We start from the raw sequence: 60,948 nt of genomic DNA, 5'->3' as shown, positions 1-60,948 counted from the left end.
TCTATGAACTAAACCCCGCGTAAACGTTATCTTTAAATATATTTTAAAAAATAATTTAAAAAAAAGATAAATAGCTCTCACTTTTTTATTATATCTGTAGTATTTATTGAAATCTTAATGTTATACTGACATATCAAATTTTACCTTCCCCATCATCCCACATATTAAATATGAAGGATTCACTTTCTTTTCAAGTTCGAAATGTACCGATTCACCTTGGCCTACTACAAGGCAATGTTTTGCTCATAACAAAGTAATTGTTTTCAAATATTATAGCATTGGTTTATGTGATAACGAATCATGAGATGTTGTTTTACATATCAATACAGAAACTTCTGGAGATGTTCAAGCAGGTGGGTCATAAAATATTTAGTCAAAAACCACTCTATTCTACAGTACTCTGACGTTGATATTAAAAGGATGCTGGAGTTCCTCATAAACAACATTTATGTAGTTTTTGGAGACCAGGTATTCCAAAAAACAGTTGGAATTTTGATTAGCACTATCTGTGCTCCTTTTTAGCAATAAAAATTAGCAAGTATGTTACACAGGTTAATTACATCAAAAAGAAAGATAACTCTTGCAATGCAAATTAACTCTACCTGTCGCATTTTATTCGAAATTTATCGTTGGAAAAACTAAATTACCTTATTTAGAAAATACGTGTATCTCTCAAAAACAGATTTAATTGAATGCTTGTCGATTCAGTAAAAAATTGGGTTGGGCTTTTTAAGTTTTCAATTCAGCCCAATACATCTTAATTCATATTTATTCTGCATCTTTATTCGCCAACATTATTTTCAAACTGTGTAAAATAGTTATGCAAATACTAGTAGATAAAATTTATCAGAATAACAAATAATTTCTTAAGCTCTGAAATGATTTTGAAACTGCCCATTTCTAACAAAAAAAAATACTATAGTTAACTATAGTTTACTTTAGTTAACTATAGTTAACTATAGTAAATCAAAGTTTCAAAGTGATCACTATAGCAAATCAAAGTTTTCAAAGTGATCTTTATAGTGTCATAGTTATCACTACAGTAAATCAAAGTGAACACTATAGTGTCATAGTTATCACTATAGTAAATCAAAGTGAACACTATAGTGTCATAGTTATCACTATAGTAAATCAAAGTTTTCAAAGTCATCACTATATATAGTAAATCTAAGTTATCACCATAGTAAATCAAAAGTTTTCATAGTGATTTCTATAGTAATTCAACGGTTTCATAGTTATCACTATAGTATCATAGTGATCACTATAGTTAATCAAAGTGTCGAAGTTATCACTACAGTAAATCAAAGTGTAAAAATTATCACTACAGTAAATCATAGTGTCGAAATTATCACTATAGTTAACTATAGTAAACTATAGTAAACTATAGTTAACTATAGTATTTTTTGTTAGGGTTAAACCAAAATGGATTTTATTTGATATATCGTCTTTTCACAACAGAATCATATGAATTGCGCCTATCGTTATTCACTAATTTTCACCAGAAACAAATTCATTTGAAATGCGTTGTATTACGTATTGCTTCTAAATAAATAAAAATATGTTTTGTTAAAAAGATAGATCCCGAGAAATTCTGTCAAATCATATGAAATGAAATTCACACAAGCAATGTCCTCTAAAATACCCTCTCCCTCCCCCCCCCCCCCCTCCTCTTCCCGTCCCCGCAGAAAAAAATCTCAAACAAACAAATTTATTTCATAACATCATTGATTTTTGTTTCAAGATTGTTGAAGCTCTTTTGGTGTCTTGTTCTAATAGTTTGTATACTTATTGGAATTGTGTATCTGGACTGTATGATACGATCTAAAAACTACTGGTTCTATTGTTTGTTTTTTTTTTAGCTTCAAATTTTTGTCCGTTAAACACATTCTTTATAACAGGGACGTATTTAATAAACGTCCCTAAATCTTTCGCATTGCTTTCACCGAGTGTTATTTTATAGCCAGTGTCGACTTCGAGTTCTCTCGCATCTCGATCAGTGATGCATCCCCTACGGCAAAACAATATGTAGCGCTCTATATGTAACTAGACATGCATATATTAATTAATCCTATGTTATTCTTAAAAAAAAATGAAAGTTTATATGTCAATAATATTAAAAACAACATATTTAAAAACAACAGGGGTAATTTCGACCAGATTTTAACGAACGTTTCTTGTGCTTTTTGAGAGAAATCCAGGATAAACTTGTAATTTCTGTAACTTAAAGATACTCCAAGAAAAATAAAACAATTTCAATTTAAATCGTTAAAAATTGATAAATATTAAAATTAAAAAGAGGCTGTAGGAGTTGTTTCTCTTGAATTTTCCCTATCAAATCAAAGCGCACAAAAGACAAGGACTTTAGCACAGGAAATTTATAAATTGTGGACAATTATTAAAAAAAAAACAGCTATTACGTCCTTCAGATGGATATGATTCTGAATCTGGTTGACCTTCCGTTTACATCTGGTTCCCAACAGTCAGACCATTCCAAGCAATTACACTGGAGTTACTCGCTGAAACTGTGCCAATTCCAATGGGGGAAAAAATTCTGTTACGTTTACGTGTACAAATAATTCAAGCAATATTCCTGTATTTGAATAAGAATTAATTTTAAATGAATAATTAATATGACTATTTTCAAATGCATTGTAATCAGATACTTTCATGAAAACATACTAAGTCCAGCAGATTCCAAATAAAAGGACACGTAAGCATGTACAATTCCAGGTTTTGTGTCTTCATTTTTTACATTCCAAACGAGCTTTGTATATTGTTTAGTTACTGTAAGCTTACAAAGCCTTGATATTACCATATCTGTACATGTAGCTTTTCTTTTAACAGCCATTGTCTTTTACATTACATACTCTCTTCATTACACTATCACACTTTCTGACGTATATATTCCTTGTCGAAAGTGCAATACATTTTCCTATTTTCTTTCCATTAAAGGAAGCTGGGAATGAAAAATATATCATGATACTTTTATTTTTACTCCTTTATATTTACCATCTACTCCTTTATCAATCAAACAAAAAAATCTATCCATTTCAATCTTGGTCATTTCCAAATGTTTAATTTGGAATTGTTGCAAGTTGAGTGCAACCTTAGTGGAAATGAATGTAGTTTAACATATTCAACATTTACTTCTTAGGATTAAAGATCTACACTACCTGAGGATGCTTCTGTATTAATATTAGTCATGGCTTTGCTGTTCTTGAGGATAAGATTTTTTAAAGCTATTTCCTATATACCCCTTTGTATAACTTTAAGAAAAGCTTCAGATGTAGTAGAAAGACCGCTGATATAATCCAGAAAAGACCAGGACGATTCTAAGAAATCAGAGTGGAGAAATTACCTTCCTCTCCACTTCACTTGGCTTTTTTATGCTGTTCCATTTTCAAGGATACGATCAGTATACAGGTGGAGATATTTATTTGTCCCCAGATCTAGGGTTACAGGCCAAGGAATAGAAATCCACTCAACGAGGGTGGTTTGCGTCCATAAGACATGTGATTAAAAAGGCAAAATAATCAAATTATCAAATAGCATAAACATTTATGATTGGGACAATTTTACCAATTGTTGAAATTTTGTCCAATATAAATAATATTGCTAAGATTGATGGAGGGGACAGTTGCTATTTTTAAAGGTTTAAAGAAAATTCAAAGCAATATGAGCTGCAACTTTGATGTTGCAAAATTGTAAATAACTATTTCAATGACATAAAAAAAGACGTTTATAAACTTCTGTTGTTCATATTTGCGATGGAAAAACTATTTATAAGCTTTGATTGAAGCAAATATTACATTAATGTCGTCCTGTACAATATTGATTTCTAATATAATGCTATATATTTGATTGTACAGAATCCTTTCTTCTGAAACAAGTTGATACTTTATTTCTGTCTAATTGATCAAAAAGGTTAAAATTACATACAAATTTATCATAACAAATTTTAATTGCAAAATAAAATTCTCAAAAAATGCTGCTCATATTGCTTTTAAATGACATTCATTTGTTGAACCCATCACCTAAATCCTCAGATGATTTTTCAGTTCAGGTCATTTTAAGATTTTCTTTCATTTAAAAAATTATGTGAAAAAAAAGAATAGTCTTCTTACGCGCAATTAGGAAATTAGATCAATGAAATTCCTCCTATATTCTAATGCTATTAAGTATGGAACACTATAATAAAACCTCGTTTGTGTTATGATAAACGTTATTTGAACCTTAGATGAAAGATTAGCCAGTGCATTTTAAATGCTAAAACATGCCATCGTCTTATCTATGCTAACTAGGAAACGTAATGCTTAGCTGCAGAACCTCCGATTAAAAGAATTCTCACAGAAAACTAGAGAGCGTTAGATTCAAGCATTGCAAAAAAGCACAGTCTGTGCGGGGTAAAATATTCCAGAATTGGAAGAACAAAAGGTGTTAAATTACTATAGTAGCTTGTATCTTGAAATCTCTAAAATCAATTATTGAAAATGTACAATCCATAAAATAGAAATACTTTGTAATAAACAGTGACAATTAAAATGATATTCTATCCTATGTTTAATCGGTAAAAAGGGCGACAAAGGGGACCACTGAACTACATTTAGTAGAAAATTCCTTCTTGCTTTCAATTTCTGCTCCATAGTGAGCCCCGCTCTTTTGACAACTATACCACCTTCCTATCCTGAAAATTTCACATTTTGATCTTTATAACTTCTTGATATATATTCTTCGGAAAAGGATGGAAAATATCACTTATTCAGCGAAAAATTAGGTCTGGAGTTGATGTCATACGATATATTTATCGATTGTCAGAACATGTATCCTCAGGCGAAACACTTGTGCAGTCATTTTACAATGATTGCCAAAAAGAGGGTGAATCCATAGTTGTATATGCTTCAAGATTAGAAGACACTTTGTCAAAAGCCATACAATTTGGTCTTATATGTATACTGAAGCAAGAGATGGAATGCTTCGAAGTAAATTTTGGCCAGGGTTATGTAGTCAACAATTGAAAGAAAGTACAAGACATCAGTTTGACTCAAGTAAAAATTTTGAATCTTTACTTAGGGAAATTAGGACGGTTCAGGAAGAGATAACATCACAAAGGAGTACGGGAGCAACAAAGTTATCAAGGCAGGTATTCCAGCAGGCAGAAAGAGCAGCGATTACAACATCATCGACAGATCTTCATAAAGAACTACAGACTATGATTAGAACAATGGAAAGGTTTGAACAGAAAATTGATAGCAATTCAAAATGTTTTCAACAATTGAACAAACGCGTTTATGAATTAGAGAACAACACACACAGAGACAACAAAATTTTTATTCAAATAGAGGTTCATTTGCAAGGGGTAGATTCAACAACAATTCAAACAGAGGTCTTGGTCAAGGTCGAGGTCAAAGTCAATACAAACCATCCCAAGCTGTTCAAAATTCAAAAAATACTAACCTCTTCTATTGAAGAGCAAATGGAGGAGAAAAACAGAGTCAAGAGAAGCCCTATTCAAAATACGAAAACAGAATCTCAAGACTTGTTGTCTAGAATGGTTGGACACCAAAATGAAAGTATTATATTTGTAAATAGTCTAGAAATAAAAGCTTTGATTGATACTGGATCAATGGTTACATGTATGTCTGAGAAATTTTATCAGTCTTTACAACATACACCAGAATTTCATGATATTGAAGACTTTGAGCTCAAAGTTTATAGTGCTGAAGGTAATTCTTTGCCATTTTCAGGATATGTTGAGGTTGAATTGTATATTCCATTTTTTCCATGAAACCATTTTATGTACCAGTTCTAGTTACAAAAGGAACTGAATACAGCAGTAAAGTTCCAGTCATTGTGGGTACAAATGTTATAAGGTTGTGTAGAGATTACGCAAACTCAGATAATACAAATGTTCCAAAGGAATGGAAAATAGCATTGACAAATCTTAGTATTAATAATGCCATTCCTGTAAAGACCACTAACATACATTCCATTACAGTAGGTCCTTATGAAGTAAAAACTCTATCAGGAATAGTTAAGTCTTGCAACAACATGCAGGTAAGTGCTGCTATTACAGAACAAATTGAAAATCTACCAAATAACAACAGTCCTATAATATGTCCAAGAGTTGTATTGGTGAAGAATGGTAAAACCTCACGAATTCCAGTACGGGTATGTAACATGTCAGCACGACCATTAAGGTCTCACCAAAGTCTTTTATTTGTAAATTAAGTTCTGTAAAAGTAGTAGATGTTTGGGAACCTTCAACATCAAATGATCCTAAAAATACATCAGAATTTGACCTATGCCAGTTAGAGATGAAAATCAATGAAAACAATTTATCCCCTGAAAAAGTAGAGACTTGCCATAAATTTTTGAACAAATGGAAACATATTTTCTCTACATCTTCAAAAGATAAAGGTAGAACTGACCTAGTAGAACATAAAATAAACTTATCAGATAACACTCCATTCAAGGAACCTTACAGAAGAATACTTCCAGGAATGTACGAAGAGGTAAGACAACATCTAAAAGAAATGTTAGAAGCATATGCTATAAGGGAATCAAAAAGTCCATATTGTTCCAATGTCGTACTTGCTAAAAAGTTGGATGGTTCTTTAAGATTTTGCATCGATTTAAGAAAGTTAATTAACAAAACCATCAAGGATGCATACAATCTCCCCAAAGTTGAGGAAACCATTGATACTCTTATTGGTAGTAAGTATTTTACAAAGTTAGATCTTAGATCAGGATACTGGCAAGTTGAAATCAAAGAGGAAGATAAACACAAAACAGCATTTTCATTAGTCCTCTTGATTTTTGTATGAGTGTAACTGCATTGCTTTTGGTTTAGCAAATGCTCCAGCCACATTTCAGAGGTTAATGGAAAATTGTATGGGGTAAATGAATTTAAAACAGTGTTTGATATTTTTAGATGACATCCTTGTTTTTTCTTCTACATTTGAAGAGCATTTAGATAGATTAGTAGGTGTGTTTAAGAGACTTGAAAAGCACAATTTAAAGTTGAAACCTTCAAAATGTGAGTTTTTTTTATGTCGGAAGTGAAATACTTAGGACATGTGTCTGAAAAAGAAATACAAACAGATCCCGACAAAATTTCATCATTAAAAACATGGCCAGTAACTAAAGATATATAGTCTCTACTTTCTTTTCTAGGATTTACCGGCTACTACCGGAGATTTGTCAAAGATTTTGTCAAATTGGTAAGGCCTCTCAATGACTTATTAGGTGGACACCCTACTAATAAGAAGTCCAAGGCATGTAAGAAAAAGAAGACTCTATGGGTATTGGGTAAAAAAGAACAACAGTCATTTGAAACATTAATACAGAAACTTACATTACCTCCAATATTAGCCTTTGCAGACTTTTCAAAACCCTTTATTGTTAATATTGATGCTTCAAAGGAAGGTCTGGGGGCAGTACCATATCAAAATCAGGGAGGTTTGGATAGAGTTATTGCGTATGCCAGTAGAGGACTACGGTCAAGTGAGCAAAATTACCCTGCCCACAAATTGGAATTTTTATGTTTAAAATGGGCCTTATGTGACAAATTTCACGACTATTTATATGGCAATAGGTTTGATGAATTTACAGATAATAATCCATTAACATATGTAACAACTACAGCCAAGTTAGATGCAATGTCACACAGGTTATCGGCATCTCTTTCCAATTACAATTTTAAATTACATTACAAAACAGATAAATCACACAGAGATGCTGATGGATTATCTCGTAGACCTACAGAAATTTGTTCTAATATTATTAAGGCTTTGACTTCAGCAGTGTTAGTAGAAAAGGAAGAACTTACTTTGGCTGAAAGTCTAGTATTTACACAAAATGCTACACTACAAAAGAGTAGTGAGGATAATGAATTACAAGAGTTTAGTAATAATAACTGGGCTGTAGAACAAAGATTGATTGATTGATTGTATGTTGTTTAACGTCCCATTCGAGAATTTTTCACTCATATAGAGACGTCACCATATACCGGTGAAGGGCTTCAAATTTTGACCTTTACTCGGCACTCAGGGCCGTTGAGCAGTGAGGGATCTTTATCGTGCCAACGCCTGCCGTGACACGGGGCCTCGGTTTTTAAGGTCTCATCCGAAGGACCCGCAACTTTCACTTTAAAGTGCCGAGCGCATGGCGAAGGAACAGTTGCTACCCATTTTTTATCGACTTGGGTCAGTCGCGGCCGAGATTCGAACTCACGACCTCCCGATCACGGAGCGAGCGATCTACCGACTGAGCTACCGTGAACGGTCTGTAGAACAAAGAAAAGATACATCTATTAACAGACTTATTGAGTTGTTAGAAACAGGTTTGAAACCAGACAGTAAAGAGTTAAAATATGAAAACCTAGAGGTTAGAGAATACCTGAGAGAGTGGAGAAATTCTGAAACATCTAAAAATGTTCTCTATCGTCATACAATGGTAGATGGAAAAAACATCAAACAACTAGTTTTACCATCACATTACAGAAATGTTGCACTTAAAGGTATTCATGTTGAAAAGCATGGTGTTGGCCACCAGGAGAGAGACAAAACTTTATGATTGGCAAAACATAGATTTTATTGGAATGGTAAAGAAAAAGAAATCAAAGAAAGAGTTGAAACCTGTGGTAGATGTGTTCGAAGAAAAACAACAGAAAGCTCTAGAGCTAATCTTGTAAATGTACAAACTACTAAACATTTAGAAATACTGTGTATTGATTTTTAACATTAGAAAAGTCTAAAGGTGGATTTGAAAATATTTTAATAATAACTGACCATTTCACAAAATATGCAATGGCAGTGCCAACAAAGTATAAACTAGAAAAAAACAACAGCTTAAGCTCTGTTTGAGAATTGTCATTAAAGTTTCCCAGAAAGACTTCATTCTGATCAAGGTCGAAATTTTGAGAGTATAGTAATTAAAGAACTATGTGCAATTAGTGGGATAAGTAAAAGGAGAACAACACCCTACCATCCAATGGGAAATGGTCTCGTAGAAAGATTTAATCAGACTTTAATCAAAATGCTAGGCACTTTATGAAAAGGAAGATTGGAAATCTTATATACTTCCTTTAGTACATGCATATAATGGAACCAAACAAGATACTACAGGATTTAGCCCTCATTATTTAATGTTTGGTTGGCATCCAAGATTAGCTATTGATGCATTTTTAAATTTAGATGACTCAGAGTGAATGGATGACGTACAAGTCATCTTAACTATGCTTAAAAATTAAAGAAAAGATTACAATTTGTCTACAAAGTTGAAAGATCAAACATTGATAAAAATAGTTCTCGACACAAAGAAAATAAAATTATGACAATAAAGTTCGTTTCTCGAAATTAGAGATTGGTGATAGAGTCTTGGTTCGGTTATTAGCTAAAACAGGAAAATGTAAACTTTCAGATAAGTGGGAGAAGACCCTTATGTAGTAACAGACATACCAAATGATGGCATTCCTGTGGACAAGTTGCAAAGGACATCAGGAAAGAGACCTAGAAGGTTACTGCACAGAAATTTATTATAACCTTTTATGTTTCTTACAGATGAGGAAGAGATTGAAGAGACACCCCCAACAATAACAAAGAAAAATACCAGACAGAACAAGATGAAGAGGAAAGGTGAGGTTAGTGAAGAAGAGTCTGAATCGTGTGAGTCAGATTCAGACCAAGAAATATATGTAACAAGACCCTGCAACTCTAAAAGAAAGTACTTCAGGCGTAGATCACAATACTGACCTGAACATATGGGATTAAGTGGTTCTAGGGCAATGTCCACTTTCAATGTGAATAATAATATCGGTAGACCAAAGCAACATACTTTCAAGGTTAGTAATGATGTCAGTATACCAAATCAACATCCTTTCAATATCAGCAATAATGTCAGTAGACCTATCCAACAGATAGATTCATTTTCTTCTGTTGATCCTGAATCTTGTATTCAAAATAATAACTCAAACACAATTTCGGGCTTACATTATACAAATGTTAATCAAAGTCAGCCACGAGAACGTGAAACGAGTCCCTCTACTGCACAACTGAGACGCTGTACTCGAATACGAAATGTACCAGATAGATATGGTGAATGGGTAGGTGGGGAACAGTGTGCTTATTTTATGATACTTATCATGTACATGTATTGTTTTTCAGAATTTTCTATTATGATTTTACTTTAGTTATACTTATTCTTTTGATTGATCATAAGCATTACAACTCATGTTACTATTGCATTACAAATCTTCTTGTTTACAGGAGAAAACATCAACAATGATCAAGTGTGAAGTAGTATGAGTTATTATTTTAAATCAACTGAATATTTTTATTTCAGATGTGATTTTTCATATTTAAAATGCCAGGAGACATTTTTCTCTAAGAGGGGGAGAATGTCACAGGGTGAATAAATTATTATTCTAATAAATATTGTATCTGATTGAATATTTAATGACCTAATCACTAATCATCATTTCATTATCTTCATCATCATTTTCATCTATAAAGCATAGTAAATTACAGTCCTCTGGAATTTTTTATGTGTTGAACTTCATTCATAAAATATCTCATAGGGGTTGAATGCTCATTGGTGGATTTAGGAGTGTGAAAGGCAAAGGTGTTTGTGTCAGAATGAGTGAGGCTTGGAGTTCTATGATTGAGTGATATTTTAGAGTGAGGAGTGTGTGAGTGGTTTTACCAGTTTGGCATCAGCTGCGCATGCTTGGCGCCAAATATCCTAACTAATTCACTCCATCCTAGGACAGCCAGGAGTAAGGAAGAATTCCTCTCCTTCTCCATAAAGTCATTCATTTAATAATGAGGACAATTTAATTACTGTCTATTCGGTAAGAACTCTTACCACCGTTGATTTTGAGTAATTAAATATATTATAAAATATTTATCCACTTAACGATAATTAGAACAGGAAAGCTAAAATATATTAAAATAATTTAATGTGTGAGTGTATAGGTGTGAGAGTGTATTCATTTATTTTCATTACTGTTATTGTTACAGGTCACCTTTAATCTTACCATGTAATTGTTATTATTAAAAGGAGTGTCAATTAATTACCTTAAACCTTACAAACATTTACTACAGTTAGCTATATATAGTTAACTAAAGATGACTTTATTTAAAAAAAAATACTGTTATTCATGGGGGGGGGGGGGGGGGTATTCGTGAGATGTTTATTTTAGCGTAATTACACGATACCATCCGCTCGCAAAAATTTCATTCTCGCGTATATTTGTATTATAAAAGATTGTATAAACAATAATCAAACATTACTTTCGAACTTTTTTGAGATTTAGAATCTTAATAAATTTGAAAATTAAATACTATTTATGTAAAGATTATAAATAATATGCAAATATACTGGTAAGATTTCTTTTTTATATAATAAAATTTGCAGTTTTGAAATTGAGAACATTAAATATAACAATTTGAATTTCGTATCAAAAATACTTTGATTTACGATAGAAAAAAATTGATTTACTATAGTAAAACCTTTGAAACTCTAGTTAACTTAAGTAATCTATATTTGAGCCTTTCCAAGCAATCCCCCCTTATGTAATCTGACAGATTTTTACGTCACAATAGAAAAAAAAGCGACCAGGCCGCAAGACCATAAACTGAGAACAGACTTAAGTCAAAATTTCAAACCAATATAACTTTTGAAATATTTTTGATAATGATACAAAATTTTATTGTTTTTTTTTCTTCCCATTTATCTATCTCAATGACAGCCTCTACCAAATGAAGCAATGAGGCTATAGAAAATTAAACTTTAAAGCTTCAAATTATAGTCAGAATAATTTGATTCTCATATTAGTAGCTTTATACAAAGTTTAGTGCCAATTAAAGCATGTTAAAAGAAGAGCCATTGAAAAACAAATTGATAACTATCGGATATTTAATTAAATTTTCATCTGAAATTCTATTTGCAATTAAGTTCTCTAAGACAAGATGGGATGTCGTAACTATTCTCAGAGGGCTGACAAGCATCAAAAGACTAGACTTAATATACATGTCTCTTCGTAAAGGATTTTATATTTATTCTGGGATTGATATTGCTTTTTCAAAAAGCAAAATTATCAAGTTATGAGAATTAACATTTGACATTGCAATTTATGTATAAACAGCTTTGCCGTTGAATTACAGACATTTTGTATTCCTTTAAAGTGCAAATATACCTCGAAAAATGCTTTAATTAACAGTTTCTTTCATTTTTATTTTAAATCTCTTTAGATCTATATCTCATACCTCTGACTTTAAAATTCTCTACAGTCGACGCCATAGTGATCTATGAGTTACTTGAGAGAAAGAATATGTCTGTGGTTCAGTTTTCAACTTGAAAAAAAAAATTACTACAAGTTTGATAATTTAATCATGCTTACATAGGTATAAAATATCATTTCCGTGTTTAGTTTTATTATTATTACCTTACATCAAAATGTGAAGTTGACTTTTGATACATATTTAGCAAGAGATATGGATTTCAGATCCATTTCTAATGCTAACTATGGCTTTAAAGTCTCTATAAGAGATAAACATTTATCTGTAGTTCATACATTCAGCTCTCGGGGATCTGCATTGTCTTTATATATATATATATATATATATATATATATATATATATATATATATATATATATATATATATATATATATATATATATATATAGAAAGCACTAAAAATGACCAACGACACGAACATTAAAAAATTGTCAAATTTTCGGGACGCCCTGTCCCTTCCTCGGGACAAAGAAAAAAGTTAAGAGGTCATAAAAACAAAGGAAACAGAGAAACAAAAAACAACTAGCACTACTACTAAACTACCAAACACTATGTATTTACAATGTTACGTGTTTAATTTGAAGTTTTTAACCAGTTGTAAAAAAAAAAGAAATCAGGACCGCTATGAAATACGTCCGGTCTGTCGGGTGTACTCTGGTGAAGTGCGATTTACATAATCGAACGAATTAATTATCGCTAATTAATTACGACCAAGCAGTAAATCGTACACTGTCTTATTCTCTCGAAATAGCGTAACTATACATAATAAAAAGGAACCAAAGAAGGATAATATAAAAGGGATATTTTACAAATATGAATTTGGATGTGTTAAAAATTTGGAAATGTTTTCAAGACTGTTTATTGGATAAAAGAAATGATAAACAAAAATGTAAGCAATAAATCTGTGTGTGGGTGAATTGTTCCAGAAAAGATAATGCGAATTAACGGCAAAGTTTACACTATATAGAGAGAATGAACTTGTTTGTTACAATTAGGAATTGAGTCTAGTTCACGTTCATCCTCGTGAAGTCATTTAGTTTGTCTATACCATTAGGGCAGAATGACTTCAGTCTGTGCTTCCAGAACTTTTCCTTGCTTTTTCTCTGAGCGTCTGTCCATCTTGCATTATGGTCAATATCCACTACTGTCATGTCCTCCCATTTGTGACCTTCAAGGTTGAAATGTTCTCCATCGCGTTCATTGAGTTTTTTGGTCGTAATGGTCGAAATTATTGACTCTACGGAGATACTGTTTGGAACAAACTTTGCAACTGATGAGATATATACAGTTGTCTGTTTGTCAGGACAAATTCCCTAGTATTCTGTGACTGCGGCCAGTAACGGGGCTGTTAAAGCTGTCTGTGTCAGAGCTGTGCTTACAGAGAAGACACCTGTCACAGCAAGTTTTAAAGCCCCCGTTAGATAATGGATTGTCCAATCTGGTTCTTACTACCATGTCCTTTAGGTTCCTCGGGCGTCTGTATGCAACCAATGGAGATTCCTTAAAGACCTCTGCCATTCGTTTGTTTGAGTGGAGAATTGGCAGGTTCTTTTTAAGGATACCGCTGATGTTCTTAAGAACGGGATGGTATGTGGTCACCAGAGGGTGTTCCGTTTTCTACCCCAACTCCGTAATCATGTTACAGTCGTCTGTTTTCATACGAGCAGTTACAAGAGACGTTCAATTAATAGTGCAAAAGATCTTAAAAATAAAAGAAAGGCACATAAAACAGTTTCTTGATTTTTTTAATCCCTTAAAGTACTCTCCGTTAATCTTTTAACATGTCTCAGGTCATACCTTTGACCCGAATACCTATAATACTGGTATAAAAATATGTCCCCATGACCGAGATCTACTGAATACGGGCGATCTAGCTAACCTCTGTGAACGTCTCTTTCTTATTATTTCCTTCACATCTTTGAACTTATTTGCTGCAGCGTTGTCAGACACAAAAAAATTAACTCGGAACCTGTATTCGGACATGGAGCACACGGCGGATGTGACCATGTGGCAGGGGATACTTATTCCTCCATGGCACCTGATCCCACCTCTGATGTTTTTGGAAGTCCGTGTTTGCTCTGCTCCCGAATTGTATTGTCTAAATGGACTTTGAGCTTGAAAACTGATCTCTCCATATTCCATTACAGAAAATCTGCATAATTTTCCTCCGCAAAATTTAGCTTAAAAGCTAGCATTGATGGTAAATCCTTTGGGTATAGGTAAATGTATTACTGGACCTCTTGAGTATTTTTTTATTGTGGAAAATGAGTCCAAGCTCCAAACATTTCAGAAGACAAAGTGACAGTTTTCAATGAACTGTGTAAAAGAACGAAGAAAAACTGCAACATGTAAGTATTTTTAGCCGGAGTTTGGGTGATATTGAAAAAGTGTAAGCTGATCATGGACTTAGCACATGAAATTTAAAGCAGATTTATAATACGCAAAAACTTTGTCCTTCAGCAACTTTCACGTTTTTTTTGTTTTTTGTTTGTTTTTTTTTTTTTTTGTTTTTTTTTTTTTTTTTGTTTTTTTTTTTTTGTAGATAGTTAAGAAATATTAATTCCAGATCATTTTATAATAAGTATTCATGAAATATTTGTATACCATCATGCTTTTGTGATGCATATTAATACGATATGTTTCAAAATTAATGAGAGGCATGTCCAAAATAAAAAAAAATAAATAAAACGTGATATTGAAATTATATTCAAACTCTGATAAATAGCTTTATAAGTTTAACATTGATTTTCGGTTTCCACAAAAGTCTGTTAATATTCACATTTTTAAAGGATATATTCTAGAGAACTCACGACATATTCCAACATATTGAATATTCTATAAGGAAAAAAAAATAATTTTCGCTTTCACCTAAAGCCTTGAATTGAAAAACATTGTGAAAATTTTTAACGCTACAACGTAAACGTCTTTATACTCACAAGCCACATTTATTGTATGAAATATCTGTGAAGCATTTTGTCATGTATTAAATCATTGAAGGTTGTGGAATTTGAATATATATAGGGTGAAGATAAGAAGCAGTGATCGATCTAAAATAAAATCCAGAAACAATACATATCTGTGAAGAGGACATAAAACACTGACCTCCGGAAATTCCATAGGTGGGATCAGGTACCTATGAGGAGTAAGCATCCCCTGTCGACCGGCCACACCAGCCGTGAGCCCCACCCCAAGTATATTGATCAGGTAGACGACAGTTTGTACAAAAACAAAGGGTATGAAACACGTCAACCGAAATACGACAAAATTTGCTAACTTTGGCCATTATAACAAACAAGGAACTTATGGAAAATGCTGATTTTTAAGAAGGTTGTTGAGATCCCTGCAATATCAGTTTATCTGTCAGTAGCCTGAATTGTTTGAAAAAATGATCATACTCAAAGCAAACTCTACATTGGGAGACGTAAACACCACATGCAGGTGAAAGCAGAATATTACTCTATAATATATATTTTGTTAAAATGATACTTTTATTTATGATATTTCTTTTTTAAATGTCATAGAAATATGTCATAAATATGTCATAAAAATACGATAAATAGATGGTTAAAAAAATAACTTTAATTAATTTTGACACATATCAAAATATCTTGCATCATAGGAGCATGTTGGTATGAAAAGTTTTTAAAAAGATTGGGAATTACCTCACGTAATACTTTTTGCCTAATTAGGGAAAATTGGAATAAGTTTGCTTTGACACATTATTTACTGCTGAATGTCATTAAATATTCATCATAGGCTGTGTTTTATTTTTTTTATATAAATAACATCAATCGTTGTATTTGAATTTGATAGACGGACCTAATGTTGATTATAAAATGTAAATTTATAAATTACTATTGAAAATGATTATAATTCTTTTCAAAAAAGAAATAACATTGTAATATGTTATTTTAAAATTCTTAATATGACCTGGCAAACTGACAAATGGTTAAACTTTTTGATAAATATGATGACTTTAATTTTTCTATTGTTAACTTCCCTTACTTATGTAGCAATATATCTTTATCACCTTCATATGGAGTTGGGTTCCCCTTGTTGATTCGATACGTAAGAGCATGTTCTACGAGTGAACAATTTCTAAAAAGAGGCAGGTTGCTGACAAATAAGTTGATGATACAAGTATATCAAAAGTCTTGTCTAAAGTCAACATTTCGCAAATTCTATATGGTCGAAACAATGACCATGTACATGCAATTAGTCTGTCATTAGGTCGAATATTGACCGGCGATTTTCAGACAAATTTTTAGCCCATTAATCTTCACACTAGAAATGTCCAAGGATTTTTCCGTTTACATGGAAGTACCGGTAATCATTTACGGGGATGCTTACTCCTCCATGGCAACTGATCCCACCCCTGTTTTCAACACGGTCCGTGTTGACCATGCTGTCAGAATGATTACTGTTTATTATCCTCACATTTCATTTGTAATCTTCTTTGGGTAATAATTGTATGAGAAATCACCACGTCCGTCTATCTTAGCCAATTTTGGCCAAAAATTAATGATTTCATTGTTTTTTAAGACTTGGTAGATTTAATAAATCATTGGAACATAAGGTATTTTGAGACTGATTTGAAAAAAATACGACCTGCTTAAGATTTCACTGCACATTACTTCAACTAAAAGAATCAGGAGAGAAACTTCATTGAACATAACTTTGAGTCCAGAGTACATGTACTCCTTCCTACAAGTAAGAGCCTCGGTTAACGTCCCTACGCTCCTTATATACCTCGGCCGCGGCGCCAAGTCAAAAGTATCTCGCCGTTAACCTCTAGCATGCTGGAGTAATACTAAAGAAGCTTGTGACCGAGTAGTACTTCAAATTAAAGTATAAAATATTTAAGATTGGGGTTAAAAATATTTATTTTAGCCATTAGCTATTACTATACGTCGTCATTTTGAAAATTTCAAGGCATTTGCTTAATATTTGATAGTTTCCCAAGAATTTGAAATGGGAAAGAGGTAAACACAACACACACAAAAAGGTAACGTTTGATGAACTTAGTGCTGCATTCCAGAACTGTTCAGTTTTATGCAGCTTTAGTAATCTTGATGCTTTAACGGAATTTAAATGATAACAGAAGATTATATATACAGAGAGAGAGAGAGAGAGAGAGCATGAAAGGGAAAATTGATAATCAGAATTGATTTTTATTGCCCGAGTTCAAACCCAAAGAATACCACATTTTTAAATCGGAGAATTTTGGCAGAAAAGTTTTGTTTGACATAATTCCATATTCACTTTACTCTAAATACTAAATTCAAAACATGAATATGACTTTCATACCTTTGAAGCTACAGGCATTTTGCACACCTTGTTCACCCATCTCCTTACAGAAAATTAAAATAGTGTTAATTCAAAACAATAAATGAAAACTTTTGAAAACTGTTTTACATGTTGATTAAAAGGGTGGATAGATTTTCAGGATAATTTTCTTTATTAATCTTTAACAATTACAGCCTTAGAATATTCTGAAACACTGATTATTAATAGTTACTATTCATATTAGATTTGATGACAAAAACATATTTTATGTTTCAAAAGTCATACAATTAATGCAAAATATGATACAGATATGCAAGTTTTTATTGCTACTTATATGTTTTTCAAAAATGAGGTCATTGACACACATTTTAACCAAAAAATATTAACCAAGTTAAACAAGATTTGATTTTAAGTCTTTAAGTGTGTTCCACCAACAGAAGGATATGGAATTATACTCAAATTTATTTCATACGTCAACATTGTAGTTTTGAAAAATGCGACAATGAGGTTCAAAATAAAACTTTTGTGCATATCCAATGCTAGATACCTCAACATCAATTGCATGAATGATTAATATGTCATGGAGATTTAATCAGGTAACAAAAAAGTCCTCATAACAAAAATAATATTCAACAATTAAGATAAGTAAAAAACACACACACACACAAAACACAAAACACTGATCATATACATGTGGGTAAAAAAAAATACACTCCTCATTCATCATAGTCTAGATAACTGCACTGGTGATCTTCAAAGAATTTTGAATACAACATGGTTTCTTCCAGCAAGTTGTTTTCTCTCCCATTGTTATTGGTCAGGCGAAAAAAATACACAGGACGATAAAAATCATAATCAATCAAAAAAAAAAACAAAAGTAAAAAAAACAAAAAAGATTGCTTTGATCTTATGAATATAATTCAAATTTTTTTCTTAAAAGAATAGCTCTTAAGATTCTAGCTACAATAAATATATTTTACAAGTAGCAACATAACACAGCAAACAATTGAGTAACATTGACATAAAAAAAATTGTACATTGTATCATTGGCAAAATACAAAGTAACATGCACAGAAAAGAAATTTGAAGATACATGTATCTATACGATGATTGATGGTACATGTACCAGATCCTCACACTGTATCACTATATTTCCACAGACCATAAACTGGATAAATAGACAAAGTGTTGTCCTCTTTAATGAGCAACACATTAATGAGATGACCATGACCTTCACAGATTGTCCTTTACACTGACCGGCTCACATAAGGAACGATCATGCCCTTCAAGGAGGTCGAAGGCCAAACTGACCAGCACATGGTTGGGTTGACCACTACCTTCTACAAAGGAAAGAATGTCATCTAGTGAGACACAGAACAGCTAAAATTACCTGGGTCATTACTTAGTTCCTTAACACAAACCATCACACAGAAGGAATGGCCTAACAATGACCAAATGACCAGATTGACCATCACACACAAGGAATGACCAATCACTGACCATCACACAGAAGGAATGACCAATCACTGACCATCACACACAAGGAATGACCACTGACCATCACCCACAAGGAATGACCAATCACTAAGCATCACACAAGGAGTGACCACTGACCATTACAAAGAGGGAATGACCATTCCCTTTACAGAGGTCAGAACATATTCACTGAGTGGCTGCAAGTTATACACGGTCAGTGAGTCCAGCAGCCATTCTCTGGACACAGTCAAAGCTCCATGTCTTCTGTACAGCCCTACAAATTAAGGATAAAAAAATATTTTTAAAAAATATATTTTCTTCAAACAGCAAATTGTTTTCACTAGAGGATAAATCACATCTGATAGTCTGGTAATGTTAAACCTTTAAATCTCTGTTAGTAAGATGACATGAAATGATACAATATTACAGAGCCTTCATTCACAATTACATTCACTTACGATTAAACAGTATGATTTCCTGGGAGGGGGCAGTTTCCTGACTATCCTCCAGGGCGGCACATGTGATGATTAAACAGAGATGGTCACGGTCCAATTTCTCTGGCTCCTGGACCACCGATCCCCCACAAGTCTCTATCAAGTCCCTTATGTCATCTACAACACAAGTACACAATTATCTCTATATCATATACTTTGTAGTGTATCAGCTCTGATATGGGCATATCGGACTAGTTGAGACAGGATCTGGGAACTAGGGCTGTCTCACCTCAGGGCTTAAATATCGCTGTCTCATCCTGTAGTAAGGGGCTGTCTCACCCTTTAAAATTTAATCCATTATTTCTGTTTAATTTGTGTGAAATGAAAGTAAAATTCATATTTAAGAGTTAATAAAAATATTTTGTATACTAAAATTAGATCTGAGTCTTAAACAATTATTTATTTATATAATATAATATTGAGAAAAATGTTTTTAAAAAGTGCGACAAATGATGGTACTTGTGACTTAAGAGAGGTAACTCTTGTTTACTTATAACAGCAACACACCATGCTTTGAAAACAAATAGACATTTATTTGCTTTAACAGTAAGACAATACCAAGTTTTGTTTTAATGTGTCTTTTTTTGTTTAATATATATCGTAAGCAAAACAAGCAGATACAATAAATCCCAGACCTGAAAGTTGAAACGATTCGTTGAAAAAGTAACCAGGTTCGATCCAAAGTAAAAGTAGGGTTTTAAAAGTTAGTTATCTAATGTGCTTTGGAATGCAATGTTTCAAAACACCAGGACTATTCTTTTTAATGCCCAAATCAGGCAAATTCTTTCTCTACATGACTAATCACCTTCGTCAAGCAACATATGAACATTGAAAAAAGAAAGAAAACTCTAATTTCATTTCTTACGACAAACTTCATAAAACTTTTTGTTGGGAAAAAACCTTTAAAATATTTGTTCTTTTATTGCCTTTGGTTTTTGATATATGATATAAACAACATCACACCACTGTTTTGACCTCGTTCCTGATATCAGCCCTCGGATGGTCTCGGCCCACGCCCTCTGGACTTGGGCCAAATCTACTGCTCGGGTTCATACCAGGGTCGAGATCAAAACAGTTGTGTGATGTTGTTTATATCTTATCTATATTGTTTGTAGTATCTATCAGGTTCCTTATGTCATCTACAACACAAGTCACAATTATCTCTATCTACATCTATATTGCCTCTAGTCTCTATTAGGTCTCTTATATCATCTACAACACAAGTCACAATTATCTCTATCTACATCTATAATGCCTCTAGTCTCTATTAGGTTCCTTATATCATCTACAAGTACACAATTACATTTATAAGAGAATACATGACTTTTAGAAACAGATAAATAAAAGGTGAATAGCAATTTCCTGTTTTTAATTGTACCTGAACTCAGTCCTTGGCTGGATCCTATGATGTAGAACTGGATTCCATTAAGAATGCCCGGATCTGTGGGGCTCTTTGTTCTGGATTTCTGCGGCCCACAGTGATGGTCATTTGTCACCGTATCTCCACTAATCTCATAGGGATCCTTGGTTTATAAATATCACAAAAAATGATACAAATTACACCGTTATTTGGGTGATTGTTTACTTCATCTTTTATTATTACAAGGTACTGTTATGGAAGTGGTAAATTTTTTAAGTTTCTTGATAAACAGGCAGCCAGAATTCTTCAAAGGAAAAAATCATTCTGTGAAAAATTACATACTGTACAAACAACTTATCTACATCTATTCTGTATTATCCTGATATACATGTACCATCATAACTTGAATGTGAATTTTTTTTATCAAAACATACCTCCTCGAGTAGCCTCCCAGCAGCTATACTGTCTGTTACCCATTTGTAATCCAGGATCCAGCATTTATAGGCCAGGGCCTGGAAAAACTTGAGGGTTCTTTCACACATTCTACTCCCTGGCGGCACTGTTAGGACAGAAAATAAACATAGGTAATCAAAGATGATGGAGCTCACCTCCACAAAACTTAAGTAAAGCAATGTCTACCACCAAAGGAATGTTCTGGTTGTGTGAATACTAAGGTACAACATTTATTTAATCGAAACAAAATTTTATTCACAGAAGTGAATGGGATTGGGCAGCAGACTCAGCCTATTTTAGACCTATCCTAATTTACAACATATATTAAGTTTGGTATGCACAGATTTATCAGCCTATTTTGGGAAATGCCATTTTGGGGGAAATGGTAAAAAATTATCGGCTATTTGATGAAATTGGGAAAAATTAAAAATGTTGCTTAAATCATGTATTCAGGTGTAATTCATTTTAATTAACATTTCAGCATGAACTCTAATTTGGGCAACCAAACAGACAATCAAATATGATCCATCTTCATACAATATCATGCAATTATGAATAATCATGATAATAGACTAATAAAAGTAAAATTTACTTCAAATGAGTATAAAGTGTTTATGCAGCTTAGGGTAGTACATGTGTATATGAGACTCCAATTTAGGTCATTATAGAATCTGTTTCTGGAGATTATAAACCTCCTGCAAAAAATTATACTAAGTACACATTTTCTCAAAGTCCTCTTTCAATATGTATTAATGCATTGAAAATATATTTTTCTATTTGAAATAATGCCTACAGTCCTTACCATTCACTCGTAGATCAATTGAATAAGTGGAAATAATAAATCTATATAATTATACAATATCAAGATTTTCAGAAAAAACGGAGGAAATTCGGATTAAAAGTTAGCGATGTTTTACAGTGTTTTTAAACATGTGTTATGACTGTAGCTTTGCTAAATTATTTAAATAGATGAAAATTACTGACAATCTGACAATTTTACTTTGTGTTTTTCCAAGATAATTAAATATACAAGCATTGTTCACCAATTGGGAAAAAATACTGCCAAATTGGGAAAAACTGAACTCATTTTCAATTGGGAATGGGGCCGAATTTCGGCCCCTGAGAAGGTACTGATAAATCCCTGGGTATGGTAGGACTTTAATATAGCTACTTTAGTCACACCCAGTTTCTGAACAATGTCTGGTTGCATGCATCCCATGAAACATTATCCATGTAAGTTTGTTCACCATTGCGCTAAGAGTTACTTTGGAATGACCCACTCCAAAAACTTCAAGCTGATCACACCTCTGAAAATGTAGGTCAGATCCACTATCTGAAGCAAGTCTGGTAGTGTCCATTCCTAGGTACATCATTTATGCAAGTTTGGTCACTATATGGCCTATACATGTAGGTATTTTGGAAAGGACTTGAACACCCAAGGTCAAGGTAAACAAATCAAAATTGTTAGTACCCAAGGGAAGGACTTGTCACAAGGAATACACCTGTGAAATATGAAAGCCCTAGAACCAACTAAAAGTTATGGCCAAGGTTAAAGTTCTTCAAAAGTAGGTCGGACTCAAAGGTCAAGGTAAACAAATCAGAATTGTTGGTATCCAAGGAAAGGTCTTTTCACAAAGAATATACATGTACCTGCGAAATATGAAAGCCCTAATACCAACCGTTCAAAAGTTATTGCCAAGGTTAAAGTTTTTCAAAAGTAAGTCAAACTCCAAGGTCAAGGTCAAATGGTCCATATTGCTGCTACCAAAAGGAAGGTCCTTTCACAAGGAATACACACATGAAATAAGTAAGCCTTAGTACCAACCGTTCAAAAGTTACGACCAAGGTTAAAGTTTTTCAAAAGTAGGTCGGACTCAAAGGTCAAGATCAAAGGGTAAAAATTGTTGGTACCCAAGGGAAGGTCTTGTCAGAAGGTATAAGCATGTGGAATATGAAAGCCCTAGCACCAAACTTTCAAACGTTATGGCCGAGGTTAAAGTTTTTGTAAGGTTGGTCAAACTCCAAGGTCAATAGGTTAAAATATTTATACCCAAGGAAAGGTCTTATCACAAGGGCTAAACATGTAAAGTATGAAAGCCCTAGGACCAACCATTCAAAAGTTGTGGCCAAGGTTTAAGTGTGTTAAAATTTTGCAAAAGTGGGTCAAACTCTAAGGTCATGAGGTCAAATAAGTTGGTACCCATAGAAAGGTCTTGGCACAAGAAATACACATGTGAAATACAAAAGTCATAGCTCCAACCAATGAAAAGTTATGGCCTAGGTTAAAGTTTTTGCGGACAAACAGACAGACAGCCTTGCGCACAAACAGCTAGACAGGACAAAAATTATATGCCCACAAATCTTCGATTATGGGGACATAAAAAAGAAAATTTTGAATGTCACTTTATTAAGTCAGATTCATAAAATCAGTGGAAGTGTTTATGTTTCTATAATATTCTCTGTATATGAAATGACAGGCAGATATACCCATTGTTGCAGGTACTTCATATATACTTGTTCACTACACAGTGCACAGACTTGTTTTTGTCATAGTCACATATTAAATTTTCTCTATAAAATATGTGGAGAGATTAAAAACATGTTTTGAAACAATTTCTTTTCCTTTGAAGTGTGTGCGAGATGAAATGAACTACCTGTTTTTCCTATAAATGTTTTCTACTGATGTAAAACTTAAACATACCTGTTTTGAACTACCTGTTTTTCTAATAAAATGTGTTCTATTGATGAAATATGTAAACATACTTGTTCTCACAATGTGTGGTGTATTGACGAAATAAGTAAATATACCTGTTTTCACAATGTGTGTTCTATTGATAATATACGTAAACATACCTGTTTTCACTATGAGGTGTGTGGTGTAAGGAGAAAACTTTGGGTGAAATTTACAGTCATGGCTCTGGACCAGTCGACGAAGCTCATTCTGAAGAAAAATTCAGAGAACAAATCGTAAAAATTTAGACTAGAGGAGTGCCACACTAAGTTTCAAATTTAAGTTCACTCTACTTGTTAATACATTATCAAGATTATGCAATAAATATGTTAGAGTACAACATACAGTTGAACTTCGGTATCTCGAACACAGATATCTCGAATACCATGGATATGTCGAAGTGATTGAGAAGTCCTAACCACGTATTTCTTGAGTATTTTACACTCGATATCTCGTACCCTCGATATCTCAAAGTTTTATCTTGGTCCCATCGAGTTCGAGATAACGAGGTTTGACTGTACTTTACTATTTACAATGTTAAGTATACTCACTTAATATTAATGAGAAATAATAGTTCTATTTTATTTCTTACATTACAAAACCCTCCACCATAAATTGATATTCACATATACGTAATTATAAAATTAATGACAGATCAAACATTTGTTAAAGAAAGAAAAACTTCTTGAGTGAAAGATGCATTTTCTTCCATCATATTCCAGTACACGTATTAGTTTTCTGTTACAGATACACACCTACATGACATACACACAAATGTGTTTAAAAAATTTATTTTTTTTTTGTCATTCATAGTGTTTAAAAATTTAATAATGTTCCATGTACAGTCCAGCCTCCTTAATCCAGACACTCATGTTTCTCAGCAAATCATCCGGATTATTAAATCATCTGGATTACTGAATCATCTGGATTACTGAATCATCTGCATTACTAAATCATCTGGATTACTGAATCATCTGCATTACTAAATCATCTGGATTACTGAATCATCTGGATTACTGAATCATCTGCATTACTAAATCATCTGGATTACTGAATCATCCAGATTACTGAATCATCCAGATTACTGAATCATCCAGATTACTGAAGCATCTGGATTACTGAATTTCTTTTCATATTTAGATAATTGGTGTCCAGATTAATGAGGCTACACTGTACGTGTATAATGTGTCCCTAATTATAACTAACTTACCAACTGATTGAAAGGAAGACCTGAGGCTACAAAGACTTTACTTTGATTGTCCTTTTCAGGTGATCTGTGTACCAATGGGCTCTGAACTTTTTCATTGGTTTCAGGAAATTCCCTTGGAGTCAGAACCGGGGATAAGAATGACAGAGTATTTTTCTGTCCCCTTTGAGGTTTCTTGTTGCTGGACACTGGCGTAGAATGGTAGAGGTCTTTCAATCTAGCCACAGAACTTTTGCCAGGCTTCTGGCTTTGGGGAGATTCCTGTATCACTGATGGTTCTTTGCTGTCGGTGAAATTGCCCCTCTGAGAGCTTTTACCTAGTGCTCTATTCTTTGATTTCTGAAGGGATTCTTTGATTTCACATGGATCCACAGTTTTACATGAATGGTTTGACAAGTCCCTCTCTATCTTCCAATCCTCTCCCTCCTCAGCCTCTATATCACTGCTTCCCTCTGAGCGAAATCTTTCACCAGGATTTTGTTCAGTTATGAATTTCTCTTGAGATGTTTTTTCATTATTTCTGAACTCTTGCAAGAATTCTTCAGTCTCTTTGAAATTTTCAGAAAGTTTCATTCCTACTATTGGCAGAGTGCAGGGGTCATTTGGAGGTGGGGAAGGAGGAGCAGGACTGAGGAATAAGTCACTGCTATCATCCGAGTCGCAGGCCTCAATTTCATCAGCAATTTTGGATGCAATCTTCTGGGATTGTTGAGGTGAATCCCCTTCAGATGCTTCGGTTTGTAATTCTACAAATTAAAACTTTTTGATTTTTTACTCCTGCAATATATTGTACACTCAACATACAGTATGCTATTGACATACATGTATATGATTAATTTCTATTATCGCTGATGAGGAGAGAAAAAGAGTAAATTAAAATAGAAGTTGTCACCTCTTAAATATTCTGAATATGGCTCCTCTGCAGTTTCTTGTGAAGGTGCAGGACTTGGAGACCTCTTCCTAGTTATAAAAACATAGGTAATCAAAGATTACGAAGCTCACCTCGACGAAGGCTATCTATAAGTAAGGCAAATCTCACATCATATTTTTTCTAGTTAGTGTTCATCCCAAGATCAATATCCATACAAGTTTGGTTTAAGAAGGACTTATAGATACTTGGAAATAGACCTGCTCAAAAAACTTCTAACCTGTTTACTAATCAAGAAAATTTTGGACAGTTCCAACATCCAAAGCAAGTCTGGAAGTTTTCATCCTTAGATGTACCATCCAAGCTGTTTAATCATAACATGCCATAATATTATATAGCTACTCCAAAAACATTACTCTGGTCACCCATCTGGAAAATGTAGGTCAGATTCAGAATCCAAAACAAGTCTGAAAGTGTCCATCCTAAGATACATCATCCATGCTAATTTGATTAAAATATGGCTAAAATTCACTCATCTGGAAAATCTAGGTCAGATTCAGCATCCGAAGCAAGTGTGGTAGTGTCCATCCCTAGATGCATCATCCATGCAAGTTTGGTCCAGGTAAGGGCTTATAGTTACTTGGGAATAGACCTGCTCCAAATATAGGTCAGATCCAGCATCCGAAGCAAGTGTGGTAGTGTCCATCCCTAGATGCATCATCCATGCAACTTTGGTTCAAGTAGGGCTTATAGTTACTTGGGAATGGACTTGCTCCAAAAACTTTAACCTGGTCCCTCATCTGGAAATTCTAGGTCAGGTCCAGCATCCGAAGCAAGTGTGGTAGTGTCCATCCCTAGATGCATCATCCATGCAACTTTGGTTCAAGTAGGGCTTATAGTTACTTGGGAATGGACTTGCTCCAAAAACTTTAACCTGGTCCCTCATCTGGAAATTCTAGGTCAGGTCCAGCATCCGAAGCAAGTGTGGTAGTGTCCATCCCTAGATGCATCATCCATGTAAGTTTGGTCCAGATAGGGCTTATAGTTACTTGGGAATGGATTTGCTCCAAAAACTTTAACCTGGTCACTCAACTGGAAAATCTAGGTCAGATCCAGCATCCGAAGCAAGTGTGGTAGTGTCCATCCCTAGATGCATCATCCATGCAAGTTTGGTTCAGGTAAGGGCTTATAGTTCCTTGGGAATGGACCTGCTCTAAAAACTATAACCTGGTCACTCAACTGGAAAATCTAGGTCAGATCCAGCATCTGAAGCAAGTGTGGTTGTGTCCATCCTTAGATGCATCATCCATGCAAGTTTGGTTCAGGTAGGGCTTGTAGTTACTTGGGAATGGATTTGCTCCAAAAACTTTAACCTGGTCACTCAACTGGAAAATCTAGGTCAGATCCAGCATCCGAAGCAAGTGTGGTAGTGACCATCCCTAGATGCATCATCCATGCAAGTTTGGTTCAGGTAAGGGCTTATAGTTCCTTGGGAATGGACCTGCTCCAAAAACTTTAACCTGGTCACTCAACTGGAAAATCTAGGTCAGATCCAGCATCCGAAGCAAGTGTGGTAGTGTCCATCCCTAGATGCATCATCCATGCAACTTTGGTTCAGGTAGGGCTTGTAGTTACTTGGGAATGGACCTGCTCCAAAAACTTTAACCTGGTCCCTCATCTGGAAATTCTAGGTCAGGTCCAGCATCCGAAGCAAGTGTGGTAGTGTCCATCCCTAGATGCATCATCCATGCAAGTTTGGTCCAGGTAGGGCTTGTAGTTACTTGGGAATGGACTTGCTCCTAAAACTTTAACCTGGGACGCCGACGCTAACACCGACGCCGACGCCAACGCCGGGGGTATAGCATAAGCTCATCTCGACTTCGTCGAGGTGAGCTAAAAAGACTTATATAAACCACCACAACAAGGATTTTCAAAATGGACATACAGCAAACAAATGCAGTAATTTTTTTGTACAATGAATTCTCAGTTTTACCTACTATTGAATGAGGAATTTGAAAGTAGTTATAGGTTACATTTATTCTCTCATTCAATCTCATTCTATAGGCTACATAGAAATATTTACTTCCACTGAATATCATTTTCTTTGTTTCTTATGAAAACCATTGCCATTTATCAGTCAGTAAACAACACTAAGCAAGCCACCTGCATAAATTTCTTGAGCCTTGGCTGTTCCATCAATTATGCATACAATGACATACACATCTATAATACAATATTTACCACATCTAATTTTACTTTGAATGTTTTTATACAGATATAAATATAAACAATAAAATGACTTTCTTTGTTAGTACGGGAATTAACATTGCAGCTCTTGCAGAAAAAAATTTCATAATCCGCTTACGGGGGTTATGTATTTTTCCTGCAACAGCTGCAACATTAATTCCCGTACTAACAACCAAAGAAAGCATTTTATTGTTTAAATAACTGAATATAAAGATTTATGATAAATATAAAAAAAATGTATGATATAAATAGGGATGTCAAAATATTTATTTTCCTTAGTCGATTATTCAATTGCATTATTCGAACGATAGTCGAATATTCGGAACATTATCTGAAAATTTCAAACTTCACTGGTACATGACGTGTTTATAACTCAAAAACCCTTTTACTGAAGTCTAGTAACATCACAATTAATGTAACATAACGTGTGGATAGTATGATTATATGAAATAAATTTAGAAACCTTATTCTCCAAAATGTACGATTTCCCCATCAATAGAATTCATAAATCGGTCGGTACATGCAGTCGTGCAGTTTTTTTTAGTAAGCATTTAAAAACTGCCAGGCGATATTTTAAAAAGCTCATTATGAAATAAATGGGGGGGGGGGGGGGTTATCTCACACTATCCACACTTCACGTGCCCGTAAAATTGTTAAACAGTTAGATACTACCTATTCAATTATTGTTTGCTCTGGCCATCAAAATGTCTTTAAACAGGTTAACATGTAAGCGAATTGTTGCAATAATTATCGAGAAGTGTCATAGCAGGCTTATTCCTTGCATTTGAGCAATCTTAAAATAAAAGATAATTGGTACATGGTAAAAAATTAAGTCTAATTCATAATTTTACAAACAAAGCCCAGTATATTGGTGGGTAATTTATTACAAAAACAACACAAGCAGTTACTGACAAATAATTAGCGCAGTAGTGAAGCACTCCTAATTACTGTACTTTCTATACGTAAATGGAAAATCAACGGCCTACCGTTTTTTATTGAGGAAAATTATCTTATTGACTGTCTTTGAGGAAAGACGGCTTCTCAAATTTTTTTTATGAGAATTCCATCTCGTATCACTCATTTATTGCATTTATTTAATTATAATAATATTCGAATGTCGTTTCATTATTCGATCGTCGATCCATTCGACTGATAGTCGAATAGTCGACTATTCGTTGACATCCCTAGATATAAATCTTTCTTTTACAAACCTTTCATCATAATTTTTTCTTCAATAATTTACTTTATAAACAATGAGATATAACTTTTTTCAGTTACTGTAAAAGTGGTTATTTACACTGGTTGTTAAGTACGCGTTTGTGACCATCAAACATTACGCGGCGCACGAGTTACTGGAAAAAAATTACGCGGCCATCGTTTACTAACATCGAGTTGTTCCCCTTTGAAAAGGTCAAGTAGTTAACACGCATGAATAAGAAAAAAAAAAAATAGAAATAATTACATGTACAAACAAACTAAACAAAAGAATTTATACTGTTGGATTACTAAATATAACGGTGATCTGCACAGTCGAAAGCGATGAAGTGTGAACAACTGGTGTGCGCTTTATTGTAATTATTTACGCAAGCTCAAACTTCAAAGTGGGATCTACTTACCTGTATCTGTGCGGCGAGTGTTGGCAATTAATTCAATAGGTATGTTTTTAGTGACTGTGAGTTTGGGTAACATTTTGGACTAATTATTTGAAATTAAGAGGGACATACAAGTACATACAAAGGAAATGAAAATGAGTATCGATGTTTTTAAGCTTTAATTGCGTGACGTTGCTTTAAAATATTTAATATGAAGATGCATTTTTCATTGCACATTTAAAAAAAAAAGAACAGTTACATTTTCATCACTCTCTGTGATGTATTTATCTACTTACGTGCATTCAATACCACAATTAATATATGACTGGTTCGACCGGTTTAACAGTATAAGTCGTGGTCTAGAATGATTCCAGAAGTTTGAAATTTTGTGACCATACGCGCGGGGGTAATTTACGCGGTTCTTAGCTTACCACGTAAGTAGTGTAAATTTCCCCCACGCGTAAATAACCACTTTTACAGTATTTCTTTACTTACATTTTGAGGCTTTTATTCTGGTTTTCTTTAGATATCCGTGATTCAATTTCTGCCATTTCTTTCTTCATTCTCTCCAGCTCTTGTCTCAGCAACACCTGGTTCTAGGTTAAAAAACAGCAGTAGGTAGAAACAAAAAATTTTTATGTCCTTTACTTTCGTGTGTGTGTGTCCTTATTTGTAAACAATATAAATTTAGTCTGTCATTTTCTCTGCCTGTTATGCTATGGTTCTTCTTGTTAACATACTGTATAATCAGCTGATTTTTTTTGGCACAATTTACAGTAAAACTTGGTTATAAAGAACTCACTTATAAGGAAATCTTGGATATAATGAACTTTCTATGAATCCTGTAGAAGCCTTTTTACCATGTTTTTTTATATAAAGAATCTCAGGTACATGAAAACAAAATTTGAGGTCCCAATGATTCCTTAGAACCAAGTTTTCCTGTATTTTGAACTCACTCAAATCATCAAACTTTGTCCATGTTATACAACAAACATACCAGACTTTCAATATCAACATAACTTGTTACGATCTACTATTAGCACACCTTGATAGCAAATTTATCAAAACATACAAAATTTTTTAACTTATCAAGAAACGTTAATTCCTTTGAAACCCCTTGTTGAAATTGTGAGCTCATACCTGAGTGTTGTAGCCTTCACTCTGACTGGAAAAAGCTGATGACGAGGTCAGATTCATCTGGCGACTGTGTGAAAAATCTACAATAACAACAATTAAAAACTGTATAAATACTTTGTCTTGGTAAAGTTATATGAATTACTGTACAACTAGATTGATCAAATTTAAATGATAAATCATACTACCAGAATCATCTTCTTCATCTGAGGTAACAGAGGTTTTTGATTTCCAGTCCTCTGTCAAACCAGTTTCTTCTTCATCATCTGATATTATCACAGCTGTCTTCTTCTTCTTCTTCTTCCTTCCAATATCTTCCTCCTCTTCATCATTATTGCCATCATCATCATCATCAACGTCATCATCATCATCATCAGAATCAGATATCACAACCTTCTTCCATTTCCTTCCTCTATGAATCAATTTATCATCATCATCACTATCATCACTAAGGTCAACAAAGTTCTTCATTTCCTCTTTTTCACATCTTTTTTCTGATTTGGTTCCCATCCCTTCTGACTTCGTATCTCGCTCATATGATGGCACTTTTCCTTCCCAAACCTGCACAAAATCTACACTACTGTTCCCATTGTTATAATCCTCAACTTTCCGAGGACTATTATCAGGGGTCATGTCCTCTGGATTTATTATGTCCTCAGGAAGCAGGTCAAAATCACTGGAACTGCTATCATAAGGATCCACCTTCTTTTGTGGCAGGGCTCCTCCAGACTTGAGGGCACATTCAGATAGTCTTTCCTGAAAAAAATTGATTTTCTTCACAAATTAATTTTGGATGATTATTAGTATCAAAATACAGTGTTTAATACTATGTAGCACTATTTAATCATTTCTTTAGCAACAGAAACAGTTAATAAAACAGTATTTACTTTGTTTTGTGAGGTTTTTATGATATTTTTACCACAAAGAATTAATGATCTAAACAATATTAAATCCACTGACTTATACAGCTAGATTATACATTAAATGACATCTTTACCTTTTGCATTTCATCCTCCTCCTCCAGAATGTCTGGGAGAGGGGAACTCTCTAGAGAATGAAATAGAGGCTCATCGTCTGCTGCTGTCTCCATATAACTTCCTTCTTTTGTCACTGTTTTGGAATCACCAACAGTCCCTCCATTTCTGTCACCCTGACTGGTCCCCTGTTCTGGTTTTGGCTCAACAATATCCATATTTACCTTGTTGTCTTCTCCTTCTTGGATGCCATCCATCTTTAAAGAATCTTCTTTCACTGAAATTTGTGACTTTCCTGTACCTTTTCCCTTTCTTTTCTCAATGTCATCCTGCTCTAACTTTTCTTGAATGCATGTGGTTTTCTCATCTTCAATGTCTGTATCTCCTTCTTCATCTCTCACTGTCCTGGCCTCCATCTCTGTATCATGTTCTTCCTCATCACCTGGAAGGCTGTTTTCCACAGTCTCTGGTATGGTTGTAACCTCATCATCCACTTGATCAAGATCTTCCAAACCAACCTCCATTGTCTCTGGAACCACACCAAAACAAACAGGTGCTTCCACTGACTGATATCGCTTTTCTTTTTTCTCTATAATACTGATATCTTCTCTAGAACTGTTTGATGGTTCTCTATTACAGTCACCTCTATCTAATGCCTTAAGCTTCCTACATTCATCTGATACACTAAGAGGATCCTGTACATTCTTCTGCCTCAGTTTTCTTGCCAAACCTCTCACTGCCCTCTTGCCTGCATTACTAACATCACTTCTACTCGTTCTACAATTTTTCTGTGAATTGGAGTTCTTCAAAGAATCACTGTTTTCTGTCATTTTCCTATCCATTTGTAAAATATCACCATCACCAGGAACATCTCTAACACTTCTTAATCTTGATTTCTTTTGATGTAAAAGCTCTTCTTCATTTCTCTCAGTATCTGGTATAGTTGTCACAGTATGACTTTCAGAGTTCTTGCCTCCACTTTCCCCATAAGTTTCTTCATTGCTGCTGCCTCCACATTCCATGTATTCATTTGTTTGTTCTTTGACTTGACTGTACTCTTTCTTCACATTGCTTGATTTTTCCACATGATCAGTATCTCCATCCACAGTGTTGTCCACTTTTCCACTTCCTCTTTCAATACTTGATTTCACCTGACTGTCCCCAGTATCCATCTCACAAACACCGTCCAGATCACCCAGCTCTAGTTCCAGCAAACCTTCCTGGTTCTGAACCAGATCCTGGTAACCTGAACCAGAAACTGGTGTCTCCGAATCCATCAAGAAAACATCTTCAGGAGAGCTCTGTTGTTGCTTCTTTAATTTCATTTCTTGTTTCTTGATGCTTTTCAGTGACAGCTGGGTGGGAATTAATGCATCAATGGGGGTACTCTTAATATCCTCACTGCTTTTTACCTCAGAATGATTTTTCTCATAAATTCTCTGTTTTTTCTCTTTCACATCATTCACAATTTCCAAATCCTCTTTACATTTCCCTTTCTTTTCTATTTTACTGCTATTTTGTTTCACCATCTCTTCATCATCCACTCTACAGACATCATTTCTTGCTAGTGATTCCATCTTTGGACCTTTGTCTGGACTTGTCAGGGAGAAGCACTTTCTTTTTGGTCTCCTTAACTTGTAAGAGGAGCTCCGTAATGATTGGTTATTCTCTGATTTCATTACTAGTGATTCTCCCTCGGCAATGATTTCACAAGATGAAGACTTCTCTTGTATATCTCCCTCAGTTTCCTGTGATTTTATTTCAATGATATCTTTATTCTGTCCTTCATTCCTGTTCACAGCCATAAGATTTTCTTTTGAAGAAGCTGGTGAATTTTTCTCAACAATCTTTTCAAATGTTTTATGGACTGGTGCCAAAATTGAAACACTTTCTTGGGTGCTACATAAACTAGACAAGGACTGTTGCGAATCTGTCATTATGGCTGTATTCTCTTTCTGTTTCCTTGACATTTCAGTGACTTCCTCCTCAGTTGTTTTAACTTCTCCCTGCACTGGAGTCTCTGGAATGACAGATGAAGCAGCTTTCCTCTTACCACGCTTTTTGTCTGAGTTTCTCAACTTTCTTTCTTCGTAGTCTTGGCTATTTTGTGTTTCATTAGATTGTTGAGTAGATGTACTTTCAGAACTTCTTAACTTCCTTCCAGCAGAAGTTTGGCTATCCTGCGTTTCACTTGATAAATGTGTAGATGTACTTTCAGAACCTTCTTTTCCACTTTGATGTTCCAGTACAACCATATCACTGACAGACATATCCACAGAAGGTGGAATTATGCTTTCACTCATTTCTTTTTCTTTGGCACAAGGCATGTTCGTTGATAAGTTGGTATCTGTTCTATTTGTGTGAGTCTCTTCACATCTCGCAGCAACAGGACTCTTCTTACTTGTTTGTTCTTTATTGCTTTTCTTTAATCTACTTTTCCTGATAAGATTCTTCTTTTGTGGAGGGTTGCTAGCATCAGTAATAAATGTTTCACTGTCAATGGCAATAAGTGGGGTCTCAGGAACAACATTTAGGGAGTTGACATCTGCCCCTCCATCTGAGATATTGATCGTCTGACCATTTCCCACCCTGTCTAACTCCTTCCCTCTGTCTACAACAGGCAAATCTGGAGACTTCTCCAAATCTTGATTTGTAAATCCTCGTTTTCTGTCCCCTTTATTTAAATTAACATTGTATTCATCCAGTTTGCATCCTTCTTTAATTTTGTTCCTTGTCGAGTTCTTTGCCTTTGTTGTCTCCTCTTTGATAGATTTTTTGAGGTACTTGGGAAAACTTGTGTCATTCTTTAAGTCTTCACTGTTGGGAACTATGTCCACCTCCATAACAGTCCCAACATATTCTGTGATGTTCTTTCCCTTCACAAAATTGTTAGGAGTAAGATCTTGAGAACTCAGTTTCTCCAGAATTTCTTTGGGTTGAATATCTGAAGGAAAGATTCTACAATTTATGCTTTTAAAAAAACAAAACTACTTCATACCAAATATTTACCAAGGCAATAAATGTTTAAATTAAGACACACACCATGTAACAAGAATACAGTTCTGAAATCTGCAGTTTTCATACATGTTAGTAATATGATACTGTACATCTAAAAAATTTACGTAAATTTATTTTTGCGAATTTTGGTCAAATTTTTACATTTTTTAAAATATTGCAGGTTCACATCCTTGCTGAAAAAATAATGGAAAAACAACTAAAAATTCTAAGCATTTTTTGTTAATCGTTCATGAAGACATGTACACTAAATTCAAAGGTGGTGAAATATTTCTGTATTGCTTGTATGTGAAAATAGATCCTGTACATGTATTCAAGGTCTGTTATTTCAGTAAGTGTGTGCACTGGGAAATTCCATGTCACTTGGTGCACACTTACATTTAGATCAGGTAGTAAAAATAAGAAAATAGGTGCCATAGGCAATAATGGGCTGCAGATAATTGATAATTGGTATACTGAAAGGGTGCTGTGGTCAAATGTTTGACAAAAAAGTCTCATTCATTACCGCTATCGTCTCCAAATTAATGTGATGTCGTAAAGAAACATATCAGAAGTGAAGGATTAAATCAGGTAAAGCCAAAAAAAATAATAGTCTTGTTTCCTGCTACCGACCTACCCTATTTTTTTGCACCCGACCCTAAAGTTTTTTTTAAGTTTTGGAAGAAAAAAAATCGGGAATTTCCAGAATTTCATCGTTCTGTCACCGTAATACGTTGCATAGAAGACATGAAATTTAATTTTAAAAGACAATATTGACCTGTGACATGTTTAATTTTATCTTGTATTAGTTCATATCCAAAAAATGCTCTCGGAAAAAAATAAAATAAAAATATAAAATAAAATAATTTTCCTACCTACCTACCCTATTTTTTTTCAGGCTGGTAGCAGGAAACAAGACTATGATTTTTTTTGGCCTAATCAAACCTTCAGATAAAATTTACTGATCAAGAATAAAAATGCATGTATTCGAGTTCATTTGAGTTGAAAGACATATTAATTTAAATCAATTTTTTTTTTTGTTGAAAAATGTATGAATAAAAACATTATAAAAGTAAGAGTTTATACATTCACACAATTTAAAATTTGTTTCAACTTAATTGACTTAAGGTTTATTTTGATTTATTTTTATGAACAACATTTTTGTGAATTCAGTGCATGTGCAATATTGCCAAAAATTTATTCACAGTAAAAATTTCCAGATTTACCGTACATTTGATTCAGAAGAAAAAAATCCCATGCTACAAGTATATTAATAGAAAGTAAAGTGCACCTAAATTTGGAACTTCAAACTCAGACTCCTCTGGCTGAATGTCAAGGTCAGTTGTGGAGGACGAATTTACATCATCATCATCATCATGATCATCCTCAATGGAGGAAGTGGTTGTTTTGTTTTCAACTACAACATAACATAAAAGAAATCAGTACCTTTTAACAGCAAATAAATTAAGCGAACAATCATTCATTGAAACATTGTTAATAACTGGACACCTTGTGATTTAATTTAAGTTCATTTATAAAGATATGAGATTCAGAAGATAATTATTTGCTATCCTTTACTTTAAAAATAGTAATAACAACTTTTACCCTCTAGAAACTTTAATAAATTGAAGAAATATCTACCCAAAATAAAAGTTATACATTTTCCAACTAATTTCCAACCACTTTTATGTAATTAAAAAACACATATTTAATGCAGCTGTTACCTTCACTTCCTGTAGATGACAAAATATTTTCAGAAATTTCACCAATCAAGTTTTCAGAAATGTTGTGCACTTTGTGTTCTTCCATCTTTTCTATTTCATGACAACCTTTCGTGCCATTGTCATACATAAACAATTTCTCTGTTCGTTGATCTTGTTCTTCTTTTTCAGAAATTGTAACATCTGCTTTATCAATAGAATGCTTTCCAACATTGTTAGATTGGGTTTTTAGATTCTTTGGAGATTCACTCATCCCTTTCAAGCTTTTAACTCCGCTCTGATTCTGAGAACTAATGAAGATCACATCGTGATTAAACGAAACAATCTTTTTATTTTTTGAGGAGCCATCAGGCTCTCCCTCAGTACCATTTTCTTCCTCTGTCAGGTGATCTATCACTTCCTGTGTACAGGTCACAAGGTCATAGCTTTCCGCTTGACTGATTTTGTCTCTCATTTCCTCCAGAGCCTCTTCCTCATCCTTCTGCCTCTGTAAAGCTTTGGGGGACAGTTTCTTCTTCCTCCCTTCACCAGCCTCCTCACCTCCACTTCTGCTGATCATCCCTTCCACATTATCACCACCTGCCTTTTTAAGAATAGATTTTCCACTTTTCCTGCTCAGCATGCTCTGAACATCTACACTGATCTGACCTTCCTTTCTCTTGTCTTCTCTTGCCTTTTTCCTCTGGACTCTTGGCTTGACTGGAGCGACTGGGCTGGACTTGAACTCATATGGATCAGAGTCATTACCAAAGGTATTCAAATCCAATTCCCTGAGTTTCAAGCTCTCTTTGTGAGTCACCACAGGTGTTTCTTTAGGTTTGAGTGGTTTCACTCCTTTGCCTTGATCAATCCCTGATACAGACCTGGGTTGAATTTTTTTGAAAAGAAATTTTCCTTTCTTTTGTTTAACTGAAGTTTCCATATGTTTATTGTTTCTTGTTGTCTTGAAGATTTTGTGTGCTACATGGTCCCCCTTTTCACCCATGGCATTTTGTGACTTGGTTGTTGGAGGAACATTATCTGAACAGACAGGAAGTGATGTTAAGGCTGTTTGACTGTGTACAGGATTTTTGTCACTTGTATTTGCTTGCTCCTTCTCTTCTGAATTTGCTGTTTCTGGTGCACTGGAATCACATGACACTATCTCAATTTCCTCCTCCTCCTCTCCCTCTTTTTCCACCAAGTTCTCACCATCATCTCCCAAATAACTCAGCTGTTCCAAGCTGTCTCCATGCATTAAATCCTCAGACTCTGGAAAATAAAAACAAACTGCTTGTTATACATTCTTTCAGTTGCTATGTAATATACTCATGTTCATGAACTTACATGTTAATTTCTACATACAAAATTTCTGCAAATAAAAATAGAAATTTTTGAACTCTTATTAACTATTGTAACTTGACAATTAACAAGTCTGTGCTCTGTTATTGAAACAAACATACTACCTTGCATATCACCTTGAACTTTCTCTTGTACACTGTTATTAGTGAGCCAATCTTTCACCTTGGATACACTCCTGACATTTTTACGACTGACAAACTGCTTGTCATATGTTCGGGTCACTGTCGCAACATGTGGTGTACTCTCTGGCAATGAGCTAGGTTCAGAATGACCTTGACTTTCAGAATAACCTTGAACTTGTTCATCATCACAGATATCAACTTCATCGCTGTCCTCTTTATAATTCTTCCTATTCTGGAGTCTGAGGAGATGTCTCTCAGAATTCAAGTTTTCTGTTGTTTTCCCCCATTCTTCACCTTTTTCAGGTACTGACACCTGTGAGGTACTTCTAGTTCTTGATTTCAGATTTGTATCTACCAGGTCTGTGTTACCTGTAGTTAGAGCTTTGGAGTTAATGCATGATGGATCACCTTTTTCTGACATAGCTCCATGGGAACCAGACCTAAGATATCTCAGAATCTGATCTGTTTTAGATTCCTCTTTGTTTCCTTTGCTGTTAACAATTCTGTGATATAAGTCTGTATCGATGTTGCTTTGGTCTGTTTCTACACCATTTGTGTTAATTAAATCATCTGTCCCTGTGATATCTTGAGTAGAGTCCTTGACCTCTGGGGTAATGTCTGATTTCCGCCTCTTGCTCCGGCGAACGTTACTTTTCCCAGATATTCCCTGTTGAAGTCAATAAACATTTTTGTAAAGCTATCATTTAATCAGTGCACATATTAACATGCCTTTATTAACAATTTTTACAAATCGTATTCCAAGATTTTCTGAAGTTTTTACCTTTTTCTCACTAACAGCAATCTTTCTCTTTGTACCCTTGGCCTCTTTTCGAGGCAGCTGCTCAGGGGTACAGGACAGGAGATTGGCAGAGGACGAGGCCCTGGGAGGGGAACCTGAGAAAAATAAAATAACATGCTGTACTTTGACATAATTCAGAGCATGCCTTGATTTAACAGTCCTAAAACAACTTTTGTCCTTTCTTTATACAAATTTCTTTAAAAAAGTGTGATAATAAATGTGATGCAACAACTGCATCAAAGAACAAAAAAGACTTTTCTTTAACCAGATGCTATTGATCAGTGAAACTTGATTCTGTACATTAATTCTAGTGACACTAAATACATAGCAGGCCAGAAGTGGCCAGTATGTTTAAAATTCATTTAATAAAATCTTTTTATCAGATCATTTATCTTAGCTTACAAAGAATACCCAATTTAGAAAACAATTTTTGATAAATGAATGTCTACAACAACCCTCTATGAAATAAAATGTTCAACACATACACTTGTGTCCAGTGTCTTTTGAGAAGGCCTCCGGTAACAGGCGGACATTTTCCACAATGTGTGACAACTGAGGACGGTCATTTAGGCTTCTACAAAAAATCAAGCACACACTTAGAAATGCCATTATTGTCTGAAAAAAAAATGTGTTTTCCCTGATCTATTTTCTTGGTTTTCTGCAATTGTCTTTTTTAAGCATTTTGAAAAAAAATCTGTACCGCAGTTGTTCTTCTGCATGTATTAACTATCCCTTTTAAATACAGTTCTGTGTATCACAAAGCAGCATATTTTCTTAAACTCCTCTTCTTCAATATTCTAGATGTCCTATGTGCTTAATGGGGCAAATACAGCAATGAACGAAATAAAGAAACATAAAACTCAGGTTTAAAGGATTTCAGAAAGACATACCGTTTTGTGATTGGACATTTACAAAGAGGACATGGCACAGAGGTCTTAGTCTTCAGGAATTCTGTGATGCAGAACCTAGAAAATATAATCAGTTTACAAGAGTTAGAAAGCAAAACTTTCAATAAACCATCATCACCGGAATAAGTCTTCAGCTAAATTTTCACATCTTATTTACAAAAGAGGTCATTGTTAGTGGGCTTATTTACCTGCAAAATGGATGATCACATTTTGTGGATACTGGATTTGTCAGCAAATCTAAGCTGAAAATAAAAGGTACAATGTTAGCCTTATTAATGTGTGCTTGTAAGTCTTTTGCTTATCTAAGTCTAGTTATTTTGCAAAGGAACTAAACAGTATACATTTATTGACTGGGTTCAAGGGCAACATGCGTTTTGTCAGACCCAAGAACCAAACTGTTTGCCTGAGACCGTTAGGCCGAAGGCAAACAGTTTGGTTTGAAGGGTCGACAAAATGCATTTTGCCTGAGAATACAGTCAATAAATGTTTTGTTATACCTTTTTTTAATTTATTTTAATTTTTTTTTGACATACATGTACAATGTATGTCAAATACCAACAAATGCAAATGAGATTTAACTAACTCTGCCCACTGTGTGACGTAAGCAGTCCAACATCTCATCGACAGGTCCAATATCTCACTCCGCGGTCAAACATCGATTTTGTTTTATGCCCGCTCAGTAAAACATTGGAAATGTTAGACTTTTATTAGTATTGATTGATATAGGAACAAATTTTTAAAGGTATAACAATATATATTGCTATGACAATAAATCAAGATACAGTTAAATGAAAAGTGTTTCCAACAGTCACTCAAATTGTCAGTGAAATATAGTTCCTATGAGAAATAAATATTTTCAACATGTTGAAATTACCTTTTCTTGAAGAAATTCCTGAACACACTTCCTCTATGAATAAGTCTTTATTTAGACTTAGTTTAACAAAGATTAACATAATTATGTAGAATTTCAATGTCAAATTACATCTCAATCAGTTACAATTATGGCACATTTGTCAGGTCTGGTGCAATCCCTACATTTAGCTACCTAGCTTGAATTACCTACATAATTTTATTTAGCTTTTCAAAGGAGCTTTGTTTAAGCTTCATGAAATATGCCGGCGTGAAGCGTCGTATTTCATGTCCTCATGAATTCTCAAAAATTAAATTCCTTATAACAATCACGTTTCAACCTTCGCGCTGGGAGTAGGTTTACTGACTCTTACCAAATGGAACATTCTAAATTTTTCTGCATGAGACCCAGTATATCTTGAATAGTCGTTGTTCTTGAATCCATTCTCAAAAAGAACCTCCAATTAATTTGAGTAAAACAGTTTTCTCGATTTCATAACCCATATCTCCCGCGTTTGTGCTTTTAATTGTTTTCAAACATTAGAGAGCAAACTGGATAAGTCGTACTTAAAGAGGGAATGGTCGGTGTAAAAGTAGAATCCATAGCCCTTTGCGCTTTGTCATTTTTCATGCGAGGATCAAGAGGGGGGTCGGGGAGGGGGGTTCGGACCCCCCCTGGAATCTGTAGAGTTAATAAAAGTATATACTGAAGCAAATAAAAAATGACTTTGGACCACCCCCCCCCACCCCCAGAAAACGTGGACCCGACAATCACCACCACTGACGAAATAAGTGTTTTTTCTCGTTTGTGAAATGGATTTTGTTTATTTGTCAAGAAATTTTTGGGTTGGAATTTTTTTTACTGGAATGGACCATCCCCCCCCCCCCCCGGAAAAAATTCCTGGATCCGCGCCTGAGTTCCCCATATTCAAGTTAAGGACATACGAAATGTACCTTACCTACTGATAATTTTTCAAGATATTCTTAATTTAAGATTATAGTGCCATCAGATGTTCATAGACAAAAAATCAGCATGCATTACCAGGGGTTTTGAAAAGATATCAAATGATGAATATTCTTGTATAATTCAAAGAAAAATTTACAAAAATTACTAAACATATATTCTAGATGTTTTGTTTATCCAAACTTGTTCTAGAAGAAGTGCACAACAGCATATATAGACAATAAATGTAGAACTCATTTCCTTTAAGTATTGGAAATCTTCAACTCCAGGGAAAAAGGCAACAAAGTTCAAACTACGTTGCGTATGTCCTTAAAAAAAGACCATGCACGTTAAGACCAGAAAAGCAAAGTGACAGCACCTTTCATAATTATACTAGATTTTGATCTTAAAACTTCCTAAGAATGCGTTTATAGAAATCTTTAAAACCTGCAAATAAACTCGCTTTGAAATTAATTGATGAATTACACCTGATTTCCCAATCAAACCAAGTTCCATGGCAGTAGGACCCAAGGTGGGGGTCTCCCATTAATTTTGCCGATATATATAGTACATGTACATGTGTGCTTAGGAAAAATGATGCCCCTCAATAATTTCGTTTATTCCCCTCCCCCCTTTTTTGCTTGTCAAGGAATTTTGGGAGTGCCCACATAAATTGATAATGTTGTGCCCCCCCCCCCTCCAACAGAAATTACTTCCTACATAATTATACAGAACGAGGCCGAGTTCAACTTCATTCTATAATAAGTTCAATCAAACATGTAATGTTTTGAAATTACGTAATTTTATTTTGACTCACTGATACAGTTTGCACACGACACCGTCCGTTTACTTCTACGGACTCTTTGCACCCATTACTAAATATTTCGTGGGAACTCACCTTCTAGGCTTCTATTCCTCTTTCATTTGGCGCCGAATTCTCCAACAGACTGGTTGTGTAAAGGATAAGGTATGTTCTTTTTAATCTTGGAATTATAGATGTGAATATACGAAAGCCCATTGAGCTCATTTTGGTAGGTAAAAAAATTATATTTTTCGCGTTATAACGCAAAACTTTCGCGTTATAACGCGAAACTTTTGCGATTAAACGCGTAACTTTCGCGTTATAACGCGAAACTTTCGCAAATAAACGCCTAACTTTGGCGTTATAACGCGAAACTTTAGCGAATAAACGCGAAACTTTCGCGTTATAACGCGAAACTTTCGCGAATAAACGCGTAACTTTCGCAAATAAACGCGTAACTTTCGCGAATAAACTCGAAACTTTCGCGTTATAACGCGAAATAATATATTTATAGTCATGTTACTCAGGAACCTGTGATGTTGACTGACAGATAAAAACATGAACGCAGAGGGGGACTTCTATGGATTTATAAATGACATTTCTTCAGAAGATGTAAATGAGAATTGATGCGAGAAATGGATAGATTAAAGTTGATTTTGCATTTAATCTCAAAACCTTACTAATTAATTAAATGAATATTCCTTTAAAGATTTTCTTGTTTTTCACTTGTTGAATCCAAGAAATTCTTTAGACTAATTTTTTCTCAGGAAGATCTCCACTCGTTGCTTTCTTTGAATAAATCGTCAATGCTTTCGTAAGTAGTGGTATGACCAAGTGGTGCAACCCTAAAATACAATGTTGTATTTCTACAGTGAGTCTATTGGAGATGAATCATTTGATACGAATATTTGTCATACAATTTTCACATGTTACTCATGTGATGTGACACAATTGTTCCGTGAAATATACGAATTTACCTCATTGTTGTCAATTTTCTGAGATCTTTTATTTCAAATTCTACAGAAAGTGTTCAATCTAATTAAAATTAGACTTGTATTTTCGCTCCTCTACTATACGCTTCAACACTTGTATTGAACAGCATTGAGAAAGACAAAATGTGACGACAAAAAAGATTTAGAAAGAAGAAAGACACGTTCAATGGCGAGAAAACATAAAATTTCAGCTTGTGATAATCCAAGTTCAAAATAGTCTTTCGTTTTTCATTGTAATGAATAAACTAGATCATTAAAAAGTAAAACAAACTGTAGACTTATGCAAATGTCTCTGTTTTTCAGGTAAAGTTTCGCGTTATAACGCGAAAGTTACGCGTTTATTCGCGAAAGTTTCGCGTTATAACGCGAAAGTTACGCGTTATAACGCGAAAGTTACGCGTTTATTTGCGAAAGTTTCGCGTTATAACGCGAAAAATATATTTTTTTTACCTACGAAAATGAGCTCAATGGATGGGCTTTCGTAATATAATTGTTAAAAGAAAAATAATTATCTGTTTAAGTATCTCTTCTTAATGTTATAAAAATATTAATATTAATCATCATCTTGTGATTTCTAAACTGTTTTCAAAATGTCTTAAATGTTTTGCAGAAATGCCTGGTAAGATACACTTGCCTCAGTTTTTTGTGAGTTACATGTAACTTGTTAAAGTAGTAATACTTTAACAGCTGATTAAATTTGTTAATGACAAATTCTAGGGGAAATTAATTACTGAGGAACGTGTCGTCTGACCTTAAACTTGTTAAATGAGCGACCCGACTATATGTATATGAATGTAGCTTTTGCGAGCTGCGACGTTATAATTATGTTAAAATTGAATGCATACTTTTAACTTTTTTACAGAAGGTATTCACTAATACAGAAGAAAAAAAAATGCCTGGCCCATACAATTGCCGAGAAAGTAAGTCTGAGATTGTCAGCTTATGAAATTGAATGCATATATTCGTGTGTATTTTTGGATATATTTTGGTAGTAAATTATACATATCAAATCTCTAAACTCTGAAGAGAAATTTTAAAATGGAAAACTTTCATATTTTGGTAGTAATTGATACAAATATCAAATTAAAACTATGTATGATCAACATGATCAATGTTCAATTTTTTTACTTTCTGTCATGAAAATTATTAGAGTTATCGCTCTGATCTAGGGTGTAATAGCAGCCCGGAGGACCGGGCTGCTCTATACATATAAGTTTAAGTGTTGGTATATGGGGATTGAGGTGGGAGAAGTTATTCAGAATGAAAGGTTTTCTAAACATTAAAAAGATTGTTAATCAGAATGTTCTTTCCCTTTATAAATTACGAGATATACAATATATTTACTTCCATAAAGTGAATCTGTAAAAATATATATGTTTTTCATATTTTAATTAATATATAAAGTTGCTTATCATTTACTATCGAAAAAACGACAGGTCCCTTTTTTTAGAACATCGAATTTTACTTATCGCATAAAAACGTAAAAACGTACTTTACACAGTTCGTGTTTTATATTCTTAAGGTGAAAGACATTTATTTTTGAAAATAGGTGATGCATGTGTCTGATTTCAAATTATATTTTACGCAGCCAACATTTACTTGAGGAATTGATAAAGTTTAAAAGGGTATCGTTTTTGTTCGATTTTCATCCGACTATGTTTTCAAAATATTCTCGACTATCGTCTCCATCATTTAGACGCATGCCTTTTTCACACATATCGAAGCGATTTGATGATCAAGACTCATTTCCATTGTTTACTTTATTTATTTCCCGGGCGACAATTGATGGTTACATCAATGTTTTCTTGTTTTTCTTACATGTAGGTGGAATGTGTCAGTGCGAGGAAAGTCAAACCTGTCCATCCAGTGTATGTAAATGTGGACCCGGATGTAAATGTGGACCTGGGTGCAAGTGCACTGGATGTCAGCTGAAATGAAGCTGTAGCGGTGAGTTGATTTTATATATATATATATATATTAATTAAATTGATTTAAACATATGAATCAAAGGCGGATCCAGCGCCGGGCGTGCACCCCCCCCCCGTTTGAAGTTTTTTTTTTTTTTTTTTTTTAAAATTTTGTTTATATTATCCTCAAATCAAGGGAAAAACACCTCTTATTTGTTAGAATTCCTCAGTTTCCGGGGGCTACGCCTCCGAACCCTTACCAGAGCTTTGCCCTGGACCCTCTGGGGGCTTCAATGCAGCCCCCCAGACCCCCTGCTTCTACTGCGCCCCCCCCCCCCGTTATGAAATTCCTGGATCCGCCGCTGTGAATGAATTATATTTGCCCAACATGATTAATTTCTTGCATCGTCGCAAACCACGGCCAAATTATACGATCCTCTCCCGTTCTGGAGAGGGCTACATGTATGTGCGGACTCCGAACCGTGGCTTGAGACGTTTTCCTTGATACTTGAGATATTCGATGCATAAATATCAAAACAATTACCTTTATCTTTCAAAGAATCAGATTAATAAGAAAAAATGTCTTTAATATAATAACATTCCATAAATCAAAATAAATGAAGCTTAACCAAGAGATTTTTTGCAACATTAGCTCAAAAAAGACAGATATGACTTAATATTTACATCTGCTGAATATTTTCTCCTTTATTTCTAAAGAAAACCATTGCCATTTATCAGTTCATGAACAACACTATAGGCATACATGTATCACATGTACAGACTTCAACTCGAAAACTTTTGTTTGATTTCGTATTAGCTGCAATATTGTATCCGTCTCCGATTTTTTTTAGCTCTACTGGTCAGAGACCATGCAGAAGAGCTTATGCGATAGTGAAGTGTTCGTCTGTCTGTTTAGCTGTCTGTCCGTCTGTAATTTTTTTTTTTAAATGGTACCCCTTCTACAATTTTGGTTTGGTTAATTTATCGTAGAAGATAATGATAATAAACAGTTTGCCAATACATTTCCTCTGAAAGGGTAAATGAGTGCGATTCTGGGGAGGGGGGGGGGGACTTCATGTAATTCGGAGTTATGTACCTTCTGTTATTATTATACTAAGGGTTGAAAAATGTTATTACCGAAACAAGTGCCTGTGCCTCTCCTGAAAACATCAGATAAAAAAAACCAGAAGGCTACATTATTGCAGCTAATTTGGTATATACTACTTGGCCATAATCATATGAACTAAACATAATATAATGTTTGAAAACAAACAATTTCACATTCTCTACCATCGGCTCATACATTCTCTACCATCGGCTCATACATTCACCTCTGTCGTTGGCTCACAGTGATAAACACGAGAAATAGTGCGCTTGTTTGAATTCATTTTAATTAAATGTCTGGGGTAATAATAGTCCTTAAAGATAGATATTTACTAAATAAATATAAAACTATCAGTTTAATTTGAAATAATCCTTGAAATGTTATGTTTTTAACGTTATGTCAAAAATCTTGACGCGAGCCCATTGCAGAGGTGTCTGAGAGAGGAATGAATGACAACTCTGCATAGGAGATTGACAATTTCAATGCAAATCTTCATGTCACTTCGCTCATTCACAAATTTTAAGATAGTTTCACCTGCATGCACATGCGTTTCAACTTAATGCATGGGATATTGAAAAGAAGTTTTATTTTCCCAAATGAAAAGAAAAACCTCGCCTCGTTAAGAAATGCATGGTACCCACTCGGAACACCTCGGATTCGTACTTCATCTAACGAGGTTTGATGAAGGCGACGGAATCATCCGAGGTTAGCCGAATGGCATGGTTCCTGTATTTGTCGCAGAAAATAAATTAAATTCCCATATTTTTTGTTACAAACCCTCCAGATCTGACAATTAACTGAAACTTACCTTAATTAAAATGACCACGGAATGTGATTAATTCCTAGTTGCTAGTCAGATTATTAGGACCATTACTTTTTCGATATTACATAATGAATTAGACTAAAATTTTGTCTTTCAAGGATTTAACTTCAGTCATCGAAATCCATGAATTTTTTTTTTTTTTTTTTTTTTTTTTTTTTTTTTTTTTGTATTTAACAGTGTAAGGAGTTAAAAAATGTCAAACATCATGCATCATGTTTTAGCGGTCTATACTCGATATCAGAAAACGAACAATAGGTCGATTTCAGGTTTATTTGAATAAGAATGAATCTTGTTTAAGCATTAACTTCCATTACACTTACCTTATTACCGCGGGTATATCGATATTATTGTAAAATGTCATATTATAGTAACAGATCTTGGATCATTTTTGTTTTCTCAGTGAACTGCTATGTCCTTTAGAAACTTTAATGTTCAGTTGGTTATTTGAAGCAACTTTTTGTATTTATATACCCTGAATTGTTCTTTATCGTAGAATGATAGAGATGCCCATGGGCAAAGTATCATTTCAAAATTAAAATATATAGAAATTAATATTTATCAAAATAGCATTTGGTCTAGAGATCCATAAAAATATTCTTCATAAATTTTGATGTATTAAAATGCATATAGGTCATCAATCATCATGCAAATTTTAGAGCTATTTAAAGAGATTTTTCAAGGGGAAATAACTCTTGTAATTAACACTGAATGCTAATTAATAAAAGGATTCTTTTAGATCCTGTAGTTTGTTCTTGTTATCCCTTCGCAACGAAGTTGGAGGAGATATAGTAATGCGCTGGTGTGTGTGTGGATGAGTGAGTGCATGCGTAACGGAAGTTACGCAAGTAATAATTTATACCGGGGTCGATGTGCTCTTTTGCAAGGGGATACTCCACTTTGCGATGCCATTGTTATTCAATCTCATTTCAAAAGCATTATGTTAGCTGAATATATACCAAAATTAGCAATTATATATATCCCTCTATCATTTATTGAATACCTTAATATACGTTATAATAAAAAAAAATGTACAGAATTTTTTTTCTGTTTTTTGGCAGGTAATTGTGCATGTGGAAAAGGCTGCACCAGTCCTGAATCTTGCAAATGCGCAAATGACTAGCTGCAAAAATTGAAATATATAGTCCTGTGGCCGTCAGGAATATCTCATGTTTCACAACCAAAGAACAAAATACATGTAAATAGATTTTCCAGTTAGATAACAAAATAAATTGATTTTCCAGTTACATCTGTCATGTTATTTGTATAGTACTAGTATATGTGATTTTTCTCGAAATTTACGTGTATTTTTTTTTTTCAAATTCAGATTCGAAATGAGATATGCAAATGACATGTATCTAGTATTTTATGAAAGGATGATGTACCATATGGCCCCTGGTAAATTGCCAAAAAATTAAATATCTTAATTTTTACTCTAATTTTTGCATGTACTTTATCACTGATTTGTGTACTCTCATGGAATATTATTTTTTTACCGAAAATAGAAACATAATTTGGAAGATATTTTTCTTTATTTTGAGTAGGATACCATGTTTACATCCAATTCCCATTCAATTTTGGTCCCGCCCCACTCTTTGAAGCCCTTAAAATATGCGAGGGCAAGTAGGTACATTTTTCTCCTTTGGCTGGTCGCTGTATTTTAAAGAAATCTACCTAGATGTGAAAGGAGAAAATTGTACCTATATGCGCTCAAATGTTGTGTTTTAAAACATTGTAAATTCTATCTGGCTTTCCCCATTATGAACAGATTGACGAAACTTTTTTTCCAGACGTAAGAATAAATTCATATGCTAATCGAGGCACCGGCGTGACTTTCTAAGCGACCAATGAACTACTGAAATGAGTTGCATTACGAGTGAGTACCACAAAAATACTAGGGAAATTTAATGCTTGCAAAAAAGGCATTTTTTTACTTGCTTTCCGATAAACAATTTTTATGTATACGATCGCAGATTAGACACGAATAGATCTACATTATCCCTGCTCTCAATTCCTGATTTATAAATGTACACTGTATGATTTCACAGTTTTGTAAAGCGTTTGGTGGGCACATTGGCCACAGGAGTGAATACACGTTTCATATGTGCATTTCTTGACACAAAAACGGTAAACGCTGAGGTTCCATACTTATTGTCATGTATAAAAAAGCCTTTGCTGGCCATTCAAAATTTGAAATGTAGTGGAGATAATGTGTCTGTCTGCACGGATCTAGAGGGAGGTGGGGGGTGGGTCCTTTTTTTCTGGAAGAAATTCCTGGATCCGCGCCTTTTTTTTTAAATAGAAAATAACGAATATATTGACGGATTTCTACATTCAAAATTGCACACATATTTGCGTCATGGCCATCACATAAGACAAATAAACCGATTTATTTTCACACATCGCACGCTCCACTAAGAGGCACACAATTTCGAAGCTGAAATTTGATTGATATACCGGCATCGGCACCTGATTAAAGAAACAATATCAGCAATCTATCTTTATATGCGCGATGTTTAGAAGTCCAACTCTGGGAAAATTAACATTTCTATTCATTTTTACTTTATAAATCATAGGAACTCCCCAACTTAGTTGTTAAACATAGTTCTTCTACCAGTATATTATAAGCATAACGTTATGTTTATAGTATTGTAGATCTTTTTTAGGTCACCCGAGTCACACTTGCTATCCGTTTTTGTCTGTCGTCGTGCGATGTGCGTTAACATTTGAACATTTTTAGCTTCTTCTCTGAAACCGCTCAACCAATTTCAACCAAATTTGGCAGATAGCATCTATGGATTAAGGGGAACAAAAAGTATGAATTTCATGGTCCCTGCCGCCCTGGGGCCTGAGGGGTGGGGCTAAAACCACCAAAATTAATGCAGTCTTTAAAAATCTTCTTTACTCCTGGACATCAAGCAGTCAAACTGTTGGCCTGTAATAAGCATTGAGCCCTCTACCAAAATTGTGAAATTCATGGCCCCAGGGTCAGGGGTTCCGGTGCTAGGGTGGGGCTATAAAGATCATATAGTGAAAGTGCATTATTTCTTTGAAAATCTTCTTCTCTGCCCCTGGGTATTAAATAACTAAGTACATAGTTATGATGAGCAAGAGTGCCTCTTCCGAAATTGTGAATTTCATGGCCCCAGGGTCAGGGGTTCTGGTGTTAGGGCGGGGCTCTATTGATTATATAGTGAAAATGCATTAATTCTTTGAAAATCTTCTTTTCTGCTCCTGGGTATTAAATAAACAAACTAAGTATATAGTTATGATGAGCAAGAGTGCCTCTTCCAAAATTGTGAATTTCATGGCCCCAGGGTCAGGGGTTCTGGTGTTAGGGTGGGGCTCTATTGATTATATAGTAGAATTACATTAATTCTTTGAAAATCTTCTTTTCTGCTCTTGGGTATTAAATAAACTAAGTAAGTACATAGTTATGGTGAGCATGGCTGCCTTTTCAGAATTGTGAATTTCATGGCCCCTGGATCAGGGGTTCTGATGTTAGGTCTCTATATGATTATATAGGGAAAATGCATAAATTCTTTCAAAATCTTCTTCTCTGCTCCTGTGTATTTTTCAAACAAAGGAAGTGCATGGTTATGGTGAGGAAGAATGCCTCTACCAGAATTGTGAAATTCATGGCCCCTTGGTAAGGGGTTCTGGTGATGGGGAGCTCTATTGATTATATACTTGAAAATGCATAATTTCTTTCAAAATATTTTTTCTACTACTGGTTATAAAGTAAAGAAACAAGTGTATAGTTATGATGAGCAAGGGTGCTTCTTCCAGAATTGTGAGTTCATGGCCAATGGGTCAGATGTTCTGATGTAAGGATGGAGCTTTATTTATTTAATAATATAGTGAAAATGCATTTCTTTGAAAATCTTCTATGCTTCTGGGGATGTTCAAGGCAAACAGAGTGAAAGTTTTAATATGCAAGGGTATTTTTACCAGAATTTTGAACACCTGGACCATTTAGTCAAGTGTTCTGGTCCTGGTCAGGGCTCTATTAACTTGTATTCTGTTGAGCAAAGTTATTCCCCTTTGCCATTCACCTTTGGTAATTAATCAATGTAAATAATGTATTTGAAAGCTTAATAGAATAAGAGAATTATGCAAGAATATTTATTGTATAATACAAAAAGTACTTTCATAGTTTTAATGACTTGGAAATAATAGATGAATAAAAATGAGACAAAAATAACTTAACTTTTAAATGTACTTCATAGGCCAGGAGAGGCCAATGTGAGAAGTAATAATATCGGGTTAAAAAATAGACATTTTGTTAATAGTCTGCATGGTAATACTGATAAATGGGGGGGGGGGGGCAAATAGATACTAGACCAATTATTTTGTTGATGCTAATCATACTATTTTTCTTGCTTTTGGGCAACAAAGCTTCATTTATCAGTTTATGGATCCTGTAAATTGTTGTATTGTACTCAGGTGACCGTTAAGGCCCTTAGGCCTCTTGTTCTTTACTCGTATTCAGAATTTATTAAAACATGTAACACTTGTAACACTTTACATGTTCACATTCGGCATATAGAATTGATTTAGCTATAGTTAAAGCTTTTATTTTCATCTCTTATTATTATGATTTTTATTACTATTTTAATTTCAAGCTTCTAAATTTCAAAAGTTAATCTATATTGAAATAATAAAAAAAAATATTTAATTGAGATTGTTTAAAACTTTTGAAAGACGTTTTTCATCAGTAAGTGCTTACTACATGTATTGACTGCCCCAGTTAAGTTCATTTAGGTCAACATCAGGTAAAAATTTAATGATGTAATAGTCCTAACTCCCTCACAACTCCCACTCATGAAAGAAGAGCATGACGAATTAATGAGTGATGATCATGAGAACTCGTAGGAAAAGAAACAGTCACTGTATTCGTAATACATACTTTTAGAAAAATCACAGATTCAAAGAAAATGTCTGCAATGCGATATTTATTCTTAGAAATTTAAAAGATGGTCTTTTTTATCGATTATCAAAGATTTCGTTAGCTGATTTTGAAGTGCCTGGTAATGTAAAAAAAAAAGTAATTTATTGGCAATTTTGTTTAATTAATAAATCTGTTTTGCTTAAATTGATATTACATGGTAAATAGATTTCGCGCCAATGTTTATGAAATGGTGCGATGAGCAACATGATAAGAGAGAAAATACCATCAGGCATGTGTAATACATCACTGTAGCTGGAGAAATTAAGTTATGATAAATCGTACTGTCAAAGTCATCTTTGTTCGTTCAACTATATACTGTCTAAGAGTGAAATAAGAATCGATTAAAGATAACAAAAAAAGTTGACCTAGGAGGGAACGATTTTCCGGAAAATGTCGCATTTCAATATAAATGTCCATTAGTTATATCTGAATTTTTCAAAATTGCAATTGAATCTAAAATCTTTAATTTTAAAATTAACCTTCAGAATTGATTTAAACAAATTTTAAACAGCCTTTTCCACCGAAAAGCACCAATTTTTGCCCTGTGGTTGAAATTAACAAACTGTAAAATTGTAATATCAGTCATTATAACATCCTCACAACGTCAGGGGTCACGTTGACTAAGGACCCCTAACGTTGTGAGGATGTCATTATAAGGACTGTCGCCAGGGTTCTGGAAAGGAATGTATGGGGAGGGTCTCTGCATGAGGTTTCCCCTCTTTGAGCCAGATGTTTTTTTTTTAAATAAATGGACATCATTTTAGTGGGTTCTTGAACGTTCTTAAAGTCGTTTAAATTTTCACATATTAAATAAACAAAAATCTAACAGCATTACTTTATAACAAATGAATTTTGGATTTACATAATTGTATTTTGTTTCCAAAAAAGGTATATTTCAAGATTTTTTTAAGGGGGTGCGATCGCACCCAACGCACCCCTTCCTCCATTGCCTTGATTAAGCTTTTTATATATACTAGTACAATGTTTATTTTATATATCTGCTGTTTGATCTTTTTTTACTACCTTAAAGGTCAACTGCTTATTAATTTTATTGATACAATTAAGAAACATAAATAAGAATAGTGAGTAAATGATTAAACTTTTGCTTTAAAAAACAGGATGTGTTTGTGAAACACTGATGCCCCCGTATGGCAGCTTATGGCGAAGGTTAAAGTTTCTCAAATGCAAGTCAAACTCCAGGTCAAGAGATCAAATGTTGGTACCCAAAGAAGGTCTTGTCTCAAGGAATATACTTGTGAAATATGAAAGCCCTAGCACCAACTGCTGAAAAGTTATGGCGAAGGTTAATGTTTTTTTTAAAAGTAAGTAAAAAGGCAAGGTCAAGGTCAAATGGTGCCCAAGGGAAGGTCTTGTCACAAGTGATTCACGTGTTCATGAAATGTGAAAGCACTAGAACCAAACGTTCAAATGTTATAGCCAAGGTTAAAGTTTTTCCAAAGTAGGTCTAACTCAAAGGTCAAGGTCAAAGGGTCAAAGTTGTTGGTATCCAAAGGAAGACCTTGTCACAAGGAATGCACATGTGAAGTATGAAAACCCTAGCACCAACTGTTTAAAAGTTATGGTCAAGGTTCAAGTTTTTCAAAAGTAGGTCAAACTCAAGGTCAAAGGTCAAAGATGTTGGTATCCAAGGAAGGTATTGTCACAAGGAATATACATGTGAAGTATGAAACCCTAGCACTAACTGTTGTAAAGTTTTGACCAAAGTTAAAGTTTTTCAAAATCAAGTAGGTCAAACTTTAAGGTCAAAGTCAAAATGTCAAGGTTGTTGGTATTCAAGGGAATGTCTTTTCAAAAGGCATACACATGTGAAGTATGAAAGCACTAGCTCTAACTGTTCAAATGTTATGGCCAAGGTTACAGTTTTTTTTCAAAAGCATCTCAAACTCCAAGGTCAAGGTTAAGGGGTCAAAGTTGTTGGTACCCAAAGAAAGATCTTATCACAATAAATACACATGTAAAGTTTGAAAGCCCAAGCACCAATTGTTCAAAAGTTATGGCTAAGGTTAAAGTCTCATAAAATTTTGCAAAAGTGGGTCAAACTCCAAGGTCAGAAGGTCAAATATGATGTTGGTAGTTAAGAAAGGTTTTGTCACAAGGAATACACATGTGAAATATGAAAGCCATAACTCCAACCAATCAAAAGTTATGGGCAAGGTTAAAGTTTTTCAAAATTAATGTAGGTGAAACTCCAAGGTCAAGGTCAAAAGGTCAAAGTTGTTGGTATCCAAAGGAAGGTCTTGTCACAAGGAATACACATGTGAAGTATGAAAGCCATAGCACCAACTGGTCAAAAGTTATGGCCAAGGTCAACGTTTTTTTTTTCAAAAGTAAGTCAAACTCCAAGGTCAAGGTCAATGGGTCAAAGTTGTTGGTATCCAAAGAAAGATCTTTTCACAAGGAATACATATGTGAAGTTTGAAAGCCCAAGCACCAACTGTTCAGAAGTTATGGCCAAGGTTAAAGTCTCATAAAATTTTGCAAAAGTGGGTCAAACTCCAAGGTCAGAAGGTCAAAAGGTCAAATATGATGGTACCCAAAGAAAGGTCTCGTCACAAGGAATACACCTATGAAATATGAAAGCCATAGCTCCAACCAATCAAAAGTTATGGGCAAGGTTAAAGTTTTTGCGGACACACAGACAGACGGACGGACAAGGCAAAAACTATATGCCCCCGAATCTTCGATTACGGGGGCATAAAAACAAAGTCATGAAAATTTAATCAATGAGCATCATTATTAAAATGATTTTCACACTTTAAAGGATCATGTAATTTCAACTTTTAATTCTAATTGAACAAATTCGATCATCATAACAATAATATGAAAGAAACCAATATGGCAAGATTCGTCACTTTTTGCTTGCACTGATCTGAACTGGGGAGGGGGGGGGGCAACTGGGAAATATTTTGACCCTTCTCTCCAATGCTTGAACATCACCAAGAATCACAATCCCTGGATTTGTCGCCTTTTTAATAAAGATATAGTACTATACGATACAGAGACACTAAAATGGTATTAATTAGATAATTTAAAAAGAACAGAAAACAATTTATAAAGATATCTCCTCCGACGTTCAGAGATCCGCTAGCTCCTCTGTAATATTTTGGTTCAGGACAGACGATACGTTCCTCAATAATTTGTAATTTTTTCCAAGATTTTGTCATTGAAGTACTGCTACTTAAACATGTTTTCTCACAAAAATTGAGGTATCTTACCTGGCATTTGTGCACGATACCAGAGGATGTTGTTTCCTATACAATCCTTTTGGGAAAAACTTTATCTGCCAAAATAACACTTTTCAGTGCTTTGATTATTACAAGAAGAAACCTGCTAAGAAATCAGAAGGTAATTAAAATTTTGAGTATTTTTCATACATTACGAAGATTTGCAAAACAGATATTTGAGGAACGTATCATCTGACCTTAAATCATGATATTACAAGTACGTACATGTAATTCCTTTATAAATAAATTTATTACAAATAGATTTATAAATCAATCAATATATCAATATTTTAGGGGAAAACTTAGCTCTGGACATATTTCACACACTGTAAATTTTGGCGTATCAAAGTTATAAACTTGCAAGCACAATAATACATGGTTTTTCGTTAGTTCAATGTGATCTTGACCCTTACGAGAAATATTTCGATATTGATTATATAGATAGCTATGTGCAAGTTTATTTAAGATGAAATCATGAAAGACGTGTATGTGTTATAATACATGTTGTAGAATAACACTCTCTGCACTGAGGTTAAAACTTTTAAAATCAATTTTCTCGTTCATAAAAATGCAGAATATTGTGCGCGACGTAGTCGAGTGTAGACTGTATTTCAGTAGGAGTTTTATACATTTATCCAAATACGTTCCTCGGAAGTGCACCTACAAGACATTATTGCGAATTTCATTACGATTTCTTCGTATCCTTGTTGAATAAATTAAAGGTTTCGGATTATAAAATGTTACGATATTTCTGCACATCGATAGAAAATCCAAGGGACAACATTGTCTCGGATTTTGTTCATTCTTTGCTGACTGAAGATGAAGTCCTTCTGCATTCTCCTAATCCTAGTCACCTGGGTAAGTGGGTAGATTTTTCATTTATTTTTACTGTCATGTAAATGTTTGTGTAATATAATATTTAAAAAAAAAAATAAAAACTTTTCCTTCCAATTAAAAGAAGAAAAGTGCCGATCGAACACTGCATGGAGAGAAAGCAAAATTCTAAATGGTGCACCGGTATAACTGATTTAACTTGTAGTAGTCGAAAGAAGTAGGTCTGATCAAGGGTGGAACAGTTACTATGATCTCACTAATTTCTGAAATGACATACTTTTCACATATTAATAATTTAAAAATAAGAATTTTCTCTTGTAATATATATATATATATATATATATATATATATATATATATATATATATATATATATATATATATATATATATATATATATATATATATATACATAACAAAGTAACCACATGTTTGCTAATTATACTGTTCAGAGTGGGGTTAGTGTCAACTATTTGGTGAAAAGTAAATTCTTTCCTATAATCTTTTTATTTTTTGTTATATACATTATCACATTAGCTACATGTATATGAGTATACTTCTTCCCTGAAATTTACATATAAAATATGATTAAAACTTACTTTAAATTTCTATGGACAAATGACCGGAAGTAAAACTGTTGAACATACAGACATAATCTAAGGTTCACCATCCTCTTTTCCGTCATATAATTTCTTTAATGCTTATGATTTGCCAAAAGGAATTTAATTTATAATTACAATGCACAATATTTCAACTTATCTTGCAAAAATTGACAGAAGTGACCTTTTGACGTAACAATTTTATAAAAGAATAATAGATGTTTAAGGTCCAGTAAGAGTTATCTCTCTTATCAGAGGGACAATCATGAATGTACCTTAAAGAGTCAGCTGCACTCTGCATAGTAAATCTTATATCATTAAATTCCTTCGTATATGTGACGATCTCCTGAAGAATATGCTTTCGTTTTAAAAGAACTCCATCTTTTGATAAGAATTAACACGAAGTCGTCTTTTGCAAACACTTACACCAAATAGAATAAAATATGGAAGGCATTATTTAGCTGAAAAATAAGTCACTTTATTCTCAATTCAGTGCGAAGCAAATGAAATGTTCAGACAAGGAAAAGGGGTGGCGGCCCGGAAGTTAGAGTAATGTGGAGTTTTTGAGTACTACCAAGATTTAAAGTGGCGTGCATATGAGTTTATTTTTCTGGGCATGCGTCACTTTCTTGTATAGTCGGCATATTTTATTCCATATGGATTCTGCACTATGTCAAATGCTTTATCCCTGGTTCTCAAGGTTTTCCTCATTTCAGAGGCCTTCCGATTGATAAAGGTTCTAGGTCTGGTTCCCTGTCCCTGTTATGCTCCGTATACTCCGCAACACTAGACAAGGATGAGCCAGGGAACCAGGCTAAAAGACTCTTTGATCCAATCAGTCTTTTTCCCTTTGCTTGTAATTTTCTTCGGTTATTATAATCAAAAGACAGGAAAAAAAATCTTTTACAACATTAAGGTTCTCATTATCAGAAAGCCTAACCTTTAATGCCGAGATATACTTTTCGAATCTCTACAAATCAAGTGTATTGCAGTCTTAAGTAACATTCTCTTTTAAGTATAAAAAGTGTTCATTTATTGACATTATTTTTTCAGTTCATCGCTGAAAGTGCCACTCTAGAATCTTGTTTGAAAGAAGAGGAATTGGAAAAGTCGTTCAAAGAAATTAACAGCTTTACAATACAAGAGACCATGGAATATATTCCTATTTTCAACCACTCTACAACTAACAAACCCCTGGATCCGCCTGGATCCACGTGTAAACTTAGTGTGAATTCTTTGAGATACTTAAGAGATCTTTCAAGTTGTCCATGGAATTACCATTATTCAGATAACCCTAACCGTTATCCCAGGTATGTTTTATCTGCCGCCTTAAAACAGTGCTGTCGAAGTAAAAATACCTGCAAAACAAAAGTCAAAAAACAGAAACGTAAGACGCAAGTCAAAGATTTGAGGCAGTGTAACTACTGTTACAGTTCAGACAACCAGTCAAGGCCCTATTGCCTGTCCCTTCGAAACAAGGGACGGGGTAAAATAAGATTTGACAAGTTTGGAGAGTGTCAGTCATTCAGTGTCAAGTTTACAGCTTTCTATCGGAATGCTACCAATGGATGTTTTTACCGCCAGCCGGAAACAACGGTCTTAGGATTTAGTTGTATTTTACGGAAAACAAAACACACTAAATATTGCTGTGCTTAATAATATTTCTCTATATAGCATTTTCAGATTCGTTCGTTTCTTAGATTTACGTCTCTTAGAGTGTTGGGAGGCCGTAAGTTGCGAGTTGAAGACTGCAAATTTAGGCCCGTACTCGGCACTTATCACCTGGTTGAGCAGTAGAGGATCTTTTTCGTGCCAATATCTACTGCGACACGGAATCTCGGTTTATACGGTCTCATCCAAAGGAGGTTTAAGTTTCATACGTGTAACTCAACAAATTTACTGTATGCTAGCTTCATGTGTAAACAGTGGCTTGGAGCAGATCTTTGTCAACTCTGTACTTTGTGATGAATAAACAGCATCCAAACTTAAAAACTCCATGTAACTAAACACTTAGCACATTATTTTAAAGAAGTTTCTCGTAAATAATTTCCACGTTTGGCGTACTTTGAAGGCAAATTTAATCTGATTTTATTACCAAACCTGCTGCCTTGGCGATAGGAAACAGACTTTACTGTCCTCTTTTACAGCACAAGTTCATCAAAGGTCTCCAAGACTTTAGCGCCCGGGACTCTTTTGAGCGGTGCATTTGCTTGTTACATGTAATGATAGTTGTAATGATTCGACTTGTTTTTTTTTTTTTTTTTTTAAAAAGTCATATCATACTAAGTGATGCATATGTACATACATGTACATACATGTATATGTACAATCTCATATATATTGTTGCAACTGACGATATTAGTACTATTAAAATTGAGAGAATTAATAGATTGCTTAAATAATTTGATTTATTTTGCATTTGTCTTATGTGAATTAATCAGAATTACCCTAGGTATCTATACAATTGTACATTTGTATAAATAAATAGGTCCAGCTATGGTTCCATGCACATTATTTCCTATGGAAATTGAAGATTAGATAGTTTAAGGCATTTTTGCAATGAGTATGTTTAGAATGACTCAGCATGTGTATTAATTTACATTGCAAATAGCATGAAAATCTGTTAAAATGGGCTGGATATCAAATTGAACCAATTGGCAGATGCGAAGTTTATAAACTCGTCTCCGAATTCAGCTGTTCATTACCCATTCATTTTTTGTAAACTACCACATTATATCAACAAGATCAAAGTACTTAAAAAGTAAACTATACAAATTGATGTATACGCTAGCGTTTTGAATTTTAAACAAAATGCAACCTGTATACTTTTTTTCTTAAAGTTAATTTTCTAAAGTTGTTTTCCTACCAAATAATATATGTAAACTTTGGATGCTGTATTGTGGCTATATTTAGCCCAGTGGATGCAAGCCCGTAGGAAGCAATTTCACTTGGGGGGGGGGGGGGGGGGCACCACACCAAACTTATTTACGACAAAAAAGTGATATTGACAAAACCATTAGTAAAAGATAATTACATAAATATGTGCAAGCATTGAGGTGCACGACATGTACATCAATCTAATTAGATTCCCATGCAGAAAACCCCTCACCTTTAATTTTAAGTTTTGTCTTGCTTTTTTTTTTGGAGAGGGCGGGGGGGTGTTAAGGATTTTTTTTCACCTTTTTTTTTGTTTATTTCTTTATCATTTTGTTATCAATCATTATCATTTCTGAGTCATGAGGTACTTAGTATTCGGTAAACTTTCCAAATATCGCCAGTTTGTGTTCACTTTCACTTACGAACTCCTCAACTATTTTTTCGGATCCAGTTCATCTGTCTCATTTTTATGAACATGCAATAAAAGCAAATTGTTTGTTCGTATTTGGCTCATTGTTGATCTCAGTGATGTTTTCAATCTTTTCAAGGCGCTGAATGAGCGCTCACTGGTAGCGTTAGTTGCAGGAAGTACCAAAATTAGTTTGAGAATTTTGAGGATCTCGGCAAACAGACTTTTTTCATTTGAATGTCTGAAAAATTCAACCAAACTTGGTATATCTGGCAATATGTCTTTTGGTAAAGCAGTCTTCAGCATTAAAAGCTGGCAGTGAAGATCCTTTGGCTTCAAATCTGTACCATATAGGGTCGTGACAAAATTGAATTCTTCTTCAAACGTTTGACCTGTGCAAGCCTTAATTACGAGGTTTTCAAGATTTACATAAGCTTTGTAACCTGGTTGGTCAAATCTAGACTTTATGCCAGAAGAAGAAGAATAAAAAAGGAAGCAACCTCAACATGTTTGTCCGTTTCTTTCTTTGCAGTTTCCCCCAATTTACCTGTTTCAATAGACTCCTCATTTGTGTTAGACCCAAAGAATGGGGAAGGACTATTTTGTGAT

The 60,948-nt window shown here is 34.2% G+C and overlaps 2 protein-coding genes and 2 long non-coding RNA genes across 4 annotated transcripts; 2 read left to right on the top strand and 2 right to left on the bottom strand.

The window, feature by feature from the left end:
* Positions 1 to 4,945: 4,945 nt before the first annotated feature.
* Positions 4,946 to 9,751, top strand: LOC133193977 (uncharacterized). The gene is made up of 6 exons (XM_061329889.1): positions 4,946 to 5,723; positions 5,810 to 6,054; positions 6,474 to 6,714; positions 7,174 to 7,905; positions 8,342 to 8,518; positions 9,561 to 9,751. Exons 1-6 carry the CDS (start codon positions 4,946 to 4,948, stop codon positions 9,749 to 9,751), a joined length of 2,364 nt encoding a protein of 787 aa, XP_061185873.1.
* An 8,978-nt stretch (positions 9,752 to 18,729) lies between these two features.
* LOC133193976 (breast cancer type 1 susceptibility protein homolog) lies at positions 18,730 to 34,964 on the bottom strand. The gene is made up of 12 exons (XM_061329888.1): positions 32,145 to 34,964; positions 31,336 to 31,903; positions 31,154 to 31,230; positions 30,509 to 30,609; positions 26,199 to 26,266; positions 25,310 to 26,052; positions 24,222 to 24,309; positions 21,350 to 21,474; positions 20,934 to 21,078; positions 19,520 to 19,672; positions 19,209 to 19,335; positions 18,730 to 19,125 (listed from the first exon to the last, which is right to left on the bottom strand). The coding sequence occupies exons 1-12, from the start codon at positions 34,962 to 34,964 to the stop codon at positions 19,119 to 19,121; spliced, it is 5,022 nt and encodes a 1,673-aa protein (XP_061185872.1). The 3' UTR covers positions 18,730 to 19,118.
* A 5,023-nt stretch (positions 34,965 to 39,987) lies between these two features.
* Positions 39,988 to 41,366, bottom strand: LOC133193708 (uncharacterized). Its single transcript, XR_009721979.1, has 3 exons — positions 41,230 to 41,366; positions 40,195 to 40,248; positions 39,988 to 40,063 (listed from the first exon to the last, which is right to left on the bottom strand). It is a non-coding gene; the product is annotated as an uncharacterized LOC133193708 (long non-coding RNA).
* Positions 41,367 to 45,420: 4,054 nt separating this feature from the next.
* LOC133193707 (uncharacterized) lies at positions 45,421 to 48,671 on the top strand. The gene is made up of 2 exons (XR_009721978.1): positions 45,421 to 45,539; positions 48,486 to 48,671. It is a non-coding gene; the product is annotated as an uncharacterized LOC133193707 (long non-coding RNA).
* The last annotated feature ends 12,277 nt before the right edge of the window (positions 48,672 to 60,948 follow it).

This window comes from Saccostrea echinata, unplaced genomic scaffold, assembly GCF_033153115.1.
Source record: "Saccostrea echinata isolate AGI-Se365-2 ecotype Australia unplaced genomic scaffold, CSIRO_AGI_Sech_v1 ptg000028l, whole genome shotgun sequence".
Taxonomy (NCBI): Eukaryota; Metazoa; Mollusca; class Bivalvia; order Ostreida; family Ostreidae; genus Saccostrea; species Saccostrea echinata.
The sequence above is the reverse complement of the archived record's forward strand: the minus strand, read 5'-3'. Positions and strand labels throughout refer to the sequence as shown.

Bases quoted from the DNA above. Each gene is read 5' to 3' on its own strand.
- LOC133193977 (XM_061329889.1), top strand. From the start codon at position 4,946: ATGTATACTGAAGCAAGAGATGGAATGCTTCGAAGTAAATTTTGGCCA. The intron at 6,055-6,473 runs GTAAGTGCTGCT...ACTCCATTCAAG, and splicing joins AGTCTTGCAACAACATGCAG to GAACCTTACAGAAGAATACT. The intron at 6,715-7,173 runs GTAAGTATTTTA...TTTCTTTTCTAG, and splicing joins CATTGATACTCTTATTGGTA to GATTTACCGGCTACTACCGG.
- LOC133193976 (XM_061329888.1), bottom strand. From the start codon at position 34,964: ATGGAGGTGGACATAGTTCCCAACAGTGAAGACTTAAAGAATGACACA. The intron at 26,053-26,198 runs GTGACAACTTCT...TTTAATTTGTAG, and splicing joins ATATTCAGAATATTTAAGAG to AATTACAAACCGAAGCATCT. The intron at 19,336-19,519 runs GTAAGTGAATGT...CTTAATTTGTAG, and splicing joins GGAAATCATACTGTTTAATC to GGCTGTACAGAAGACATGGA.